General features: G+C 36.6%; 4 protein-coding genes and 1 pseudogene across 8 annotated transcripts in view; 1 reads left to right on the forward strand and 4 right to left on the reverse strand.

Moving 5' to 3' along the window:
- Positions 1–11,630: 11,630 nt before the first annotated feature.
- On the reverse strand, positions 11,631–14,390 carry LOC306863016 (transcriptional regulator Myc-like). 2 transcript variants are annotated; one of them, XM_079406155.1, is made up of 3 exons: positions 13,979–14,390; positions 13,032–13,657; positions 11,631–12,631 (listed from the first exon to the last, which is right to left on the reverse strand). In XM_079406155.1, exons 2-3 carry the CDS (start codon positions 13,648–13,650, stop codon positions 12,030–12,032), a joined length of 1,221 nt encoding a protein of 406 aa, XP_079262281.1. In that variant the 5' UTR covers positions 13,651–13,657; positions 13,979–14,390; the 3' UTR covers positions 11,631–12,029. The 2 variants fall into 2 exon arrangements, with proteins under 2 accessions (XP_079262281.1, XP_079262280.1); XM_079406154.1 differs by lacking the exon at positions 13,979–14,390 and having other exon boundaries at positions 11,637–12,631; positions 13,032–13,751.
- Positions 14,391–26,209: 11,819 nt separating this feature from the next.
- LOC306863109 (progressive ankylosis protein homolog B-like) lies at positions 26,210–38,787 on the forward strand (the record flags this gene model as incomplete). 2 transcript variants are annotated; one of them, XM_079406293.1, is made up of 12 exons in its annotated part: positions 26,210–26,604; positions 28,616–28,832; positions 28,915–29,033; positions 29,429–29,512; positions 32,011–32,181; positions 32,260–32,394; positions 32,480–32,572; positions 33,325–33,417; positions 35,392–35,521; positions 35,634–35,757; positions 36,003–36,102; positions 37,687–38,787. In XM_079406293.1, the coding sequence occupies 12 exons, from the start codon at positions 26,509–26,511 to the stop codon at positions 37,813–37,815; spliced, it is 1,491 nt and encodes a 496-aa protein (XP_079262419.1). In that variant the 3' UTR covers positions 37,816–38,787. The 2 variants fall into 2 exon arrangements, with proteins under 2 accessions (XP_079262419.1, XP_079262420.1); XM_079406294.1 differs by having other exon boundaries at positions 26,509–26,604; positions 37,690–38,787.
- LOC306863108 (uncharacterized protein) lies at positions 38,733–53,348 on the reverse strand. Of its 2 annotated transcripts, none has more exons than XM_079406291.1 (11): positions 53,245–53,348; positions 50,419–50,838; positions 48,363–49,448; positions 47,107–47,283; positions 46,088–46,369; positions 45,567–45,652; positions 43,779–43,885; positions 43,524–43,667; positions 42,469–42,600; positions 40,007–40,276; positions 38,733–39,916 (listed from the first exon to the last, which is right to left on the reverse strand). In XM_079406291.1, exons 2-11 carry the CDS (start codon positions 50,568–50,570, stop codon positions 39,701–39,703), a joined length of 2,652 nt encoding a protein of 883 aa, XP_079262417.1. In that variant the 5' UTR covers positions 50,571–50,838; positions 53,245–53,348; the 3' UTR covers positions 38,733–39,700. The 2 variants fall into 2 exon arrangements, with proteins under 2 accessions (XP_079262417.1, XP_079262418.1); XM_079406292.1 differs by having other exon boundaries at positions 38,859–39,912; positions 40,003–40,276.
- Positions 53,349–54,002: 654 nt separating this feature from the next.
- LOC306863110 (protein YAE1 homolog) lies at positions 54,003–56,714 on the reverse strand (annotated as a pseudogene). Its single transcript, XR_013786092.1, has 3 exons — positions 56,549–56,714; positions 56,245–56,345; positions 54,003–54,832 (listed from the first exon to the last, which is right to left on the reverse strand). The product of XR_013786092.1 is annotated as a protein YAE1 homolog (transcript).
- Positions 56,715–70,524: 13,810 nt separating this feature from the next.
- The window catches only part of LOC306863575 (POU domain, class 6, transcription factor 2-like), a 94,477-nt gene continuing 92,912 nt past the window's right edge, over positions 70,525–72,089 (reverse strand). Inside the window, exon 9 of the mRNA XM_079406996.1 lies at positions 70,525–71,520. Within this exon, the coding sequence (XP_079263122.1) occupies positions 71,016–71,520 (505 nt within the window). The 3' untranslated portion in view covers positions 70,525–71,015. The remainder of the gene's footprint in view (positions 71,521–72,089) is intronic.

Genomic DNA, 72,089 nt, shown 5'->3' on the forward strand with positions numbered 1-72,089 from the left:
AATTGTTTTTTTTTTTTTGTCATGTTGTGTGTTTTTAAGGCTTTGGGAGATGAGAGTGTGAAGATCTGAAGCAGAGGAGGCCAGCTGTTATGAACCACCTCTACTGGACCACAGCTTCCACTCCTAATGGAGACACAGATGTGATGGAGGCCAAGTGGAAAAGCATGGTCAGCAGTGAATGTGATCTAAACTTGTGTTTGCTTCTCCCAGCATGCATCAGTCTGAGAGAGGAATATTGCAGGTCACCACAGGCTCCAGGAGAACACAGCACTGTCATGTCCACTACACCTGCTCCTCTCTCCAAATCCCTCCAGTCAGAGGATCAACATGAGGCACCTAGCACAGCCTTCACCATTTAACACACTTTAACAACACATTAGTGTGATACCCAGACTGAAAGATTGTTAAATGTTTTTAAATGGGTCAGATGGTATTTCTTTTGGTAGTATATGTTTGGTACACCTACATATATATATATATATATATATATATATATATATATATATATATATATATATATATATATATATATATATATATATATATTAATAGTTGAAATGTTGTGTTTTGAGTTGGGTATTAACAGTGCTATGAAATAAGATTTATGATTTAGTGCTGTATAAATAAAACTGAATTGAATTAACAATAAATGCAGATCTGCTTGATTGTGATTTATTTTTTATTGATTGTCAACAAAATGGGGCCATTCAAAACCTTTATAAAGTCCTCTTTCCTCTGTAAACTATCTTCTAATGGCTGACACAACACATGCAGGTAAGGGCTGCCCAGAACACCATATGCCCAGCGGACAACTTGTCTGTATGCTGTCATTATTGATTGTGTTATATCAATGGCATCAAAAAGTGTTACTTATAGGTAGTCAAGACCAAAATAGAGTTAACTTGTAATTGAGAATCAAAATTATTCAGACTGTTTTAATATTAAAATCTTTAATGTATTTATATATGTATACAAGTATTTAGCTTAGAGTAATAAATGATTTCTGCCCTAAAACATGTGTCTGCTGGCCTGGAGAGGTCTATGCTCCTCTCTGTAGCACATATGGGTTCAGACAGCAAGCCTCAAAGCCTGGGTGTAGAGTCAGACACTGCACATCAAGTGTGGGGGTCACATTCTCCACTAAGACCCAGTATGTAACGTATCTAACTCCCTGCAGCACTGACTTTCCTCAGCTGTGACCATGGCCTCGCATTTCCCACACAAGCACCTATGAATCAAAAACTTGTTTATATCTCTCTCTCCTGCGGTGATAAGAAACCACCATCACGTAATGTTAGTGTCGGATATTAACGAGTGTGACACGCCTGATCAACACTTATTAGTTTCTATTACTGGTAAGTATCAATACTCAGATGACCAATACTAGCATTGCTATTGCTTGATTACATTAGCTAACGTGTGTATATCTGTAAGCTAACACTGATCTCTCACCAAACACCTGCCCTGTTCTCCTCACATCAACTCAATTTGTCTTCTCTGACCGTTGTTCTGTCTAATCCTGGCCTGTCCTGCTCTCTTGGCTGCATAGCAGGCTCATAATTTTATCTGTGGTCCGTCATACGAGTGTAAATATACATTTAAAATTTCCTCAGCGTCCGAACTATCATTGCAATCCATTGTTTTCCTGTGGTTTAAATGGACCGTTCTCCCTTTTGATGCGTCACTTCTGGTTTTGGCGCGTTTCAGATGCGGAAGTAAAATTCTCTCACAAAAACAACTCCAGAAGCCTTAATAGCGTATTTTAAAGCATATTTGAAAGAAAATCTAGTTCCTACAGTATTTTTCTATACATCGACTCACTGGAGTCTCTAACCTGCAATATGCCCTTTAAATATGTTTCAGTCTGTGCACTGAAAGCAGTCCTGTAGTGTTGAGGTAGCATCATTTGGCCAAATTGTGATGAGTTTTTTAACCGGTTTGGCAAGTTTGAGAAGTGGTCTGTATGCTGGGATTAGCATAACAGAGATGTGGTCCGAGTACCCGAGGTGGGGGCGGGGTACAGCCTTGTAAGCGTTCTTTACTGTTGTGTAGTCCAGTGTGTTGTTTCCCCTTGTTGCAAAGTTCACATGTTGGTAGAACTTTGGCAAAACTGTCTTTAAGTTTGCGTGGTTGAAGTCACCGGCTATGATGAAAAAGCTGTCGGGGTTATTTGTTTGTTGTTCACTGATGGTGCTATACAGTTCACGAAGCAGGTCTTTAGCGTTTTCAAACAGGGCAATGTAAACCGCGACAATAACAATGACCGTGAACTCCCGCGGCAGATAGAATGGTCGACACTTCACAACCATCAACTTCACCAGCGATGAACAGTGTTTTGATAATACCGCAATATTGTTACACCAGTCTTTGTTGATATACACACACAAGCCACCTCCACGGGTCTTACCAGATAGTGATGAATCTCTATCCGCTCGGTAGCTGGTTAGCCCGTGCTGCTGAATGGCGGAGTCCGGGATGTTGTCGTTTAGCCATGTTTCGGTGAAAACAAACACACAACAATCCCTTGCCTCATGCTGTGTAGACCGACTGAGTTGAATTAAATCCAGTTTGTTTTCCAGAGAACGAACGTTTGAGAGCATGAGTGTTGGAAGAGCCGGTCTTGTGGGGTTAGCTCTTAGCCTAGCTCGTATACCTCCGCGCTTCCGTCCTCTCTTACACCGCTTGCGACGCTGCCTTGTGCGGGTAGCGTCAGTAGGCGAGGCCGCGGTCTCGAGGTCCGGCTCCAGCAGTAAACAAAGGCCTCGTAGCTTCTCAGTAGCCGCCGGCGAGAGTTGGTGTTTGTACGCGTTGCCGATATCTAAAAGGCTTTGGCGATCATATATGTGTTTTGGAGTGATTTCCTTGTGAGTTAGCGGTAATTTTACATTATTTGGAGACGAACAGACGACATTAAAAGACATAAAAGCACCGTCTTTGGGACCCGGAGCAGCCGCTGCGTCTGACCGCGCCACCATCTTGGTTCTTCTAGGGACCATCTTGGTTCTTCTTGGTCCTTTAGGGACCAAATAATGACCCTGCATGCTGGGGAAGACCCAGACCTGTCTATATTGTGCTCAGCACAAGCCCTGTGAATTTATTTGGAAAACACCCAATCTCCCACTGGATTGTGGATGTGATTCTCATGGCTTATCAGGACAGAGGCTTACCATGCCCCTTGGGAGTGAGAGCACACTCGACCAGAGGCGTTACTGCATTGTCAGATTTGGAAAATGGTACCTCAAGAGCAGACATTTGTGAAGCTGTGGCCTGGGTTACACCTAATACATTCAATGCTGAACTCACTGAAATCCACTACTTGTAAGTATCCCTTGAGTGAACTCTCGTACTGGGTTAGTGCTTCATATGTTGTTACTCCCTTTTGGCGGTCCCATATGTGTATCTTCCACTGCTCAGTTGCTATTAAGGACTCAATGTTTCCTTTTGGCAGAGCACTGCTCTGCCACCGGGTGCTGTGATTGGTTGTTCTCCCCTTATGTGAAGCCCACCAAAGCAACACATTGACGAGTTGGGAGTGAGAATGTGTTGACCAAAGAAACCTTCCCAATGTAGTACTTCTTTTAGCAAGTCCATAGGATGTGTCTACACATGTCACCTCCCCTTCGGGTAGGATGTTGTGTCTGTGGTCTTCTTTCCTCACATGAGGAAGTGAACGCTTCCCAACATTACCAACCAGGTTCACCAGTCGTTGAGTTTTTATTAGTATCTTTAAACAGAAGGCTTCTGGCTGTGATGACCTCTCCAGGGTGAAGGAAAAAGGAGTTCATACTTCCTGGACATTGGAAGGTTACGAGGAGTAACCTTCCAATGGAGGAGATTTGATTGTGACCCACAGGTCTTGTCAGCATCTGCACAACTGTGTAGAATAGCCAATTGTTGCACTTAGTATAGGGACCCCTAGTGTCAGAACTTCAACATAACGTCAAAGTGACCAACTGAAAGGGAACATCTAATTTACGTATGGTACCCCTTATTCCCAGATGGTATGGCAAGCCGTTCTGACTTTTATTCATTCTCAGGATATGAATTCTTGATATCAAGAATTAAATTTTTACTAGTTAAAATGCTAATTCTTGATATCAAGAATTAAATTGTTGATATCAAGAATTAAATTGTTGATATCAAGAATTAAATTGTTCATATCTGTAATTGTATTTTCACTAGTTAAATGTCACCATAGGCTGCCATTCAAAATCAATTGCTGATATCAAGAATTAATTTCTTACTAGTTGAAATTCCAATTTTACATATCAGAAATACAATTCTTACTAGTAAAAAGTTATATTCTTGATATCAACAATTGATTTTTGTGGATCTCAACTAGGAGAATACAACAACCATAATTGTTTCAGGAGACCAAAAAATACCAGATACATGGAACATCCTTTGGTTTGTAGCTTCCACCAAACATTAGTAAACCATAGTAGATTTATTTAGAGCAGGTGTTCATAACATAACACGACACATATATCTAGTGATAACTATCATAAAATGGCTTTTCATGCTGCTTTGCTAAAGCTATAGGACATCCGGGACATGATTGCATTGATGATGCTGCAGTGTTTTCCAAACATCTTAACGATCTTATTACTCATTCTTTACATAAATAAAATACATTGGGTGGACCAGCCGTCAATCAGAGTCGGCCAGTTCCACCTTGGCCTTTATGTAGCCTCTCCACTGATACTGAAGGAAACACTCAATGCAAATCACATTATTTTCAGTGTAGAGCCGCAGTTGTGTTCTGCAGCAGAAATGCTGTCAGTATGAAAGCACAACAGGGGTATGCTGTTGCCATTACACTGCTGCTTCACTTACACACTGCTTGTGCCTGCAGTGTTAAAACAGGCCTTAGTCAATATGTTTGTGCTAAAGCTCAACACCCATAGCTGAAACTAATCCCACAGCGCTCACAGTCAAGTCATCCCAGGTCAGGTGCACTACAACCTAACATCAGACACCTGTGTATTCCTCAAGCACCAGTTGCTGTTTTTAATATTGAGAGTAACTTGTACTCTTCCAATATATTTAAAAATAGCTTTTGTTTACAATAATTCAAATGCAATCACAAATAAAATCATTTGTCCAATCACTAGGCTGGTTATTTCCTGGCCTGATTTCTCATGATACAAACATCAGTGTGTTTTAAAACTGAAGGTAAATCAAATAATTTGCTAAACTACAAGCATATAGCAAATAGTTCTTTGAAATGTCCATATTGCCTGGAATTGTTGCATGTGTATGTGTTTGAGTCAGTTTGAGCTGCTTACATACAGTCACAAGCGCTAGTCTATACTAAGTCTTTTACAGCTTACATTCAACAGTCTTCTCTTACACTGAGGTACCTATTGCATATACAAGTACCCTTTTATTTAAGCCCGAGACAGACATAAATAGTCTCTACTGCAGAGTACTGACACATAACAGACCACATAGTAGAGAGTATATAACCATAATTCAGTCTATAATCTTAAAACAAGCTCATTTTTGGAGCGAATAACACAGAGTCTGACATCACAGACTGTTTCCTCAACAGCTGTTTGAGAAGACAGGCGTGTGCTTTCGCGTGTGTACACGTCTGAATGTTTGTCTTGGGGAGGTCTGCTTAAATATTCACAGAGGTGCCTTGCGCTCCCAGACTGTAAATGAGCAGGCTTACAGCAGGAGTCCTGATCTTTGGTGGTCCGAACATGTCTCTTTAAGTGAGTAAATCTGGACGGCTTAGTTTTCCAGTGTGCTGTTTTTTATGCCTAAAATGCACTCTGTGAACGCCAGCTCTCACACAGCTAACACGACCGAGAAAAAGCAGAAAGCCACTTGGCAGGTTGACAGCAAAGGGTCAGCAGGGCCAGGCAAAACACAGACGCCGCCACCATCGTCACTGCCGTCTGATGGAAACAGTGAGAAAACAGAGAGAAAGAAAGAAAGAGATGCTTGCAACATGATACATTCAAAATGATTTTGCTGCTGTTGCAAAATTATGCAATTATGTACAATGCAGTTTAATGCATATTAAGTTTCTCAAAGAAACCTGCGACTATAGTTTTGCAATCGCTCATCTTCTTGTGACTCAAAATGTATTATTGCCTCTGTAACTTCAGTAACAAATACAGCTTTAAAGTTGAAAAGTTCAGTTTATTTCCATGAGTTCAAACTGTCCATTTCTGTTCAAATGCTTTTGCACCATCACTCAAAAAAGTTCCTGTGTAGCATTTTTCATATATTTAAATGTCTTATTAAAACTTATTTAGTAGGTTTTGATGTTTATTATTACTACATTATTGTTTTGGTGAAAATAAATCAAATTTTACTTAAATTACTTAAATGTATACTTTAGGTTAATTTAATGAAAACCAGCATGGAAAATATGCTAGAAAATCTATAATTTAAAAATATATATAAATTTTTACATTAAACATCTTTAAAATCTGAATTTGAATGGTGTACAATGGGTGTTTGATGACAGTAAAATGAAAAAAGGAATCACTTTTAAGCCATTTTTGTGTAAATACACCAATATTAAGCTGTTCTTTTAAGCTTTCTGTGTTTAAAAGAATTTAAAGAAAATGTATCACGGTTTCCACAAAAATATAAAGTGTTTTTAACATAATAAGAAATCAGCATATTAGAATATTTTCTGAGGAAGACTGGTGCTGGATGCAGAAAAAGATTTGTTATAAATTTTAAAATATATTAAAATAGAAAACTTTTTCATTTGTAAATAAATGTTACATCTATCTATATCAAATAAATGTATTACAACAAACAGCACAGAGGGTGTGTGGTTACATGGTTATAGGCAGGGTGAAGAGTGATGTCAGCAGGAAGTGATGTCATTGTTTACAGAGGCCAGAGTTGGGGGGGGGGGGGGGGGGGGGGTGGTTAAAGAAAGAGACGGCAAAGACAAAGACAGACAGTCCTGTTGTGTGCTCAGATCTTGCCGCAGTGGGGACCTCCATTCCAAACTGGGGGAGGGATTACATAACCCATAGAAAACCATCCAAGGAACGAAAACAGGCCAGCCTCTGTGTTGCCAAAGGAGCTTGTTCCATCCTCTCTCACAGCCTATAACACAGCTGATGGATCCAATTTATCTAAACTGCAGTTCAACAGAGTTCTTAGAGTCCGCTCTCAGAAGTCACATACCAAACGTTATACACAGAACAATGTTTAATAGACTGTTCCCCGAAACTGACGTACTAATAAAGATCAGATGAGAGTTTTTAAAAAGGGTGCAACACAAAGTTAAATGTGAGCGGTTACCCATGCAAACTGAGCAGACACAACGAGACTCAAAAGAGCCATCTATATATTTGTCTAATACTTAAATTTGACAATTCCATCGTAATCAGGTGTTTTACTTTAGGGCAAAAAAGCACCTCACGCAGGTTTTGCTCATGTTTAAGTTGATCAGTGTGAATTTGCCGTGATGACCAACAGAAAGTTGCTTGGTTTGAAAGTGACTTCTATGTGAGCAGTCCTTCATGCATCAATACACTATTAACAATGGACCTTTTTCAAATTTTGCTAATGACTGCACCTTAAAGACCCCTTAAAGTTTTTATTTTTTCATTCTTCACTTGGGGGCAAAAAGAGGTTTGAAATACCTGAGCAACAGTATAATGAACATGATAGCGAATATCTGCTATAAGCAGCATTTCGATGAATGTAAATTTGTGCTACATGCTTTCCTCTCAATCACAATAAACACAACATCAAAAATGAAAGCGGTGAGAAAACAGCAGTTAAGAAAGCATCTGGTCATAGCAATGTGGATGTCTGCACCAGCTCTGTATTTCCAGTCACATCAACATTACAATAGATTTCTTTAAAGCAAGCATCTGAAGAGTATTAAACATGATAAAACAGTGTCAGCGTCAATTAGAATTACAACTTCAGTTACTGCTATCAAGCAGCTCTTCAATGTGTTCATGCTACTATTCACATCTGACCGCAACGGACTGAAGAGAAGAAATGAAGCAAAGAAGATTTCCATGACAAAAAACATACAGCCTCAGAGCACACCTACAAATTCACCATCGGCCAATGGTAGATCGAAGATGTTTATCAGCCAGAGCAAACACCTTTCCTCACAAAGCTGTAGGATTCACTCCATCATTAATATCCATACAGCACAAAGCACCAAAGTTTACCATTTTCAGTGCGGTTAGTTCAAATTAAGTAAGTACTTCTCATAATTATGTTTAATTTGCTACATAAACAGAGGCAGTTCAACAAGACAAGAAGATATTCAAGTGACACACCAATATGCTTTAAATGTGCCAAGTGCAGCAGGTCAATAGATAAAAAGTGTCTGCCAAGAGGACAAAGTGTATTATCTACTACTTTGAACATCTATTAATGATTACTGGTTCCATTTGTGGAGTGCGATAAATATATAATAGCTTAATATTTCAGTTCTATATCTGAGGCCCCGTATAGTTACATTTATATTTACAGCAAAAACCATGTTCTTCACTGCATCATATATCTTTGTCTCAGACTAACTCTGAGGCCGGGACAGACCTTGACTGTGTGTTAGTGTGTGGTCTACCTCCATCAGTCAGACGTGTGCTATCACTGCCAAGGGAAACCATGTGAACCTGGAGAAGGATGGGCCAGGCCAGGGGAACCAGTTTCTTTTTCTGCTTACAAGCAACTGCTTACTTTTGCTGCAATAGAATACTTATGAAAGAGTGGTTTTCCTCTTGCATTTAATTGTTTTTATGTACATACTAGGTGTTTAATATTGCAGACTAAAATGTGCAGAACTAGTCTAAGCTGTACATACAAATTTGAGCCAGCCTTTGCACCACACCATAGCAGTGTACACCTGTAAGTCAACTTTACAAAGTCTCTGCATACATGTGTCAGTTGACAATACAAACGAAAAATGAAAAAGATAGGGTGCATGCTATTCTGTTCTGCAGAAATATTATGCCTTGTGACGAATGCTTTGTTCATGCCTCATATGAAATATGTTTACCAATGCAGAATGATTCCAGACACTTCTCAAAATATTTGTTATATGCCTAAATAAGGTATATGTTAGGATTATTAAAAACAGGTTAATCAGACTACTGAGGTGCCATAGGAAGAATATTTTAAGGAAGCAGGAATCCTTTTATATAAAACAGTGAAGGTGTAGCGGTGCAATGTGGCTGCACACAATTTCTTTGTGGAATGGCATACAGACAAAAGGAACTCAATCCGAGCAAACACACTGCAGCTGTTTTCTTAAGAACAATGGGTGTGTGTGAATTATGGCAGTTTAAAATACTCTAATATCTTTTTGGTACAAAATACTTTTAAAAATCTATTATACAGACAAGATGACGTAATGGATAATAAATCAAATAAATCAAATAAAATCTCAGCTATTTAGCAGACATCAGATAAAATATAAAAGAATAAGATATCCTGAAAAAATTATGTTACAAGAATGATAGCCTTTATTTTATATTTGGCAAGTGGGAATATAAGATTGTTCTTTACTTCTATTCAAGCAGACTGACATACATTAAACTAGCTACTCATAAGCTCATAAACGATGCATTCCTGTTTGCAAAATGTGAATAAGCATTATAAAACTCTTAACGTCAGTATATATATTTATATCTAATATCATGCACATATGCCCTATTGTCAAAGCATCAATTTTATGCTTCAACAATAAGATGAACACATGTGTGCTTTTAAAATAAAAATTAAAATTATAACGCAGGGTAATGGAAAATAATGCAACACCTACCCCTTTTGCTCCAGATTTGATTATTTTGTTACTGATATTCCATTTCTGGATGGAGTTATTCTTTGGGTACTTCGTCTCGAGCCCTTTTCCATGTGCTCAGAGCACGCGCTCCGCGGCACGCGCGTACAGTCACATACAGTCCATGACGTCATATCGCCTTAATACAGCAACGTTTGGGGGGGTCACAGCTTTGTTTGGTCGGCATGGAAATAGATTCATGCAAACGCTAATAACTGCATTTAATCGAACTCAGCACTGAGCATTTGGAGAAGAGGAAAAGCATGCAAAGACTTGACGTGAGAAGCTTGATCCTGCAGGAATTGTCATCTGAATTGGCTAATAATATCGTAATCAGACATAATGTAGATTCAGACATAATATATATAATAATCAGATATAGTGGTTATAGTTAATGTTAACCTGCCTGCCTGCCTGCCTGTCTGTCTGTCTGTCTGTCTATCTCTGTCTGTCTGTCTGTCTGTCTGCCTGCCTGTCTGTCTGTCTGTCTGTCTGTCTGTCTATCTATCTATCTATCTATCTATCTATCTATCTATCTATCTATCTATCTATCTATCTATCTATCTATCTATCTATCTATGTCTGTCTGTCTGTCTGTCTGTCTGTCTGTCTGTCTGTCTATCTATCTATCTATCTATCTATCTATCTATCTATGTCTGTCTGTCTGTCTGTCTATCTATCTATCTATCTATCTATCTATCTATCTATCTATCTATCTATCTATCTATGTCTGTCTGTCTGTCTGTCTGTCTGTCTGTCTGTCTGTTTATCTATCTCTGACTATCTATCTATCTATCTATCTATCTATCTATCTATCTATCTATCTATCTATCTCTGTCTGTCTGTCTGTCTGTCTGTCTGTCTGTCTGTCTATCTATCTATCTATCTATCTATCTATCTATCTATGTCTGTCTGTCTGTCTGTCTGTCTGTCTGTCTGTCTGTCTGTCTGCCTGTCTGCCTATCTGTCTGTCTGTCTGTCTGTCTTTTAAAATATGTTTATATATCTCAAGCGAATGCGATTTCTGTTCCTGGAGGTCTACAAAATGTGTATGATAACTAACTAGTACTAAACTAATATACTACACTAGGTGCATGTTGCTCATGGAGCATCTTATAGCATCTGTTGTGGATGTGGCAAAGCTCTGCTAATGCAGACTGAACTGTGTTTACCAAGCTGTAAACCACTCAGAAATCAGTGCAGCATCACTTGTGTGAATTATAGATTTTAAAAGAATGGCTTTTAGATTTTAAAAGGTGTTTCAAAACTATGTTAGTTATTCAAAGTATAAAAAGCTATAAACATATGTTAAAGTTCCTATATATCTAGACTAGATTGAGGACTGTGGAATGTGAGTCATCCCCTCTAAAATCTTAATGTGTCAACCATGGTAAATCACCTGCAAGTTGATTCTCTTGCTGTCAAAATCCCCTTCGTTGGGTTTCCTGGCAGCGGTCCTCACGATAGCTTAGCAATGCCTTTCATTTTTTGGGCGCTGTTGCTTATTTGAATGCCAAATATGAAGGAGCCCAACTTTCATCTAAATGGGTGGGGATGCAATTGAGCATTTTTGCCTTTTGTAAGCTTTTCTATGCTGACTTCATGAAAGAAAGTGCAATAACATATCATTTTAAACAGGTGAAAACTTAAACTGACCTTTCTGGCTGGGAAAATCCCTGAAATGATTACCAGTTTGTCAAAGTAACAATACTTTTTGTACTAACAAGAAAATATCCAATTTCTCTGAATATTCCCCAAACTTCTTTCAAAAGTGTCTAATCTATATGTATGAGGAGTTCAGTGCAAAGAGACCAAGTGCAAAGAGACCAAGAGAGACCAGAGTCAAGTTCAGAAAGAAATTCATTTATGATTACGTGAAAACATGAAAAAAACCATATGAGAACACGTAGATGATACAGATCCAAAAATACCTTTCTTAGCAAATATTAATTCATTATATACAAAAACGTACAAAACAATTTTTACTTTAGGGTTGTGCAGCCCTATTTTTTCTCATTTTATTAATAAAAATAAATGACTTAAATACAAATTATTTTTACCACCTTAAATTTTTCACTGTCGCAGTTTTAAACATGAAAAGAACTGACAATATTCAAAAGAAAAAAATGCATTGGACATGCAACATGAACTATACACAGCAACAGTTTAACTTGCATAAAAAAGCAGGGGGAGGGAGTTTCTTAAAAAGTCTTTTCACTTTGACTCTTGTGACACAGGTCCATTAATGTGAACTCTGCAGCTGCTGCAGCCTGTGTTTTAACTGTTCGCTCTTTCGCCTCAGCTGTTCTTTGATGGACAGCAACCTTTGCTCATCCAACTGCATGCTGTGGATGCACTCTGACGCCTTCTTTAGAATAACAACTTTAGCGGCTTTCTCGTTATTTGCAACCTCAGGGATCTCATCCCGTAGTGCGAAAAAGCTGAGTTTGAGTTCATTTCTACGTTGGCGCTCCAGCACATTGTGAGTCCTGCGTTTGTCATTGTCCTCAGAATCCGATGTCCGGGGGCTTGTGCACTTGCGTTGCTTCCCATGCCTGTTGCTGCTGCTGTTGCTGCTGCTGCTGCTGGCCTCCAGTCGTAGCCTCTTGACAGCCGGCTGGTCATGCCGTGTGGAGGGATGGGCGGCGTAGTTGTGCTGGTGGGTGGAGACGTGACAGCGCTTCAACACCAGGGGACTTGGGTACCTTGAGTCCAACACCTCCACCTCGTTCCTTTTCTGACGCTTTTCCACAGTCACCACATCAATTTCTTCCTCTTCTTCTTCTTCTTCCTCCTCTTCTTCTTCTTCTTCCTCCTCTTCTTCTTCTTCTTCTTCTTCATCTTCTGCAATTGAATTACAAAAAGAAAATTAATAACTTAAACAAAACATCAGTTCATTTAGAAACCTCATACTACAGCGCAATGGGAATTTAATGGAATTTGGCAATTGGCTTTCTACAAAAGGTGAGGTGGGGGAAGGGAATCTCTGCATTCCAGTCCCCACCCACTTTCCTCATCAGCTGATATTTTAACATTGCAGTCTTTCCTACAGATGTGACTCGGGTCTAGCAGAGAGGAGGTGCAACTACCACTTACACCGATCATTGCATCAAGGGTATGAGGATAAAGTCTGGTGACCGGTGGCATGTAAAGGTCACTTAAAAAATGCAAGCATCTGCGCATGCAGTAACCAGCTAAATCAAGAATCTCCACGTCATAAATGACAAAATAATGCATAACATACCAGAATCGCTGCCACTGCTGCTGGAGCTGTTAGGTGGAGTGTCCAGAACAAGCATTGGTTCCGATGGAGCAACCTTGCTGGATTTGCTGGACTCCGTGAGGGGATACGGAAAGACCACAGAGGGGTCGATGCATTCTGATGCAGAGGTGCTCAGATCCTGCAAATAACTTGCATTGAGTCGATTTGAGTTGCTGTCAGACATCAGTTCCTTCCTAGCAGCGTGCAGGGACGCCAGTCTCTCAGAAACCACTTTCTCCAACTTGGCAGCGGCGGAAAAGCCGCTCCACATGCAGTCCTGAATGATGATGGACTTGATGAAGGACTGGGAGTAGTCCGCGTCGCAGATGAAGCTCTGGTTGACCACGTCGTCTCCCAGGAACTCGCTGACCATCTCCAGCTGTTCGGCGGAGGAGAGCGACTGTCTCCGGCTGGGAGAGAGGGGCGGAGTGGGCAGCAGCTCGAATTTCTTCCAAATGTCCTCGCTGGGAGCTGGAGGTTGAGTCTGTCCTTGCTGATGGTGATAGAAATCCTCATCGTCGTTGTCGAAGTAGAAATAGGGCTGGATGGAGTCGTAGTCGTAATCGTAGTTTTTATACGCCAAACTCGCACTCACCGGCATTTTGACACTTGTGTAAAAAATACAAACTGGAATTACTATAGTGCATATGCACATGCACATAACAACAAAACGCTTTACCTAATGCACATATTTAGACTATGCATAACACGCATGGGGTGGGAAAACTAGCTAAATAATGGAACTAAATGACAGCATGTGTAAAAACGGAAAAACCCCAAAGCGGGTATCAAAACGTTTAAAAATAGGCCTGCTTCAAGCGTGCAACATTCAAACTCCCATTAAAAATACAAAGAGAATTGCACTCACAACACGCAAGTTGCACTTTAAATCTAAAAAATGCATGCAACATCAAATGCCGGATCCTTACCGTGTATTTAACAAATGCAGTTTCAGAATGATTTCTTTCAAAACGCTATGCAATGAAAAGAGTAAAAAAAATCAGGAGCAAAAAGTAAAATCCAACAGTTTACTCCGGTCTCTTGCAGCATAAGAGGAATCAGAGTCCTGGTCAAATGGAAAGTGATGGCAAATGTAATGAACGCTGCGCTCTTCTGCACCTCTCAGATGCTGGACAGACTGATCGCGTCTGAGACAGAGCAGGGTGAGTCAGTTCTGTAGCTCCCGCGAGCAGCAGCTCGGAGGTATTACTGCGCCACCAATGTTTCCCGCCAAACGAAAACACGGCGGATTAAACCCCCCCGCTAGGCTCACACATCAGAAATAAAAACACGATGCCTTGGAAACCATTATTAGTCTTTATTGACTTAGAAGACATGTTTAATTTATTTCTGAATTCGATAAACCTGGGACTATTTTTCGATGGGCGGGGATTTGACGTCATTGGAGTGACAGATCAGTGACAGCTCACTTTTTTTTTTAAAGGATGTGTTTTTAAGTTAACAAGGATGCAGCAAAATCATATTCTTATTCTGTTCAAAATAAAAACATAAAGAGAATCAATAGGTTGAAAGAAAACACCTTTTTGTTATGTTAAATAAATAAAACATTGGTAATTCTTGTAATTTTTAATTTCCTTTATTGCTTCATTTTCATTTTTGTGTGCTATAATTTATCATATCTTTTGTGTGCTAGAAAGCGTTTCTAGAATTTGTATTCTAAGTATATAAAAAACAAGTAGTGACAGCATGGGTTGTTGTAGAAACCAACTAATTTATAAGAATGCAGACTACATATTGGCTATGGATAATGTTGTTGCAATAAAACAATAAAGAAACGTAACCATCATCAACTAATACCTCAGCATGTCACAAATGTAAGTCAACGTCATCCAGAGCAGTGTTTCTGAACCAGGGGCCCTGGATCCACTAGGGGGCCTCTGTATACATCATAGGAACTAGAATGTTGCCAAATTACTTAAATTATGAGGTTATTAGCCATTTTAACGATGTATGCTATAATCCAGTATTGGCATAGACAATGTGTGTCCTTCTAGATTAAAAAAAAATCAAAACCAATGCATTACATAACAGTATATGAGTGAAATTTGTTCTGAAAAAAATAAATGACTGAAATAAACTCAGTAATGGGAAACTGCTGGGTTTGTCAATTATGAAGTTAAATAATACAAATAATAAAAATGAAATTTAAGACTGGTGATTTCTAGGGTTTATACATAAAATCTGATTTATACATGGTGCAAGTAGTCCTTAAAAAGTGCTTGCAGAAACCATAAAGTCACATGATCATTTAGGAAAAAAACGACAGATGTAAAAGTTATAGTTTGGTGTTGTGTTGTATCCAAAGATCTGTGAATAGAATTAACAGAAGGCTACTGCACCCAAGTAATGATCGGACTGCTGAAGGTGCTTTAGGACTTCCAGGCCCCCACAACGAGATGCTTTATAAATACATTCGTATGTGGCGCCCTCTGCTGTCAACTACTATAATGATCAATTTACTTCCTACTGAAATAAATACATTTCAGTAAAATATAATTACAATTTATTATAATAAATAAATGAATAAAAAGACACCTTTATGTATACAGTGCTTTATACAGTTGTGTCAATGCAGCTTTAAATTGTTAAACAGGAAAATAATGTTTGCAAACAAGATTCAATTAAGCTGTAAAGCTGCTCTAAAAGGAAGACAACAGTAAACAGTACATTTTTCAGTTAAAGTCAGTTCATTGTTGATTCAGTTCAGTTTAATAACTGTTTAAAGTTCATCAATTATAGAATGAGTTCGGTTTATCTGAAGAAGCTCTGTATATAAAGCAATGATGCCATCATCAGGTTCAGTTCTTATCCAGTAGTGTCTGTGCAATCAAGTCGATTATATCGCCAAATATTAAGTGGCCCCAACTAAGCAAGCCAGAAGGTGAGAGTGGCAAGGAACCAAACTCCTTTGGTGACAGAAATGGGGGAAAAAAAACTTTGGAAGGTGGTGAGGTTTAATTCCAGGCTGCGACACTAGTTACATTGAGGATAGGTATTATTCAAAATATCCAGTTCCTTTCCTTGATGATTGGGATCCCAGACAGCAACATAGTGTTGGCCCAGATCCAGCCCACATCTGGCCCGTGTGAAATCCATGCGGGCCAGATGTGGGCCGGATCTGAGCAGACACTGCTTGCTGTCTGGGAGACATCATGTTCGCATTTGGTGTGGCTGAAGCTGTCCACAGCGTTTGTGCAGAGGATTTGTCTGGTTCTCGTGGTCTTTGCTGAGGATTTGTGCTGATGGCCGTTCAGTTGACAAATAATTATAATAATAATAAACTTGCATATTTAGGATCATGGATTTTATGGAGAAAATCTTGTCCATATGATGTATGTGAATTAACCGTGCATTATTGTTGTTAATTAATAAAATATATTATGTACAATACCAGTCAGTTTTTCATCAGTAAGACTTATACAGTTTTTTAAAGAAGTCTCTTCTGCTCACCAAGCCTGTATTTATTTGATCCAGCAAAACTTTTTTTGTTGTTTTTTTAAATAACTGTTTCTATTTGAATGTATTTTAAAATGTATTTATTCCTGTGATTTGAAAGCTGAATTTTCAGCATCATTACTCCAGTCTTCAGTGTCTCATGATCCTTCAGAAATCATTCTAATATGCTGATTTGCTGTGTAAGAAGCATTTTATTATTATTATTATTATCATCAATATTTAAAACAGTTGAGACATTTTTTTCAGGATTCTTTAATGCATAGAGAGATCCAAAGAGCAGCATTTATCTGAATTAAAAATCTTTTATAACATTAAACACTATACCTGTCAGTCCTCTATAGTGTGTGTCTAGTGTTCCCGCCTCTTGTTTCCATATTTGGTTTGTTTCCTGTCCTTATTAAGTTTGATTATTAGTTCATTCTGTTCAGCTGTGTTTTAGTTATCTGTGATTAACCTGTGGATTTAAGTTCCTGTCTGTTTAGTTAGTGTTGTCTGGTCTACTCGTTACTCCCCCTGTGTTCCTGTCTGTGTCTTGTCCTGCCCTGCCTTGTTTGGAGTCATTAAAGACTTATTTGAGTTTACACCCTCGTCTCGTGTTCCTCGTTCATCCTTGCTGTTTGCATCGTGACAATACCATTCAAAAGCCCCATTTTTGGGAAATAAATGTTAGAAATTAATACTTTTATTTAGTAAGTATGCTTTAAATTGATCAAAAGTGACGATAAAGTTATGATAATGTTACAAAAGATTTATATTTCGGATAAATGCTGTTCTCCTGAACTTTCTATTCATCAAAGAAACCTGAAAAACTTCTACCCAGCTAATAATAATGTTTTTAGCAGCAAATCAGAATATTAGAATGATTTCTGAAGGATCATGTCAAGTCAAGTCAAGTCACCTTTATTTATATAGCGCTTTTAACAATGTAAATTGTGTCAAAGCAACTGCACAATATCAAACATATCACAATATCAATATCAAACATATCACAATATCAATATCAAACATTGGCCTCTGGCCAACAAACCAGCAGTTCAATTTAACTGCAGCAAAGTCAGATTGTAAGGTCTCAACTAGTTCCAGTGGTCATTTGGTAATTCTGTATGTTGTCTGAGCGTTGGCATCCTCTGAGGGGTTGGCATTATCTTTTCTCAGGTGTTCGGTCATCTCAGATCATTTAGGGGTTGGATCCAGACTGAAGCTTCTGTCATTCCTAATTACCACGGGATGTTAATCCCGTGGCAGAAACAGAGACAAATAGAAACATAATTAGCGTAGCTGCTGTTCCATCCCAAGCTAAAGAAAAATAATAATGTACATTTGATCAGATATACTACAGTACAAGATTATAAAATGCATTATGTGAATGCTTGGCTAAAGAGATGTGTCTTTAATCTAGATTTAAACAGATAGAGTGTGTCTGAACCCCGAACGTTATCAGGAAGGCTATTCCAAAGTTTAGGAGCCAAATGTGAAAAAGCTCTACCTCCTTTAGTGGACTTTGCTATCCTAGGTACTACCAAAAGTCCAGAGTTTTGCGACCTTAAGGAGCGGGTTGGATTGTAGCGTGGTAGAAGACAAGTTAGGTACGCAGGAGCTAAACCATTTAGGGCCTTATAGGCAAGTAATAATATTTTGTAAATGATACGGAACTGAATAGGTAGCCAGTGCAGAGACTGTAAAATTGGGGTAATATGATCATATTTTCTTGACCTTGTAAGAACTCTAGCCGCTGCATTTTGGACTATCTGTAGCTTGTTTATTGAAGATGCAGGACAACCAGCTAGCAGTGCATTACAATAGTCCAGTCTAGAGGTCATGAATGCATGAACTAGCTTTTCTGCATCAGAAACAGGTAGCATGTTTCGAAGCTTGGCAATGTTTCTAAGATGGAAGAATGCTGTTTTTGTAACATGGGAAATATGATTTTTAAAGGACAAGTTGCTGTCTAATATAACACCCAGATTTTTGACTTTAGAGGATGTGACAGTGCATCCGTCAAGTTGTAAATTGTAATCCAAGAGATTCTGTGTATTGTTTTTTGGTCCAATAAGTAATATCTCTGTCTTATCTGAATTTAATAGGAGGAAATTATTGGTCATCCAATCTTTTAAATTTTTTACACAATCTATTATCTTAGATAGTTTAGAAGTTTCACCTGGTTTTGTTGAGATATATAGTTGAGTATCATCAGCATAGCAATGAAAACTAATCCCGTATTTTCTAATAATATTACCAAGAGGCAACATGTATATTGAAAATAGAAGAGGACCTAGGACTGATCCTTGTGGTACTCCATACTTTACTGGTGATAATTGTGATGACTCTCCATTTAAATGAACAAAGTGGTAGCGATCGGACAGGTATGATTTAAACCATCTTAAAGCCTGCCCTTGAATACCAATATGGTTTTGTAGTCGATCTATGAGTATATCATGGTCTATAGTGTCAAACGCAGCACTAAGATCAAGTAATACTAGCAATGAGATGCAGCCTTGATCTGAAGCAAGAAGCAAGTCATTTGTAATTTTAACAAGTGCAGTTTCTGTGCTATGGTGAGGCCTGAAACCTGACTGAAATTCCTCATAGAGATCATTTTTTTGCAAGAAGGAGCACAATTGAGCAGACACAACTTTTTCTAAAATTTTAGACATAAACGGAAGATTTGAAATGGGTCTGTAATTTGCCAGTTCATTAGAATCTAGTTGTGGTTTCTTAATAAGAGGCTTAATAACCGCCAGCTTGAATGGTTTTGGGACGTGACCTAAGGCTAACGATGAGTTAATAATATTGAGAAGCGGTTCTTCTGCTACGGGTAACAACTCTTTCAGTAGTTTAGTGGGTACAGGATCTAATAAACACGTTGTTGGTTTAGATGTACTGATAAGTTTGTTTAGCTCTTCCTGTCCTATAGTTGTAAAGCACTGCAGTTTTTCTTTGGGTGCGATGAATGAAGCTGAAATACTAGACGCAGTAGAATCTACATTTGATATTGTATTTCTGATATTATCTATTTTATCAGTAAAGAAATTCATAAAGTCATTACTATTAAACTGTGAGGCAATATTTAGATCGGGCGGTGTCTGTTTATTTGTTAGTCTAGCCACTGTGCTAAATAAGAACCTTGGATTGTTTTGGTTATTATCTATGAGTTTGCGGATATGCTCTACCCTGGCAGCTTTTAGAGCCTGTCTATAGCTGGACATACTGTTTTTCCACGCAATTCTAAAAACTTCCAAGTTAGTTTTTCTCCATTTGCGCTCAAGAATACGAGTTTCCTTCTTGAGAGAATGGGTATAACTGTTGTACCATGGCGCAGTACATTTTTCTCTAATCTTTTTCAATTTGAGGGGGGCAACAGCTTCTAATGTATTAGAGAAGATAGTGCCCATGTTGCTAGTTATTTCGTCTAGTTCATGTGTATTTATGGGTACACAGAGCAGTTGAGATAAATTAGGCAGGTTATTTGTGAATCTGTCTTTGGTGGCTGGAACAATAGTTCTGCCCAGACGATAACGCGGAGCCATATAATTAATATGTTAATTATATGGCCATATTAATTATATGGCCATATAATTAATCCAGTCACATGATTAATTATAATTAATCATGTGACTGGAGTAATGATGCTAAAATTCAGCTTTGAAATCACAGGAAAAAAAATACATTTTAAAATGCATTCAAATAGAAAACACATTTGAAATTGTAAAAATATTTCAAAATTGTATTGTTTTTACTGTACTTTGGATCAAATAAATGCAGGCTTGGTGAGCAGAAGAGATTTCTTTAAAAAATATAAAAAATCTTACTGTTCAAAAACGTTTGACTGGTAGTGTATAAGCTATTTTTTATCTTTAAAATATGTAATGAAAACGTGTATTCATGTATCTAGCTGATACTGATATAGGCCTATTTTAATAAAGCGATTTTAACCCATTTCAAATAATATGTCTAGCCTATAAGACACTAAGGCTGATGATACACGGGGCAACTTTTTGAGCAATTTTGCCAGGCACCTTAGTTGCTTGGGCACTTTTCCATTGAGAATGGGTAACACATTTATATCTGGATAGCATAGATCGGCCGTGGCAGGGCCAGCCCAGGCTCTGTTGGTGCCCTAGTCATCAATGACTGCATCAAATGACAAATTCTGAGAAACATCATTATTGATGCTGATGACAGCAAGTCCACTGAGATGCTCTTGGGCCATGATAGACCTCAAGTAGGTTTTAATCAGCTTGAGCTTCGAAAAGCTCCTCTCTGAAGCTCAGAAGTTTCAAAAGACATTTAGTGCACTTTTTGGTGAATTAAAAGCAAGCAGTAATGTAACTGAAATTAAAACAACATTACAGAGGCTTAAATTTATTTTAAAGAAAATAAAGTAAAATTAAATAAGCAGTTAACTCAAGCAAAAACGTTCCACAGTGTCAGCGTTGCTAGTTAAGATGTTCTAAAAAGGCTATTTCAAAATACTGCATAAACATCATGGGCTGATACACAGTGATTAACTTGTGATTCTTACCCATCCAGTTTTTTTGTTTTGGTATGTAATTTTTAGGTTCAAATACTATATTGCTCATTTTTCTGCTCCTCTTCATTGCATTGCACCTGCCTTGTGCCCCTGATCATTTTCTTTTTTCTTCTTCTTCAAATCCTTGAAGATCATGCGTTCTGAAAAAGCCCTTAAACTATGTGGCCTTTTGAAGGTGTTTTTTGATGATTAAGCCCTTTGTATTATATTACTGTATTATTTATTTTTCTGAATTTATTTGTTTTTTTCTCTCATGGTTTTCCTTTTTATTTATATTTTTTTGTTTATGCTGCTATTTGGAGTTTTTTGAATTGTATTAAGAATTTTCTGACTGTTGTTAATTGGTGTTTTTGTATGTTTAGCAATTAAAAAAAAAAAGAAAAAGAAAGAAATATATATTTTTTCACTCATTTGTTTAGAAATTATACTTTTTTCAGAGCACATAAATGACAAAACTATTTTAACCGCGTGCGCCATGCATAATTAATGCATTATGATGTATTATAATTACGTCATGACGCAGAAAGTGTTTAAATTAGTCCAACATTACATGTTGTCAAATCTTATGATTTTTCATTTATGTCAATTTTATTTTATTCTAACATTTTTATCTAAATCAGTTCGATCAGTACTAAAATTGTTAACTGTCAGTAATCATTTTGCTTAATATATGGGTGTAGGAGCGCACGATTTTCTTCCAAGAAAAAAAAAACAACACTTTCGTGCGGCGCCCCCCAGCAGGCCCGTGCAGAGGGGGGTGCTTGAGCACCTGCCCCTTTTCCCCTTGATGCCCAAAGTGCCCTTTTGTCAAGGCATTTTTTTTTGTAATTAAACGCCCTTTTGTGAAGGCCTGCCCAATCTAACTATTAGTAAAATTAATTAATAATAGTTTAGCCGTAAATTAAATTAGCCACATGATGACCTTTCACCTGACGGATCCCTCACGTTCAGACACCTTTAGGATGCTTTCAATAACGTCCGCAGGTAAGTGGAGTTCTCAGCGGAGCTTGTAAACTTATATTATTGAATTATTATTATTTTACGAGAACGGTGTGAAGAGATCATGCACAGCTGTTGTTTATATTGCTGTGTGTAGCCTGTGGAAGCACAGTTAGCTGCAGCAAGGGGCTACAATATTTTTGTTCAATGTTTTCCTAATGACAATTTTATGATTGGTCTATAAAGGCTACTACGAACACCCTTTTCCCATTTTTATCACAGAATAATTCAGGAAATATATTTATAGTTTCTGTACTAAACAATATGTCAATCAGTACTGCCTTTGTCATATATTTATGTGAGTGAAATTAGAGTGAAATTAGACAAACTTGGGGGGGGGGGGGGGGGGGGCGCATGTCCTAAAAGGTTGAAAACCCCTGCTGTAAACTAAACAACAACAATAATAATAATATCATTCCATCATTTATGAGGTGCAAAAAATGTCTTTAACATTTAAACTTAAAATAGTATGTTCTGTTCTGTTTCTTTTTAATACCTGCGTCATAGCATTTGCTGCTGTAACAATACAGAAGCATCCATTTCGATACACATATCAGCAAGGAGCACAGCCCTATTAAAGCGCCACTGAAAATATTGACTCTGTTTTCAGAATAAGAAATGCTTCAAAGTTCAGCAGGTATTCATGCTACTGTTAATTTAGACACAATAGTTTGTAGATTGTGTCGTATGTTTAATTATTACAGCTATTCATTTGTTGATGTGCCTGAGGATACACTCCAACTTACTGAGCCAACAAACATTTTTGTTTATGTACCTAATTTATTTTGACAATCTTTAAATAACTGATATAAATGTATCTTTGCTGTTGTTGACATAATAAAGTTTTAGTTGTGATCATTCTGTGGTGTTTCTTTTTGTTTGCTCAGTTGGTAGCAACCCAACTTTAGTAAAATTCATGTTTTTGTAATCTATTTAAATTGTAATATAAAGATTCTTAACACAGTGTTCCAAACGGTTAGAAACATGGTGTGGTGATAAAAGATAAAGTCATTATGTGGCTATTTAGCATTTATGAATACAATAAAGACAGCAGGTTATTTTGGTGCTAGTTTTAATCGCGAATGTGTGTATAGAAAAGACAATATACCCTAACCCTTTAATCGCTGACGGACCACATCCCCCCCCCCTCTATTTCTATTCTATTCTATTGACTGAATGGCTAGATGACAGAGACCAGTGGTGCACAATTACATGTAATGACCAATAATATATAAGACTCATTTATTAGATGTTGCGCTGTTGTGTTGAAGATGGATGAGGCTAAATTCAAAGCACTGACAGACTTTAAAAGATTTGGAAAGATACCTCAGAGTCTTTCCAGACAAGACAAATTCATATTTCTTAGAAGGGCTAAAAGCTTCATTTTTTAAAGTAAATAATGTAAAATGTACACCTGGATTTAGTGGCTTCACTGGTTGTTTATAATTATTTTTATAATTTTTAGATGAAGCTTTGTATTATATTAAAAAAGAAGGTACTTTGGCAAAAGTGGTCAGCACGAAAAAAGTGCCCGAGAAATTTTTGAAGAGCTCCACAGCAGCCCAATACGTGCTTACTGTGGCATTCAAAAAACCCTGGATGCCATAAACAAGCGCTTTTATTGGCCTGGTATGTCTGTGGACATAAAAAATGGGTGAGTTAATATGTGAATCCTTAGTCGTGTTTTCATACATCTATTATCTAAAAAATAAGAAAGAGGAAACTGGATCAAGGAGAGGCTGTTGTCATGCAGGTTGGGGACAGAGTCCTGAGGCAAAACAAAAGATGTCAGCAGAGAAAGGGGGGTAAATTGGATCCTGATTTCTTTGGCCCGTACACTGTCACTAAAGTTGATGTCAAAAGCATAGACATTGTGGATGCCCATGGAAAACTATTTTACAGAGTAAACCTTGATCACCTGGTACACTTTTTAGAAGATCTTCCACCAAAAGCTCCCAAGGTCACCTCACCCATCACAACCACATCCTTCCCTGCCACAACTATTCCAGTCCCTCGTACCAACCTCCTCTGGTGCCCCCCAGCCTGCGTCCTCCTCTGGTGCCCCCCAGCCTGCGCCCTCCTCAGCTGTGCCTTGCACTGATTGTATGTATCCACCTTTTAAAACCTATGTAAAGAAAATGACATTCTATTATCATTAGCGTTTTTTTTTTTTACTATTTTTTACTATTATTACACGACATCTGGGCAGGAAAAGTAGGAGGAAGACTGTGGAGCAAAATAGGTCCATATAAAATATTTACCTGGGATCTTGAGCGCCTCCAACCTGAGGAGAAGCTTGATATTGAGGTGAGCGAGTCTTCACACAATTCCTAATAATTCTTCACTCATTTGGACTCCATCATAATGCTTTTTTAAACAAGTGTGGAACTGACAAATGATTGAACCTCTGTCTTGTGCAGGTTATCAATGCCTACCTCACTTGCATAGCAAGCAGGTATGCAGCAAAGGCATTTGTCATCGATTCATTTCAAATGACAAATCTGTGGAATGGCAAGGCCACTGAAATGAAGAAGGTAAACATGCTTGCTTATTTTGATGTGTTTATCGTAAATGTTCATGTTTCATTTGTAATTGTCTGTGTACCCATAGATGAATCTGCAGGTATATGATTTGCTGGTGGGCTGTGTAAACGAGGGTGACCACTGCACACTGCTGGTTTGTTTCACTCTATGATGTCTGTTGTTCTATTACACTATAAGAGAGTGGATTTTTTCCTGTAAGATTGAAAGTTAAATTCAATGTCTTGCCAGGTAATATATCCTCAGGAAGGAAAGATCATTTATTTAAACTCCTGTGGAGAAGGCAGCAGGAAAGTTGACCACTGCCTTAAGGCTGTTAGGTGAGAAATTAAGAACCCTCATCAGATAATGGTTTATAAGTTGTATACAAATTGTTCTTTCTTCAATAAAAGGGGATTCATGGACAAAAAGGCTTTCAAGGGTGCCACATGGAAGTGTGTCAAGTTACCACACAGCCTACAACCAGATGCCACCTCATGTGGGGTGTTTGTGTGTAAGGTAAGGTAAGTGTAAGGTTATAATTGCATTATACTTGTTCACCCCCCCCCCCCCCCCCCCCATTTTCTAGTTTGCAGAAGCACTTCTTCTGGGGGGAGACTTGACCTTCTCATGCACAGACGCAAACATTGCACAGATGCGAGAAGTCCTGTGTCTATTCCTTTTGAATGAATCCGGTTTTTCTTCATTATATTAAAAAGGGATGATGTATTACATTTGATAAAGAATATAATGTCACCTTGATTACCTTCCACAGAACCTCTGGATAACCTGTGCCTGGCTTGTGAAGAGCAACATCCCCACACACCAGACAAGGTAGACACTTGGGTATGTTAGATTATTATTATTATTTATATTATTATATATAAACACTACAGTGTATTTTAAAGTTGCACTACCATATTCATTCATGTGTTGTAAATCTTATATTGTTTAGATTGCATGTGACTCTTGCAGAGGCTGGTACCACTGGGACTGCATAAACAGGCCAAGTTTGGAGGCACATTTTATTTGTCTGGGATGTCAAGGCCCTATTTAAAGTGCCTATTTAAAAACTTTCTGTGCTGTGATGATCCTAGAGTGCACTGATATTTTCAGTGGCGCTTTAACGCGAAACAGGGACCTCATGAATATTCATGTAACTCCGCCCAGCGTCACCGAACATCTCAGACACCGAATATTTCAGAACACCGGCCCTGCCCCCCAATCATTTTGCGCACTAGGCAACTGTTTATGCCACGGGCCGGGCCTGGGTCGTGAGCTCTGTGTCTCACCTGGTTGCCAGTTGACGGCAACATTTGCTCAGTGTCTCATTAACCTAATGGCAGGTTGATTTATAGTCATCTGTGAGTTGCCCCAGCCTGTCTCTCCAAATAACATCCAGTAGAGAGCAGCAGAGATCAATAAACCATTTCCTTTGACATCTTATTCAAATAGCATTTTTCTAAGATAAAGACGGCTTTCAAGGGTGCCACAAGGTTTTCAGGGTTTCTTATGGAACTAATGTTCCATAAGAAACAATAAATCAATGCTTGTTATTCTTTGTAGCACTCCTGCAGACTGACGCGAACAGCTGGAGAAGGGCTTGGTGTTGTGACGCCCCACGTGTGTTCTGCACGAGTATAAATAACACGCGCGCGCGAGCAAGCACAGCCAACAGCACTTCAGCCTTTTAGACAACAAAATGCTAATGTTCGGCGGTGTCCTACATCAGCACTTCGTGGTCGTAAGATTTAATTCGCGGGTGCATGACATGATGATATAATGCGAAATGTTTGGATGACCTTCTCATCGGAAGCGCTGGGAATGACAATGTCTCCAGTTTTTCCAGTTTCACTTCAGGCATCTGGAAGCCGCAAGCCATAAAGGGACTCTTCACGGACGAATGCATTAAATATTATTCTCATCATTTGTCATGATGGACGGTCTATCGCGCAATGCGTACTGGCCTCTCATTCGCTTTCTGCTGCCGCTAGCCATTACAAATATAGCCATCGACTTCGGAGAACAGGTGAGATATGATGCCTTTGAACCTGTACACTCTGAGATTGTGACATGCAACCGCTTTTTACGGCAAGAACACGTGTGAAATGTTTGTAAATGTACACGTGTCAGTCGTTTAGATGCATGAATGTCAGGTTGAGTCCAGTAGTGAATTGTTTTGTCCTTCATAATTTTGCTGAAAGGTACTTTGTGACAATCTAGAATTTCGCAGAATGCAATAGGCTTTAAGTCTATTGGTCTTTTTCCCGACACCAATAGTGGAAATGTTCAATAGTTGAGTGTTTTTGCAGATTCAGATTGTAAGGTGTGCATCTGCATTGATTTAGGAAATCTACCCTGAGAAATATGCATTTGTTTAAGTGTGCTAGCCCCAGCTAGCCCCAGCCTCCCCTAAGTGTAGATTGCTTTGACGTCTCAGGCAAATTCTGAGCACTTGTTGTCTAGATGCCTTTTGTCAGGCATCGCTGCAAATAAATCTATGTTCTATCTCTGGTGTCTACTGCATGGATAAGCAAATTGCTTTTAATTATTGATTGAATTTCCCAAAATGCAATGGGTTTGAAGTCAGTTCTCAAGGATTTCATCTCTGTGTATTCCCCTTGCATAACATGCAAGTCTAAATGTCAGGTTACGAATGGTTATTGAGTCAGAGGAAACTTCCAAACACATCTGCTTAGAATAAAAACCAGTTACAGTAGATTTCCTTAGTGAAATATGGGGTCAAGACCTACCTTTATGTTTAAGATGAGTGTTTTTTACATGCATTAATTCCAAAGGAAAGAAACCGGTAGTAACAAAAACACAGTGCACAGAAATCGTACATGCATAGATGTACATATAGTACATACATTGTGTAATCTTTATACTTTTCACACCACAGTTAACATCTTTTTTGAACCTGTTGTCAGTTCCATAAATGGCACAAACTGTCCTTGTACAATGTCACTACTGTTAAACCAACAGGGAAATATGTGGAAAGGGAGCTCTGTTATGTCTGTTGTTTGAATATGTACGTGACAACTAGATGCTTTTACATTCGTCATAAAATAATTCACAGTGGACCGTATTTAACTGAAAGTTTCACTGTGAAGGTAATCTCTGAAATTTGTAAGGATAGCCCGGGCTTTCAGTATTACAGGATATTTTTGCTATTAGGACATACCTCAGATATGCACTGAATGGTTAGTAATCAAAGAACGGTTCCTCAAGTTCATTTGGGTACAAAGTTCAACCAAGTTGGGTTTGATAAATACAGTAGTTTCAGGCAATGGTTTGTGTTTGCTCTTTCAGTCTGTGGTACACATTGATGTTCAACATGTGTCTAGGTTTGTGTCCGGAAAGTGACAGTCTTATTAAGTACTGTGTGCGTTTGAGCGAGGAGTTAGACGGGGTAAGGATTAGTCTTCTGTAACTAATGTGTGAGTGTATTTTTAGCCCCACTCGTTGTCTCTTTTGTTTCTCTTGTTCTTGCTCTGCTATAGGCAGCCACACAGATACAACTGGAAAGAAACTGGAGTTTTCTATTTTCTAATTAGTTTTCTAATTTTTATTATAATTTTTTATTTTTATTTATTTATTTTTTGCATATGGGCCCAGAACTGACTGCCACTGGTTGCAGCTGCCTTATACTACAAGTAGTCGCAAAAAGACCCTAACAAAACTAGTGACAAATCAGTCAGGAAGGAAGGAGTGGGTAATTGTCTGTGGCTACCACCTACAAAACCATGTTGTCTTTCTGTTGCCTCTCCAGTGAACCTCTTGTCATCACTTCTGCTTCCTATCCCTGTTTAATTGCCTGGTGTTATATTGTGATCATTAGGTGTTCCCTTAAATTTTCTGAGACATGCCTCTATATATATATATATATATATATATATATATATATATATATATATATATATATATATATATATATATATATATATATATATATATATATATATATATATATATATATATATATATATATATACACACACACACAGCAATGAAACAGGCCCTTTCTCTTTCTGCTTCAGGCTCTAAACAGGGGCATTGCTTCTGTGAAAGAGGACAAGGTTGAGATGTTGGCCAGCTATGGTCTTGCATACTCTCTTATGAAGTTCTTTACTGGACCCATGAGCGACTTCAAAAATGTGGGACTCGTGTTTGTTAACAGTAAGAAGGAGAGAACCAAGGCAGTCCTCTGTATGGTTGTGGCTGGGGTCATCGCCATCATCCTCCACATCCTAATAGGTGTGTCAGTCTTGTGAATACAATTTCTAATTTAATGTTCTTCAATGGAAATCTTTTATTAAAAACTGTCACTTTTCCCCAGCTTACACAGATCTGGGCTACTACATCATAAATAAGCTCCACCATGTGGATGAGTCAGTAGGAAGCAAGACAAGAAAGGCATTCCTGTACCTCGCAGTATTTCCATTATTAGATGCAATGGTGAGTATGGACCTCATAATATAACTTTTAACAGGAGATTCAAGATCATCTTTTGGATTAGAATATTGGTATAGTTTTTGCTGCATAATTTATGTACATTTTTGCCTGTTAGTATGTGAAATAGTAAGGAGTATATAAAAAATAAGAGTCAAACGAGGTGTAATAATTGAAGTTAATTAGGATTTGTGAATGGAGAGCATTGCATTGTGGTATTCAGAATTTTGATCACTATATTCTTTATACTGCAGATGTTGGCAATTATGCTATAGTTTCCATGTGGTATTCCATGCATGCAGACAATTCACCTACTGTGCACAGTATGCATACTGCAGAAATAGTCAAAGTTGAATGGTACATGCTTTTTGCATATGTACTGATTTAATTTTGTTCCAAAGGCGTGGATTCATGCTGGCATCCTCCTCAAGCACAAGTGCAGCCTGCTAGTGGGATCTGCCTCTATCTCTGATGTTGTTGCACAGGTAGCCCTCTATAAACTGTTGTATGCTAAGTTTCTGTCATCTCCCCATGATTGGAAAAAAGTGTTGCATTTTATATGTCAGATTTTTGTCTGGTATTCAAATGATAGGCATTTGTTAAGTCTTTTATCAGCAAAGAGGCAGAGAAAAAGCAGGAAGCGGGAGATAAAGTGATGTTACAACTGAGCAGAGTTTCAAATGTTCTTAGTTGTGTCTTTCTTGATGTTTAGTCGGCCTTCTGATTAAATTTAATATAACAAGTAAAGGACAAATGTGAAACAATGTAAAATGGCAAATGGGATACACACTGTTCAAAAGTTTGAGGTCAGTATGATCTAATGCTTAACAATGGCTGATGCATGAGTGTTTCAGAGTAGGTTTAGGTTTGACAAAACCAAACAAAGCTGGTTTAGATCAGGTTCAGCAGGCTCACATCGCTCGATTAACATTCTTTGTTGTAATTAAAAATGTAATAAATTGAAATGCATAAACACTGCTCCTGCAGCAAAGAAAATATGACTATTCAAATGAATCAACTGAATTTAATCATTTGTATTTCAGAAAGTTTAGTTATTTTAAAAACTTTTATATATTAAAGCTATTTATATGTTTATAGTTAATTATCAGTTAATATAAATAATTATTATTCATGAAATATAAATAGAATTAATAATTAACAGTAAAAGAGGGGCGATTTTTGTCTCTTAGGTTCACTGTAAACTGCTTAAACTCAAGAGTTTGTTCAAACTCAACACGAACATATCTGGGTAAAAAATTAAACTGGCTTCATGCAACAGGCCTCAATTTAGAATTTATTTGATATTGTAAAAACTCTAATACTACGTAAAATATTGCAATTAAAAATAACTGTTTTCTATTTCAATATATTTTAAAATGTAATTTATTGTTGTGATGGCAAAGCTACATTTTTAGCATCCGTTACTTGATTTATGATTCTTACTAAATAATTTTTATATGCTGATTTGGTGCTCAAGAAACATTATCAATTTTGAAAAAAGTTGTGCTGCTTACATTTTTTTGTGGAAACTTTGATAATTTTTTTTTTTTTTCAGGATTCTTCGATGAATAAAATATTCTAAAGAACATTCTAAGAATTATAAAAATATAATTATTTATATAATATAATTACTTAATTGCCACTTTAGATTTGGATTCACAACTTCATGCAATCTTGCTGAATAAAAGTATTATTTTCTAAACAAAAATGCACTGACCAAACATTTTAATGGTAGTATAAATAAGTTTATATAAGAAATTATGATCCGCACTCACGATGATGTGATGTTCGTCAAATAAAACGGAAAAAGAAGACCGTTCTTGTGAGTGCGGATCATAATTTCTTATATAGAGTATAAATAAGTAAAAATTAAAATATAACTTTTTTTTTTAAATACGTTATTACAAGAAAATACAGTCATACATCATCTCAATAAGCACAACACGACTGTAAAACACAGCATTTAAACATTTTCATGTAGTGTAATTTAAAATAATAAGATAAAGATTATCAGTATTTAAAATATTATTAAAGGAACATGATTTAATTAACGGAGTGTCTATTTACATAAAGTGCAAATAGCCCACCTTGTTGGCAAAGGCTGTTTACACAAACTCCACCAACCAGCGTGTTATTGGCTTAGTCAACATTAAAAAAAGACCCTTATTTTGTATCCGTTTCAGTTGCGGAGATGGTAAGGTGCGTGCTTTTTGACGTTATCGACCCGAGTTCAATCCAGCCTTTTGCCAATCTTTTTTTCTTCCTTTTCAAATCTCGCATCGGAAAGGCATTTATTTACAATAAAAATGAAGGAAATAATCAAAAAGTTGAAAATAAAAGTATCGGTAAGGGTTGGTATAGGGAGGGCTTTATTGTCCCAATAAGATGGCATCCATTTAATAATTTGAATTAAAACTATAATTTACACTCAATTCGATTTTATTGTGTACTGTTTTATAATGTACTACAATACTGAGGTGCAGATAATTGCCACTATTTGCAATAAGTAGTATAAATAGCAGAAAATATTGCTATTTTAACATAGTGTAAATAGAATCTATAGATATTTGCACTTGGTGTAAATAGCATATCGTTAAAAAATACTGCTATATTCACTTGGTGTAAATATAATCCATTGCTATTTGCACTTAGTGTAAACGGCATCTGTTCTTATATAAACGTACGTAGTGCAAATAGCCGCTGCGTTTAATTAAACTAATATTAAATAGTTTTAACATCTAGGCCTATACAATTTTTGGCACATCATGTATATGCAAATCTGGCAGTTTGTTTTATTTTGTGCTACCTGCCAGAAGGTTATTTTGAGCACTCATTTTACATTGCAGATTTGCATAGCATGTAACCGCAACCGAGTATCTCTACATAAATGCATAAATATTCTTGCACGTTTGTCATGTGTTTAAACATGTACTTAAACATGCCCAATATTTAATTGTTTCTTGACTCTTCTATTTGCCTGCAGATAATATTTGTGGTGATTCTTCTCCAGAGTAACCTGGAATGTTTCGAGCCTCTTCTTATTCCCATTCTCTCTCTGTACATGGGAGCTCTGGTACGGTTCACTATCGTAGGACTGGGCTACTACTGTAACGTCCACGACAATATTCCTGAATCAAGCAGCATTGAACAGGGGGTATGTTCATCAAGAAGACTTTCGCAGAATATTCAGAAAGTTGCATCCTGTATTCAGAGTACTTTTGTTCACTTCCAGGGTGACACCACCGTAAGGAAGATGCTAAGTTTCTGGTGGCCGCTTGCCCTCATTTTGGCCACTCAGCGCATCAGCAGGCCCATTGTCAATCTGTTTGTCTCTCGGGACCTCAAAGGCAGCGCCGCCTCAATCGAAGTGAGTACTGATAAGTGCTAAAATGTATTAGAGTCAACAGTAAGACACAACAACCTTTTCTAATTAAATTGTGTGTGTTTGCTAGGCGGTGGCAGTACTCACAGCAACATATCCGGTTGGTCACATGCCCTACGGCTGGTTAACAGAACTACGTGCTGTCTATCCAGCATTCGATAGGGTGGGTGGTGAATTTGACCTATGAATTTCACAATGTAGGTAGCACAACAACGCTATATGTCGGCGCACTCCCCACAAGGTTATCAGCGCTGACAAACTAATATAAAAATGTAGTTCCTATCCAACTTTTTACTGTATATTATTATCTTTTGTTATTTGGTAAGAGAATTATGCAAAACCTTAGTAACTTTTATTTGTTTGGCTTGTCCTGAGGCTTTGGAATGTTTTTTAGTCAACACCCGATGACTAGTTTTCACAATAAAATGCCTCGTCCTGTAGACCTGTAATTATGAACCATTAGACCTACAACAGTCAGATTAACATGTTCCTGATTCAACATGTTTAGGTTTTGCCTCGTTTTGATTAGAGACATAACCAGTATCAGCATTCTGTGTGGTTTAAGAGGCATTAAGCTTTAATTGTATGGTTGTGTTGGTGAGATTGGGGAAAACGTTTTATAACTTCTAAATTATGTTTTTGCCGCCACTAGCACTCTGTGTTCTTCTGGTAGACAAGAAAGATAACAACATGCTTTTTATTGTTGATGAACATAGTTGTATAATGGGTGTGAAAACATCTTTCTTGTTTTGGGTGGATGGTGCCAGATTAGCATGCTTTATGTATGGATTGAATATATAACATTGTTTTTTCAAAAAGGGCTTTTCTACATAAGCATAATGGCTTAGCTTCTTATTTTAACCTGTATCATTTGGAGGATAAATAATAGTAATTGTACTTCTTTTGTTTTACCAGAATAACCCTACTAATAAGTTAGCCAATGGTCTGACGGTCACCAAATCACATATCAAGAGGTTCACCCTTTGCTGTTTTCTCCTCTCCGTAACGGTAAGATCTATTAATCTATATGCAGCCTTGATGAGCATAATTTTTTTTTTAAAAGAGTTTAAAAAAATTAAGTGTTAGAAATTCTGCATATATAATAACTGAAGTGTGCACTGCAGTATATAGTTGTCACATATAGTATCATAGTTGTCACTGCTTAAAACCTAATGTCACCTACAGTAAAAAAAAAAAAAAAAAAAGATTAACCTGATTTACACGCATGTACCCAGAGGATATTTTCATAATCTTTTTAGTTTTATTTTGTCAATGCTGAGTCTGTTTAGATCAGCTGCTCAAGTTCCAACATAAAACATAGATCTTTGCCAGCGCATGAAAACGGCATGCGTTTTTTCACATGCCATACAATCAGTAAACACTGATTTCCGTTCCCATGTTGGTCATAAACCCATTTTTTTTGTTTACTTATCCTGCTCTGACCTCAAGGCCTGCAGGTTAAAATGAGTCACAATTTTTATAATGCCATTCCAGCGGTTTCCCACAAGGGTTGTTGGAAAGCAGATGTTAGACATATGGTGAAGGTTTTACTTTATTGCAGACAAGGAAGTATCCATGTTGTAAACAGACAAAAAATACTCAGAAAAGCAAACTATAGAGCTTGGTATAACGGGACACATTTTTTGCTGTTTGGTTTTGATTTCCATGACATGACTTGCAGGTGTGTTTTGTGTAATTATGGATTAGATGATCAAATACAATTTCAATGAAGAAAAACATGTGGGTAGATCTTGCCCCCCCCCTTTTTTCTGAATGGAGATGTTACACCTGTGCCACCAGTGGAGACGTCTCAAAACAGCCTGAAGATATTTGGCTGCTTTCTTGTTTCATTATGACAGTGGAGAAAACAACAAATCAAATAATCTGCCAGAGAATCCTTGGAACAATTAAAAGTAATTGCACAAAGTTTTTATTTTGTTTTTTTGTTTTGTTTTGAAGTCGAAGAAAAATACAAAAATGCTGCTGCTTCAATTGCACAGGTCTTTAGGAATTCCTAGATTATCTTTAAATTGATTATTCCATAAAAGACAAGCTTTCCCAAAAAAAAACTCTGATATTAAAACTGCAAACTCATAATGTTGCTAGTTTGCTTTTATAGCCCAGGTTAAGCATGCATTGATGGGCAGGTCTGTGTCACATTACACATTTTATTGTTTTTGACAGCGCGCACATCCATCGTCAGAGTCCATTCATTTGGATTTTAGTGTAAAAGTGTTCGTGACTAACTGTGGTATGAGTGAGCACTGAAGGTCAAAGCAAACTGCACATTATATGACTAAAGCCCATGGCCTTTAACTTGGTCAGATGTGGAGGATCTTTCACTGTAAACAGGCATGCCAGGCCTTTGTCAGACTCTATTGTGCCAGAATAGAGGAATGCCCGTAGGCAGGGCGTCAAACAGGCTTTGTGTGAGACCATTGGATAATCTAGTCTTGCTGGAATGAGAAGGGTCTCATAACAAAGACAAAATCAAAACTGACTGGCACATCTAAGATTAAGAGTAATGAAGGAGTGAAACAAAATGTACACTTAGACCTAATGCATATAGTGATTATTCCAGTAGTGGCACTACAATAAGGTTCACTTTACTGTTCCAGAGTTTGAGGTTAATGTTTTTATTCTATAATTTTTTATTCTGCAAGGATGCATTAAATGGGTCAGAAGTGACAGTGTTGTTACTTGAGCATCATATCAGCATATTAAAATAATTTCTGAAGAAAATCTGGAGTAATTCAGTTTGCCATCACATGAATGTGACATTTAAAAAATATATTCAAATACTGTTTTTTACCGTGATAAACTAAATGCCGCCTTGGCGAGCATAAGCTATTTCTTTCAAAAACCTTGCCGATCCCAAACGTTTCAGTGGCAGTGTATACATGTATATTTGGTGTAAACATTTGACCTAAAACTGATAAATTAAGTAATTTGTGCACATATCTGTGTGTCTGTGTTTTCCAGATGTGTTTCATTGTATTCTGGACGCCTCATGTTTCTGAACACATACTGGTAGATGTTATTGGGGTGGATATGGCCTTCGCGCAGCTCTGCATTATTCCACTGCGAGTCTTTTCCTTCTTCCCTGTGCCTGGTACCATAAAGTCTTTTCTTTAACCTTCTATTTGACTTTGTACTGCATATGACTTTACATGATTTACAGTGCATTATATCTATGTGGCATTGTGTCTGTGTTTTTCTATCAGTTACGGTTCGAGCTCATATGACGGGCTGGTTAATGACGTTAAAGAGAACTTGTGTGCTGGCTCCTAGTTCAGTTCTGCGCATCGCTGTGCTCATCTCCAGCCTTCTGGTGCTGCCTTACATGGGGTTAGTATGCAGAAGGAATATACAAATATGTTAAATGCATCTCATTGAATGTGCTTCTTTGCTCAGTATGTGATCTGTGAAGTAATTGGCTCTCATGCTGCCTCTGAATTTTTAGTGAGTCTAAAAATAAACCGATTCAAATCCCTGTCTGCATTTTGTGAATTAATTATGATTCCTGCTGCAGCAACTTTTAAAATAAGCCCAGAAAATGGTTGTTTAAAGTTTTTGGGTTTGTCTTTGTGCAGAGTGCATGGTGCCACACTGGGAGTGGGGTCTTTATTAGCAGGATTTGTGGGGGAGTCCACCATGGTTGCAGTTGCTTCCTGTTACGTATACCGAAAACAGGTGAGGGGCAATCAGACTGCAGAAGTCAATGGCTCTGCAGAAATATTACAGCTTGTGTCCTATCTACCTTATTTTACAATGTGAAATTAAGCTATTTTCTGTGAATATGTGAGACTTCAGATTCATTAGGCTCCATTGACATAAGAATAATTGCAGTAAACATAATGCTGTTATAATAGTAACTTAAAGTAATATGATAACAAATCAGTTTGCAACATCAAGCAGCATAACGGACTGTTGTACAGCTAAAATATCTGGAGGCAGAAGTTAAAAATTCAAGTAGTATTGTTATGTTTGTGTGTGCTGTTCTCTTAATTCTAAAACAATTATTAAAACAGGCGTACAACTTTAGATTACACACATTCGCTATTAACTAAGAGTTTTCCCTCAAATAAACTCCTAATTTGCTGCTAATTGATAGTAAGGTAGTTGTTGTAGTAATTACAGTTAGGATCATACAAAATGCTATTGGTATTTTTCATTTAGTACTGACCTCAATAAGATATTTCACGACATTTACATATAGTCCACAAGAGAAAATAATAGCCCATTCAAAAGTTTACATAGCTGTGGATCATTCAGGTAATGACACAAGCATGTGTTATTTGTTTAGTGATAGTTGTTCATGAGTCCCTTGTTTGTCCTGAACAGTTAAACTGACTGAAGTTTGTTAGAAAAATCCTTCAGGTCCCACAAATTCTTTGATGCTCCAGAAGGTACAACGATGCATTAAAAGCTGGGGGGTTAAAACTTTTGAACAAAATGAAGATGTGTACATTTTTCTTATTTGACCTAAATATCGTTTTTTTTTTTTTTTCTTCATTTAGTACTGTCCTTCAGAAGCTACAGAAGATACTTACATGTTTCCCAGAACACAAAATACGTTCAATTTACCCTGATCTTCAAGTTCAAATTCAGGCTCTCAATTTAGTGTTTCCTTCTAAAGCATCAGTGAGTGTTTGAACTTTTTGTAATAGTTGCATGTAAGTCCCTCAGTTGTCCTCAGTGTGACATGATGGATCTCAAAATTATACAGTCATTGTAGAAAAGGGTTCAAATATGCAAAAGATGCTGGAAACCTTTGTGGGAGCTGAAGGATTTTACTGAAGAACAGCAGTCAGTTTAACTGTTCAGGACTCAACACGAAACAAAAAACAGCTGTGGATCATCCAGGTAACAACACGGTATTAAGAATCAAGCATGTGTAAACCTTTGAACAAAGGTCATTTTTATAAATTCAACTATTTTCTCTTGTGGACTGTATGTAAACATCTAACATTGTGAAATATCTCATTCAGGTCAGTACTAAATAAAAAAAATAGCATCCCTCTTATCTTGGCAAAATAATTAACATTTTGCAGATTCTGCAAAGTGTATGTAAAATTTTAACCATAGATGTGTGTTTAGGTATTGAGTAGGGTTAAGTGATCTAGAATATGGCATTAATATGATGGTTATATTCATGTTAATAGTGAATAGTGCTTTCTAATCGAAAGTGTTACCAAAACATGCTTTTAGACTTTTAAAATCCTTATGTTTCGTATCTCTTCTGCTGTATTTATCAGTCTCACTGTCTGTTTTCAGAAGAAGACCCCAGAAGCAGAAATGGTTGTGGAGGACAACTCTTCCCCGATGAATGAAGTCACCTCCAGGACAGAGTTAGATGTCACTGAAGAGGCTGAGAATGAGCAAGTGGAAACAGATGATGAATGAATCAAAGCATGGAAAGAAAAACAAGGGTAGAAGATGGAAGATGTTTTCCTTTCATTTGCAGATGAAGTGCAGTACCAATGTCTTGGATATTTGACAAGAGGCAACTAGTACTTTATCATTATACTATTTTTTTTTTTTTTTTTTTTTTTTTTTTACATTTCTATTTCAAGTTCTTGAATTTACTCTCTCCATTACCCCAGTGGAATTTCCAGCTTGATTGATGCTTGTATGGGGTAGAACGAGCAGATTTGCATGTCTATATCAACTGCACTTCTTGCACTGAGGCATATTTACACAGATGTCTTCCAAAGTTCCTGTTCTGCAGCCTGTTAACATTTTTACCAAAATGGACCATTACAATCAGAAAACAAATGCATCAAGAACAGGATTTAATCAGGTTTTAATGACAGAACTGTTGCTGAACTTTGACCCTGAGACATGCCATCTGTTTCCTCTTGCCTTGAGACGCACAATGAATAGTTACACTTTGTGTATTATAACTTGCTCGAGGAATTTATTTTACTGACTTGGGGCACATACTAGATTTGAGTGTGTATGTCAGTTGATTTATTTTTGTATTCACTGCACAAATTCAGGTTTTGTATACTTTGCAAATGTCACTATAGAGATATTTAGGCCTGAAGATCACTTATATTTACAAAAGACTATTTATTTGAGCTTTTGTGAGAGCATGAACAGTTTCTGATCAGATCTGATCCAGTATTTTGTGCTGGGACCACATTATAGAATCCATTTTCATTTACCAGATCTTAGAAATGTACTGCAAGTTTAAATTTCAATATCTGTTTTGTCAAATTATTTAATGGAATGCAGTTTTTCGGTACTGTTTTACTTTAGGTGCTCGTGTTACTCGGTGCTTGTGGTCTAACTGAATGACAGCTCATATGACAGCACATACAAATAAACTATGCACTAATGAATGCATTATTTTTATTAAACAAATGTTGTGCTAAAGCTGTTCTGTTTTTGCATTTCTCAGGTTTTGTACACGTTAAAGTCAGAGCCTGAATAGAATAGTCATAGAACAGAATATTTTATTCATATTTCCTCAAATGGTCTTGTCTTCCAGTTCTTGAAAAATTAGTATTTTACATAACCAATACTGTATAACTTTATGTTTGGCAATAAAATTAATCGGCGTTAATCTGTCATAAATACAAAAATTCAGATGAGCAGGAAGAAAATATCATCAAAATAAAAAGTGCAAGTACTTGTTGGTTTACTCCACAATGAGCCAAATATTACGCGTTTTTGAACTCTTGTTGGCATCTATAGCGCCAGCTGCCTTCTAACATGATTTATGCATGTTATTGTTACCTTTAATGTCTGTTAACAACATGTAAACATAAGTTATTCTGGCTTTTTTAAGAGTCTTAAGTGCTCTAAATGTTTTTAAATTAACAATATTGTGTGTAGAGCCTCATTTAATAAGTTCTAAAATCATAAAAAAAAAACACTCAAAACTTTTCAGTTTCATGTTTAGAAAAATGGGCCGACTAAATTTTCTTTTATATTTTGAAACAACAAATTTGATGTAGTCATTATCTCATTTCCCATACTATAGCCTACCCACAATACATTATTTTGAATTAAAATTCTCTAAAATTATTGTAAACTCTTTAGCATTTTTTTTTTACATTGACATTGTAAATCAACGCAATTTCCAATAATGCATAATACAAAAAACAACAGCGTTATGTTAGTTCTGTGATTCATTTTGGGGAAAAACCTGAGCACTTCTGCTTGCAATTTGATCTCAGTAAATTGCTGTAAATTCCCTTCATTTGATGACCAACAGGTCATTATCAAAAAACAAACATCATGCCACTTTGTAGATCAGATTTGTTCTCTGAGGTGTCTGTTGTTAGGTCATCGTGATATCTTCTCTGTGCTGGTGTTGAACGCTCCTCCTGACAGGGACGTTGTAATGGCGATCATCCTCTGTGACGATACACACGCAGGGCCACTCCTGCTTGTGGTCGTCTGGGTAATGTGTCACAAATTCCTCTGTGTCAGTCATGTACAGACGGAAGGCTTGAATGGTGTGCTTTAAGGCATAGCCCAGTAGAAACATCTCTACCTACAACAAACAAAGCAAACATACATCTAAATTGTATTTTACAGCAGTAATCTTTAAGGGCTGTTTGTTTGTCAGTGTCATCATACTTGCCTGTTCTATCCCTCCACTGAAGCCGATCTGGCTCAGGTGATTGGCCAGGAGGGTTTGGGGGTTTTCGGATGTGTCGCGGGCAAAAAGAAGCCAGCAGAACACGGGCACTTCTTGATCTGCCGTCAAGTTGTGATGAAGCTCAACAGCTTTGGCCAGCATTAGAAACTTTAGTGCTTCCAGAAGACCATACTCCTCTTCTCCGCCCTGAAACACGTGCTCACACAAACTGTGCTTCTCCTCTGAGCTCTCACAGGCTGCTGCTGCCTGCCACTGAATAAAAAGATACAAATGTATAAAAACAGAAATTGTGATATTTTATCTAATTAAACTGAAAAGAACCTGAATTTTACGTAAAGGTAAAGGACAATTTACACTAAATGCTGTGAATGACCAATAAGAATGTGCAATAATACACTATATGCTACTGTTCATCTTCATTTATTTACTATTAAATTAATATTTTATATTACTGCCTGCCCGATGCAACCAAGTGATTTCTAAAATCTGCATATATTACTAAATCAATAATGAATCAATTTGTCTTGACTTTAAAGAAATAAAAAATTAGCAGGGCAACGGGCAAAATTAGTCGCTCTGCCAGTGGGATTGTTCCTGGTGCTTCCGATGGCCAGGCCAGATGGTGACTTGATTTTGGTGAACGAAAGGGTCTGTATCAATCCCTAAATGCATTTCATGAACAAAATATTCATTTTGTGAAAGCAATATGTGATTGCATGCATTTAATTTAGGAATACAACATGCAATTGAGTGTACAAAATATACAAAAACTATTCTTGGGCAAAACACATGTGTAAGACAGACAGACCCTTTTTTCCACGAAATTAGGCGTGCTTATAAACTAAAAATGTTACAATTGCCCTATGTTGACTCACAATGGTATAGAAGCCCGTTCCCGCCACCTTAAGAAAAAATATAATTCTGTCTATGAGATCCTTTCTCATAATTATGACTTAGTATCTTGTTATATTGAGAAACTCTCTCGTAATAATGACTTAGTTTCGCGTAATAACGAGACACTTTCTCAGAATAATGACTTATTTTCTCGAAATAACGTTTTTATTAGCTGTCACTTGTATTAGCTGCCCACAATGTTTATACAGTAGCCCAATCTCCTCTCGCTAGCACAAAGTGTAGTTGTTCATTACCATGGCAACCGCTTGGTCTTCAGCATCCCACACTGCTTCTTGCAGGACATGTGAACGTGAAAAATGCTTAATGTGGCTTAAAGTACAATGACTAATTCAGGATACAGTATTATTGATCATGCATACAGGCAAGCATAAGAACTCAGAATTTGAACACAACACCCAAAGTTGCATGTTAAGCGTTTTCCTATAGAAAACCGTTATAGAAAATGCTGCATAAGAGTTGCTGTTTTGCGTTGCATTCATATTTTGGGTATGCATGATCATTAAGTTATGTACTGAATTTGGTTCAATCTGTCTTTGTACTTCAAGCCAAGTTAAGCATTTTTCACGTTAAGCGTTTGTCCTGCAAGAAGCGGTGTGTGGGATGCTGAAGACCAAGCGGTTGCCGTGGTAACGAACAATGATGCTTTGTGCTTTTTAAATGAGATGGCTTACTGTATGAAGCATGTGATGCATGAAAGGGACAGCTAATAAAACTAATAGATCAATGAAATAGACATCTATAAATTAAGTTTATATGCGTAATGGCTTTAATTTCTTCATAAAATGCCTGTATTTCTTAACTGAAATATTAATGTCTGGAATGTTTGAAGCCGTAACTATCTGGCAGAGTAACTTGCTGGTACGTGCTACAAATTAACAAGACTACATGCAGATAATTTATCTGAAATCGTTATTTAATGATAGATTATACAGTTTTAGATTACAGAACAAGCTATGTTTGCGGTGTTCCTGCATGGCTTTAACCAGCAGATGTCGCTAGCGTGCCGCCACGTGAAGTCATTTTATTTATTTATTTATTAGGAGTAAATCATTATTACGAGAAAGTTTCTCATTATTACGAGAAAATAAGTCATTATTATGAGAAGGGTTCTCATTATTACGAGACACTAAGTCATAATTATTAGAAAGTATCTCATTATTATGACTTACAGAATTATATTTTTTCTTAAGGAGCTTCCATATCATTGTGAGCAATATAAAGTCAGAATTGTGAGATAAAAGGTTGCAATTACCTTTTTTATTTAGTTATTTATTTTATTCCATGGTAGAATCTGGCTTCTATAATTAAGTTTAATATGTTCAAAAACAAAGGCAATTATTTTAAATTAATTTGTTTTTTTTTGTTTTTTTTGCTACTATTATTTTAAATGTCTTTGTCACTTCTGATTAATTTATTAGACGATTCATTTCTTTAAAAAAAAAACAATTTTCTTTTTTTTTTATCTTACTTAAACTATTTTATGTTTGAATAAGACGTGTAATGCACAGCAGAAAAAAAAATATATTCACCTTCTTCTTAAGAAGATTCAAATAACATTTTAGTCTCTCCACAGAACTTTCCTTCTCACTTCCTGACTGGCATTCTGGAGGAAACACCCATCCACCAATCAAATGGTCCTGAGCTTCAATCTTCTCTGGTAACTGTGAGAATAACCAGCATCTGTTAATCTGAGCTAGAAAACATCACATACATTAGCTATGTTTACACACACCCGATTAATCAGATTGATGGCTCAATCAGACCAAAAAGAGTTCATGTAAACATCCAAATGATCCGAATGAATTGAAAGGGGTGGTGTAGAAATAATCTGATCCACAAGCAAAAATCAAGCATAAAAACGTCTGAATCTGACTATTTTCTCCAACAGATTAAAATAATACAGTACTTGTGCCATTATGTGTATGTTTACATATGTTTTACATCATACAAATATGTGTTTATTTATGTGAACTGGTCAAGTGGATGAACCTGAATATTTACTAAATATTTGTTAAAAAAGCTCCTGACTTATGTCAGCAATTGTTTAGCTGTGTCAAGGCAAAAGCTTTAATTATGCTTATGTTGCTCTGGTGACATCATCACCATGGCCTTCTGTATTTCCACACACAACGACTAAGCACTACACATGCAAATAAGTTTTGTATGAAATACAAGTAATGCACATGTAAACTAATATGTGAAGCGGATTGGTATGTTTACAGTTCATATAATCAGAACTTTAAGAATCGCACTGGATTCATTCTGACTCATGAAAATTGCATGTAACACATCTAGTGTCAGTTTATACATTTTAGTCTGGGTAGAGGCCAAATGTAATCTGATGCTTTTGTATTCCTGTAGGATTGAGCCCAGAACATTATCATGGGTGTTGAAGGCTTCTTACATTTTTGCCAAATGGGATCGCCACAGCCCTTTTCCTCTGCCATGTAGATGATTAAAAAAAAATAAAAAATTGCCGTTCCATTCTAAGCCTATCTTGCCAGCGCTGAATAACTCTTTAAAGTAAACTTACATACGGCATCCACCCTAACTAAAGTTAATAAGAGTACAGAGGTCTCCTCACCAATAGAAAACCTTCATCCTGCAGCCAGGTGGGCATATTTGTGCTGTTTGCCAGCACCTGATACAGTGTAGCTCGTAGAGCACAGTAGTTATCGCCTCTGACTCTCCTCAGTCCGCTAAAGCTTCGGGACATCTCACTGTAGCCCTGAGACAAACACACTGAAGCAAGTCAGACTTCTTTAACAAGCACAGACAGGCCAATCAAAATACTTTGAATACATTTCAGGAAAAAATATGACAAAGTTAGTTAGGTCACCTTTCTGATGAGTGAACTCTTGGCCGTGTTTCCCTTCCATTCTCTCTCACTGTAGGCCAGTATGTCCACAGCTGGTGCTAAGCTACATCTGGTCTGTACACCAGGAACTAGACAAAAAGAAAAACAAATCATGACAAATACCCAATGAGATGTTAATCTGGATTCAGAAAACCTTTGGACCAGTATCTTTTACATTTTCACAATGATTTGATTTGTCTGTAATACATTTCCTTAAAGGGATAATTCACCCAAGAATGAAATGTGACATGCCATATATTGCAAGAGTTCTGAGGGTACATTGCAAGTGTTTCTGTGACCAACGGAGTTTGGGTTCCTTGCCACTGCTGCCTTTTGGTTTGCCTAGTTGGGGACACTTAATATTTGGCAATATTTTTGACATGATTGCACAGACACTATTGGAAGAGAACAGGGGTCCGCTCTTTGTAAGTCGATAACTCAGATGGATTTGATTGTTGACTATTTCTCTTGATCTTGGATTGGTTGGTTCCTCGAAGCTCATACTGGAGTTGCTCGGGAGCAGGCTTATTTCATGTAAACAGAATTAGATCGCATCTTTTTAAGCAGAATTGATACTTAAAATCTGTCTCAGCCACTGCTACTTTTTTTAGAAGAGTACCCTAATCCAGGGACAGTAATTTCAAATAATGATAATTAAAAAATTAAAAAAAAATGTTGTGTAGTCTATAATACTACAGACACAGCCAGTTTTACTCATTGAAATATTTGTTCATGATGAAATAATTACTTTATAATTGTATTGGAGTCTCACACACATGCTATACAGTTAATCCGAGCCGTGCATTAATTTGAGTGGTGACAGCTATTATGAGAGTGGCTTGATTGAGCGCAGGAGAGGCAGATAAATTGATCTAGACCCTTGAGAAATTTTAATTAAGGCTGTCACCTAACAAATCTGTTTCAAAGATAAAAATGAAATGAATGGCTAATTACAACATTGAAATACAAATGTAAAGCCTGTACTAGAAATCATGAATATAAATAATTGGGAATCATGTAAAAAAAAATTTTTTTTAATAAAAACGCATTTAATTTATCTTTTATACCATTTATTTATCTATCACTATCTTTTAGTTTTGTTCGCTTGGCTGTTTCCTTAATAAAAGTCTAGAATGTTTTTGTCAGGTGTCTTTTTTTAATTTTATGATGTCACTACGTTGCAGTCTTGCCACCAGCCAATCGCTGCATTGCTGATTGTGGTTTCGAGTATTGATACATCTGCCCTTTTCGGGGAACACGGGAACGCGCAGTAATCTTGGACAACTTAATCCAGATATTTTAATCAAATCCGCAAATTCGTTTGAAGAACCAAATTAGCCAGAGATCAGTTATCACGATGAGAAGATCTGGCACCTTTCAAATCATCTCAGATGCATTAAGCGAGGTACTAAGAACAGGTCCCTGAACTGAGCTGAATGTTGACGTCACTGAATGAACAATTAACTGACTTTAACTTTGGAAAATTGACTGTTTAGACTCTTTTTAGAACTGCTTTACAGCAGAATTGAATTTTTGCACTTACTGAATTTGTATTGCGTTATTCAATGCCTAGGAACCTCAAAAAAAAAGTATCTGTGTACTTTATTCGTTGAATATATCTGGACCAGATCTCCGTTAGTCAGATAAGTCAGAATGACAGTTGACACATGGCATATGGCATTAGAACAACACCAGGGTGTTGATATGATGACTTCATTTTCATTTTTGGGTAAACTAACCCTGTGACATAAATGAAAAAGTCATTAATACTTGTTAGCTCCAGTAGTGGTTTGGATGACTTTTTATTGCTGGCTCCCATTTCAATCTCCTCAGCTCCCAGATATAGGTCTGCACTCCTATGGCATAAAGAGGAACTATCATTCATATGATATTAAGTATGACAAGTAATCACGAGGAGTCTATTTGGGAGAGCTAAAACTGTTATATTAAAGCACAACATCCCAGATGATAATGATTCATAAGTCTTACTGGATCTAAAGAGGCTTTGTCATGATTCTTTAGCTCTTTTATGTCAGTTGTTCACATATTGTATGTGAAAATCCCTCGTTCAGTACTAGAAATCAGATTTTCTGGATGCTGATCTATTACATTACTGTAAATATAGGACTAGTTGAAGGAGTTGCAAGACTATACTCACAATACTGCATAATCTCGTCTCTTCATTAATTTGTCTAATTAGTAATTGATTCTGATGTCCAAATGCTTTCTGACCATCTGCTTTCCAAACTAAAAGTATTGCTGGAAAAACACAATGAACGAGTGACACATACTCATCCAGTGTCTCGTGTACTTCCTCCACACTCTCTTCTGTATCTTTCTGTATCCGCTTCTCCTCTACTGTGCTACTGCTAAAAAGGATCTCTGATTTTGGGGTGTCTCCTTTTCCTTCGTTTTCCTTGGCAACACTTGCTTCCTCTTCCTGTTTCTCCTTTTCGTCTTCTATTTGTTGAGGTCCAGTTTCTGCATCTTTTATGACTTCCTCCACTAATTTTGCCTCGCTCAACACAGGAATCTCACCTTTGTCCTCGGTGTCTTCTAGAGCAACGGAATCACTGTAAACGAGAAATGATAAGAGTGGCTCACAATTTGGAGTCATGTTTTATAATTATTTATATTTATAATTATTAATGTTTGTTAATATGCTTTATGACCACAAACTACATTCAGACCAAAAATATTGCAAATACCAATGTCTAAAGTAATTTGCGATCTGTACGATTTTATATTAAAAATATTAATATATTCTAAAAAAATGTGTCTGTGTGTGTCTCTGTGTACCAGTGTATATATAGTGCTTAAAAGCTTTGAGCAAAAAAACAGGAACTACTGTATTCTAAATGTGCCCATTTCATAGTCTTAAACTATGCCAAAGGTCTCTACAATCATAAAAATGTTCCCAAAATAAGGTTGAAAGGAATGCTGTTCAGATAGCAATAGTCTTGAAGAACTGCATGAAGAACTTCTGAATAAACACTGCTTAGACCACTGCTGATACAGCATGTAGCCTAATCACACATTAAAACATTATTTAAACATCATTAAACAATGAACTGGCTCATTTAAGAACAAAGACAATCCGATTACTGCAACTGATGTTGACCTTGTCGCCACATTGTACTTTACTGACAGTTGTTTGCCTTGGCGTGACAAACTTCCCTTTTTGACAATTGATCTATTTCTATTATGGCAGGTGTGAATACACACTCTTAGTATGTTGACACTGCAAACTAATTATGAAGTTTTGCACCACCTAATGGTAATAAAAAAATAAATATCAGGGAGTACTAACCTGGTTGGTTCAGTGAGTCTGTTTTTTTCAATGGGGCTTGATGGCACTGAGGCACATGTGGAGTCCAGGCCATTCTGAATGGGTTCTGTAGTCTCGTGCTCTTGCTCTGGAACCTTTTCACTCTTCTCTAGATCTCTCACAGAATCCATAACTTCAGGTTTGTCCACATCAATAGTGCTGTAAAAGAATAGACATGAACTAGGGTCATTAGTTAACTAACATAAAAAATATTTTTAAAAAAAGTGTTACTTTAAATAAACGTTAACTTAAAGACCATAAAATATAAAAAACAAAACTTATTTTTATTCAGTTAGTTGCCAAAGTAACATTTTAATGTCTCATTTTTAGTTTAACTTAAAAACTAAAATATCTAAAACTAAAATAACAGAGACATTAACATATGCCATATGGACTAGGGGTTGGCAATCTGACCAAAATTACTACATATGAGCAATTTTATTTCAAATTAACAATATATATTACAATATAGTAATTTTTGCTGGAAATAAGGTTCTTGGTAAACATGCCAAATTTAAGATTTATTTTAATTAATTCTCCATATCAATTTAAATGCTACAGAAAATTAACACCATCCTAACTAATGTAGGAAAATCTTCTGAAGCTTGCTGAAGACAAGTAAACAGTATGAAACTAATTATTCATGCGAGAACTGAATTCGGTTTTGGATGTTCTCACACTTAAATGGTTTAAAATCACTTGAAATATGAAACTGGCTATTAAATTGCATGCAAATGATGAACTTTTATGGCAATGCAGTACTACAGTGTCACACTACTACTGGTTGCCAAACTTTTACCAGTTTATTGTGTTAACCTGTATATCACTCACGCTCACCCCTAATAATGAACAATCAATTCCAGAGGCCTCATTTATAAAACTCTCCGTTCTTTTCATCCTAAAAGTGTACGTACACACAAAAGCTAGATTTTGAATACGCACAAAAGTTTTCAGATTTATAAAACCATGCGTAAGCCAGAACATGCGCAATAATCCCTTTATTTATAGTTTAAAATCCTTGTTTACTTCATTACTTTTGCAGGTACGCACAGTGCACATATTTAGGACTAGTTTATTTTTTATAAGTCCAGATTCGTGCGTGGAAAACAGCGTAAACACATTTCTATGCCCATTTTGTGTTTATATGTGAAGCCTCTGATCTGTAGTAAATTTTATTTATTTTAATTTCATTTGCATTCAATTTAAACTTCTTTTTGTTTTTTTTATTAACTCATTACCTGTCAGTTTGTGTAGAGGGTTTAGATGACGGGTGCTCTTTACTCTCAGTTCCCAAGGTTTCATTTAATTCCTGGACTATGTCTACTGTTTGAGGCAGCTTTTCCACCGCCATGACGTCATCATTTATTTCATTCTCAACTTTCAGACTCCCAGGGTCCTTCACAAGACCATTTTCTATGGCAGGAGAGAGTCCATTGGTAATATCCACATTTGGAGATGAAGCTTCCTGTGAATGTTCCTGAGTTTGAGAAACTTCAGATGTCACTTGCTTCTGTTCTGCCATCTCAGAATGAGTATCCTCTGAATGTTTGTCCACTACTTCAGCTGTTTTCTCAACGATGGGTTCCTCAGCAGCCACTGCAGCTACACTTTTCTCAATAACATCAGACTCATTAAATTTACCTAAAACGCATGAGGCAGGTTCTTTGCTGCTGTTACCCATCAATGAAATATCTCCAGTGTCATTGAGACCAGCCTCTTCATGTGCCACTTCATTGGTGTCACTCAGAGTTAATTCCTCAGTTTGGATCAGTTCTGTCTCATCTACAATCATCTCCACATGTGTTTCTGGCTCTGGTTGGGAGAAGTTCTTCTCAGAATCAACCTGAGCAAGCGCAGTCGCTTCTTCAACAGGTGCTTCCTTAACAGGTGTCTCCACAGCAGCTGCGACTGTTGAGTCTGAACTTGTTGCGGTAGCACCTGCATCATCTGTCAGAGCAGCTGTGATGTCTACCTCTTCAACTGACCTGTGCGGAGCCTCTATCTCCCCTTTCATTGAGGCAACATTCTCCGCAGGTGCTTCGACTGTATCTTGAGGTGCTTCTGAGACTTCAGATTCAATGTTTTGGATTTCTTCAGTGATTTCAGTCTCTGTTTTTGGTGGTTTTTTATCTAAGATTATAGCTTCTATTGGATCCGTTTCAGGAGAAACATTGTGATTAACTTCAGCAGCAAGAGGGACTTCAGTGTGTAAAAGTGATATTGTTGTAGAGTAAGAGCTCTCTGGATTAAGAATTTGAGCGCTGGCATTTGGCTGCTTGGTTATAACCGATTCACCAAGCTGTGGTTTTGTTTCATCTTCATGTCTGTCGAGAGATTTAAAATGCATTTAAGTCAAATGTGGATGTTATGGAAAGAACATGAAAAACAGCATTTACTAGTTTGATGTACAGCACTCAAAGTTAACAATGCAAAGCTCTCTTCAGCCAATGTATGGAAACTAAGATGAAAAATGAGTGCCAAATGTAAATAATTCAGAATTTGTCATGGTACCAACATCAGTATTATGAGGACATAACCATATAACTTTAGCATTTGCTATTCAGAATTAAACAACTTGGCCCATCCAGATGAACAACAGTGCAAATTGCACCAAGTATGTTTAGCTTAGCCAAACAAAACACAAGTCAGTTACATATTGATGTCTTAAAGCAATACAAAAGCACCCTGTTTAATTCAATGTGTCAAAGTAGCATTGTAAGTGGACTTATATATTCATTCTAAGTAGACTGCAATCAAATGCGTGATCCAGGATGAAACTAAAAATAAATGGATAAGCCATCAAGTGGATAAAACATCCACTTGTTCATGAAGCTGAGGTCCTTCTAAAGACTGTTCAAAAATGTTTTAACCGGATGCATCAAAGCAAACATTTTTTAGCCGACTCAAGCATGTGGAGTATGTCAGAAGTTGATTGGGCATCTGTATATTGTATCAAGTGTAGACAGCGTCAGTGTTTATAATTGGTTCTATTTGCTTTTGACAACATTCTGCTTGTGTTCAGTGTAGACAGGTGACATAAATTCCACAACATTCAAACAAGCCATTTTGGGAGCTTGGTTAAATAAGTGTTCTTTTTGTTCTGGAGAGTATGTTGTACGCTATGAAACTTATAACAGATATAGTCACAATATTTCAATTTCGAATCATTGCGACTTGCACTGTCACTCACAAACAACTAATGATCCAACGAAAAAATGAATGCAGTAAGTCTTGTTGTTTCATTCAGAGATAAGTCAAGTCACAATAGGTTAAAAGGTTAATCATTAACTTTACCTGTGCTCTTCATCTGAAGTTGGACTGGTGCAGACTTCCGTTCCTGCCTTAGTTGATGTCTTTGATTCAGAGCTGTGCAATAAACCTTTAGTCTCATCCTCTGTAGGGTCACATGGATTTTTTCGTCCACAACAATCCCAAAAGTTCCCCATGCTGGCACAGGCTGCAGTGATAGCTTTCAATAAATCCACTTCTCTGGGTTTAAATTCAGACCAAAGAATGTGCAGTTATCTAGAGCAAGCCGCTTCCACTTCCAGAGGGCTAGCCATAAACAAATATTATTTCTCCAGACAAGATTCTACATGCCTTGTACCAATACATTTGAGCAGTGTCTGTAAATAACGTGTATCTGTAAGAATAGTCCAGCTACAGGAGCTGACCATAAACTGCACTTCTGAGTATCTGGTCATCTGCTCAAACCTGCAGATTAAAAACAAACACAAATTCCCATGTGAGTACAACATGCCATTTCTTCATCTGAAGACAAATCTGAAGTAAATCAAAAGACTGTAAGACTTTGAAAGCTTCTTACATTAAGGTGATCTTGTACACATTGTAATTTTACAGTATTGACAATAACTGTAATATATATGGACAGTATGTTTTGTTTGAACAGGTGTTGTTGAACAAATCCTTCTTGTGCTCTTCCATGCATTAATTCCTTTTTCATTTGTGGAATTCTATTCCTTTTGACATGTTTAACTGTTTTATAAGTCAACAATTATTAATTGTTTTACTGTCTTCAAAGACTACCTACAGTACTAGCGAATAGCATTAATGGATTTGAACTCTTTAAAGTCTCTATTGGAAAAATTGTTCCAAAACCAAGGCAACTGAAAAAGTTGGCAAGCACTGTTGCACTCAGTAAGTTTCCATTTACTCTGGATGTGTCGGAAATCACCCCCATTCCCTTTATGTAGTGTCCTATTTGAGTGGTAAGCCATTTTTAGTGGTTTCCAAAAACATAGTGGATATTATCGAGGCACCCTCAGTGAATTTGCTCACACTCACTTCCAAAACAGGGGTTCAAGTCTTAACCTCTCAGGTAGCTTCAGGGTGTCTTGGAGGGACGAGATGTCTAATCCACAACATCTAACAACTGGGGTGCCTCAAGGCTTAGTGCTTGGACCAATTCTCTTCTTCATCTACATGTCATCAGTAGAATCTGTAATTCAGAAACTGCTATCACTGCTTTGATGGCACACAAATTTACTTCATTCCAGACCGGATGATCCAACAGTAGCTGTTCGCACCTCAACCTGCCTGACAGACAATTCTTGCTGGATGAAAGGCCATAACCCTCAACTCAACTTTAGTACTACAGAACTGCTTGTAGTATCAGCCAACCCAACACTTCACCACAACTTATCCTTCCAACTAGGCACATCAACCATAACTCCTTTGGACAACCTGGAACCTTGGAGTTGTAACTGGTGATCAGTTAAATTTCACACAGACCACATCGCTGAATCAGCTTTTACAACATTAGGAAGATCAGGCCCTTCAATTTGGAGCATGCTACACAACTCCTTGTCCAAGCTCTTGTTCTATTCCAGGCTGGACTATTGTAATGCTGTTTTAGTAGGCCTTCCAGCATGTACTTTCAAACCTCTGTAACTGATCTATAAAGCAGCAGCAAGAATGGCCTTCAATGAGCTGAAAATAGTGCATATCTCACCTTTTCGTCATTTTGCACTAGTTGCCAATAGCCGCTTGCATCAAATTCAAGGTACCGATGTTTGCCTACAGAACAACCACTGGCTCAGTAACCCATTCACCACTACACTAAACCCACTGACTTATGTGTCTTCCATCTGTGACCTTAAATTTGACTGTTTCCTGCAGGTGAAATATCCTGTTTAACTCAACCAGAGTCTTTAGACGCATCATTTTTAATACTACCACCACCTGTGGTAGACTAACTGGGACTTGCCACAGCACTTAGCTATTGCTGTCCTTTTGTTGGGTTTAATTGCTTCTCCTAATTTGTAAGTCACTTGGGATAAAAGTGTCTGCCTAATGATTAAATGTAAATGTCATTGTAACTGCGTCAGTAGAATGAATTAAAACCCCTGGTAAGGTACATTTTTGGTAGGGAGTTTCCATTCTTTTCCTTTTATGGAAAAACCCAAGAGCAAATTCAAACTTTTTTTTTTTTTTAGCTAAACATAATATCACAAAATATTTCACAATGTATTTTCTTAAGTAACTTCAATTTGTATTTTCATTTTTATTGACAGTTATTATGCCATCCTTGGGCAATTCACGAGTCACTTCATAAAACAGAATGACACGAACTATAAACATGCAATTTATATCAGCAAGATTTCAAGTTTTCTTGGTTGCTTTTTAAAATCTTCATTACAGCTATTTCAGAAAGCCAGTTGCTACACAAATAGACTTTACATTTTAAGGAGACTTTCACACTATATGTATAGTTCCCCATGTAATGTGCCGTACAGTATATTAATCTTAATGCATTGATGCGTTTTAGTGTTTGTACATTATTACACATGGTGACTATTGTTTTATCGCGGCGCAAGGCACAAGTGTCCACAGCACTCAGAATGATGACATTGTTTACCACAGATACTATTGCGACACTCTGCAATAGTATATTTAAAGCAGTTATTTCACCCCAAAAAAGAAGCCTAACATATTAATTAAAGCAAACAGAGCGTTTAACTTGGACGTTATTTAATGAGACCCAGCATAAGCACGGTCATGTGAACTGTCAACATCACTGCTTGTTAGATTAATCGATACTTCAGATCGTCAAAATTTGCATGCCATGAATGTAAAAAATGATCACGTCATAATTCCTACCTAAATGTGAAGAATTCTCCATTAACTTGCCAAGACGACCACTTTGTGCGTCCAAGAAGATCGACGTGTATTACTAACCATGTGTAGTTTCACTTTCCGTCTATGAATACTCCCCTCAGGAAACTGTGAACTTCAAGTTTCTCGTCTAATAACGTGCTTTTAATGAACCAAAAGAGGAAGAAAAGCAGTCAAGCCAGAGAGTGCCTTCTCCTGTTCTTCGTTTATAGCCCTTGAAGAGGGCAGTGCATGGTCTCAGATTAAAGGAATGTAGTGAAATCTGATTCTAAAGGTCTCCACATCCATTAGCCACACATCTACACAGTACACAACTATCTTGAACCTGCATTAACACAGTCTGTCTAAACATAGCAAAGTTAAAAGGTAGTACACTTTTGCATACTTCTATATATATAAAAAAAACAAAACAAAAAAAAAGCACAACAAAAGATTACAATAATTAAAAAATGTACTTTAACATTTTAAAAGTGTACATGAACCAGTCATTAAAGTGATTAAATTTGGAGTTCATTAGTATTATTTGGAAACACATTTTTTAAATATACTTTTAAGATTTGAAGTACACTACAAAGTGCACATTCAATACACACCTTTTCCATCAGGGCAGCTTTGTGCCATTGCATCCAGATTGTGCCAAGCTAAAGCTACTACTCAGTTATGTTTACATAAATATATTGTATTTATCTAAATGGCTCAAATTAATGTCAGATCAATAAATAGTTCCATAATAACTCGATTAAATAAATAGCTTTTATTTGGTGGTAAATGGTACAATTGAGGTTACAGCTCACTGTGCACAGTTGTATTCACATATCACTATACAAAGTTAATGTATATCATTACAAAACATGTTAAATGTGTGAAAAAGTTAGATAAAAACAAATGGATGGAGGTAGACTGGAAATAATTCATTTTTGTTTTGAAACTTTAAATCAGATAATTTATTATATAAAGAGGTATTAAAATGTACAGTGTTGTAGTACTAATCCAGCAAAACTGCAGTTCAATAGAATCACAGCAATGAAATAAAAAAATAAAAATCCCCTTAAATTAATGCACAGTCTATTTTCTTTCCAGGAATTTGCTTGTTGTTTCCTGCCCACACAGGATGTTATTCAGATACTTCAGATACCCACTTCAAGTGTCTATGAGCTGCTGAATGTGGAGTTTTGATTCTTCAGGAAGCCCCAGTTCTGATACCAAGTCCAAGCAGCACTTCAGCAGCTGTTTCAGACTCTCTCCTGTAGAGAAATAATGCTGGCAAAGAGTTCTTGGCGAATCTTCACTCACTCCTCCAACGTTTCCACAGCAGTCATTATTCGTTCCACCTCTCCCACAACAGTCCCCATTGTTTGAGCACCTAGATTCTCCACCTTGGTTCCTTTGCTCGACATTTAGGTCCTCCATGTCATCCACCATCTCAGTCACACTAGGTAAAGGCCTCTGCTGGGCTTTCCTCATGTCCTCCACCAGTACATCTTCATGCGTCTCCAATCTCTGTAGCAGATCAGTAACTGATGCTAAAGCCAGGCTTCCAGGCAGCTGAACCTGACACCAGCATCAAACAGCACTGCGGAAGGAGAAGACAATGTGACAATGGTCAAAAAGAAGAAAGGACACAATAGCTTTAGGATGTGAGCAGGCATAGTGGCCCAAAAAGGGACATTTTTTTTATTTGATTTAAACTGCATGGTGCTTTTTATTTGAGTGAATGTATCATGATTGACAGGTCTCCTTACACGAGTGCAAAGTAGTGTTATTTAATATTATTTAATACTTTAAGCCTAGTCCTAGACTAAAATGCAAGTCTGAGCTGTCTCAAATGAAAGAAACTGATCTTAAAATATACCAGTGTCTTTGTTTCGTCTCAAGATACACGGCAGTAATATATTTTTCTAAGGCACGTTTATAAAAATTACTTGTATATTATTTTATTTATTTTATTTTAGCTTGTTCAGTTAACAAAAACATTTTTTATAGTTTTAGTTAATAATAACCATGGTGTAAACTTGACTAGTGCCATTTTATTATTATTTATAGGCTATTATAGCATTTATCAATATTTGCATTAGCTTTCATTTGTATATTTCCAATTTTAGTAGTTTTGCTTTGTGCTTATGTCATTTGTATTAGTTTTTAAATATTTTTATTCAGCTTTATTTTATTTGATATTAAATTTTAGTATTCCAATACAGTTAACAATAACAATGCTGATTGACAAGCAATAAAAAATCTAAATGATTATCTTATCTCGGGCATTTTTTGTTGAAAACAAATGCCATTTCTTTTGATGTTTTGTTGTACCTTTTATTACCAGAACGTTCTGAGAAAGTTAGCTTTTGTTGTAAAAATAACCTACACAGAACAATCCCAGAACGTTACAAATTGGTTCCCAAATACCAGAAAGAACCCATACATTACATGCAAACCATCAGTGGAACATTCTGTATTTACTAGTCCTGTGTTGAAGAGGTGGGACCAAGTCATTGTTTTGCAAATCACAAGTAAGTCTCGAGTCTTTGCATTCAATTCTCGAGTCAAGACAGACCAAGTCCTCAACTTTTAGCTTCGAGTCTTAAACAAGTCATTAGTGCTCTTTGCCCAAATTAGTGTCTCAGTATTAATTACCATATCAAATTTATAGTAATGTATATCAGGAAGTCGGGCAGAATGTGTTTTACATAGCTTAATTTCATGTGAGATGGGTGCCCTTAGTTCAATTTAGGGATTCTTTCTGAGTCACAGGGCTGGAGTTCGAGTCAAGTCATGTGACTCGAGTCCACACCCCTGCTGTGTTATAGTATGTCACGTGATTGCCCCTAAAAACTCATTACATTACTAAGATATTATACACACAAAAAGCCTATATAGTGTGGTTAACTACATAAATATAATTTATTCTCACTGTTGGGCGTATTTTGCATGGATTTCTACTAAAAAGGCCCTAAAATTATGACAGATAAGACAAATGCACCTGCTTACCTCATGATTCCTTTGAGCTTTTCCCATTTTATTGGCTCCTTCAGTGTATCCCGTGTTAGAGACGCTTCTTTCCCTGCATCACTGCCATCTCTGAAACCATCCTGACAGAAACCACATGGCAGTCGTTTCTAGACTGCGCTGCTTTCACTAACGTTACCTATACACCCCTGATTTTTCTTTTGCACGTAACCAGTGTTTTTTTTCTCATTCAAAACGAATAAAAACGCTACAAGACTATTTCCGTAGAAGCATGTTTACGCATGTGAATGAAAGGTTCAATATTAATAAACGACTGTTCACGTACCTTTGCGCGTTTTTCCATGTTGTATTTCCCTTCTTTGTTCTGCAGACTAATATCATCCACATCCTCACGAGACATGATGTTGCCAAGCTATGAATCGCGACAGTTAATCTGTGTCCGATGAGTAAAAGACGCTTGTTTTGGGCCTTTGACAGGCTCCATAAACCACATCCACGTGGTCATGTGACTGATGTTATCAGAATGCATAGGAAGCTGTTTTCTTCTTCTGGGCGCTTCTGGGCATATTTACGCATTATACCGACACCTGCTGGTCTGCGTGTGCAGCGCAGGAGTTTATTTAGCCGGAGATCTAGAAATAAGAATGTCCTCTTGTTTTCTCTTCTCTGCAATTCATTCTGGCATAGTTTGCTTATTTGGAGAAGTGATATTAGTTGATATGCCCATAATCAATCTGATATAATATGTGGTAAAATTTGCTCTAAAAATCGTTCTCTATTTTTAAAGGAGGTTGCTACCACAGTGTAAAGAAAAGATGAGCCAACTTAAAATTTGAAGGCAACCAGTTTAAACAGATTTTTGAGTTTTCTCAACTTGTGTTTTTAAGTTTATACAACAAAAAGTTGAGAATCCCCTACAAAAATAAGTTGAGAGAACTAAAGCTGGTTGCCTTAAAATTTTAAGTTGGCTCAATTTTTTTAATTTTACAGTGTAAATCTTGCTCTATTGCTAATTGGACTGAATTTGTTAAAATTCTTAAGTGGGAAAGTGTTCAGTTATTACAAATAATCTCTTTCAAAATAACCTGTTTAACATTTTCTCAGTAAGTTTAAGAAGGATATTGATGTTAATCGCTCTACAAACAGTACCCCTCATCTTCTGGCACTGTTATGTTATGATGTCTCTGTATTTATCAAAGAAAAGGTACTCTTTAATTTAATTAGCATTTTGAAAATGTCGTTTTTGGATATTTTAATTATGATGAGGTGAATAACGAAGCTTTTGTTATTAATCAATTTATTTTATTTTTTTAAGTTTCACATTCATAAGTGTGAATTTTCGAACAAACCCCCTGTTTCACAGTGTTTTAGAAAAAAATGGAACACAATTTTTGTAATATTTAACATAGTATCAACAGAAAGGCAATCAAAACTGTCCGTTTGTCTTCTGTCTTTAAAATCTTTGAGTAATGCAAAGATCCTGCATGTCTGATTGTAAAAAAATAAAATAATAATAATAATAATAAATCCCCTTTTCTTTTATCCTCTGTTCCCCTAGCTTTATGTCTGTTGTATTGTTTTGTGTTTGTCTTTAAAGCATAAATAAATAAAAAAATAAGAATGTCCTTGCTAATTCCATTTAAATTAGTGTAATAGTAGTCATTATTGTTGTTCTAATAATAATTACAATAACAACAATAATAAAAATAATAAAACTAGCAATGATAGGCTACCTACAGTAGTTAGGACATACTTAAGTTTTCTTGTATTTTACTGGCATGACAAAAACCGTCCAGAGTTTAGTTTTGCAATGGAATATTGCAAGCTAAAAAATAAAATAAAAAAGTAATAAAAAAGTAAGTAAAATAATAATCTTCAAATTAAATATGAATGTTAATAATATTATTAAAATTAAATAAAAATAGTGCAAGTATGTGTACTGTAGTATTTGACCGCTAGATGCCGCTAGATTCACATTAAACTGTGTCAGTGTGTAGGGAATCCACTGTAAAGACATATTTATTAGGCTAATGTCTTTTTTTATTTTATTAGCTTGATACAAATAGTCTAATAAAGGAATGAACCTATATAAGGAATCTTACTGAAGATGGTATTCTGGGACAATTAGACAAAGTAATCATTTTTAGATTACTGAAAGCCTTATAAGATCAATAGGCTACAGTAATTAAAGTGTCAACATCACTTAGGAAACATGACTTTATTTGTCAAAAAGTGCCATGTTAAATGAGGAGTCTAATTATTTTGGCTGGTCTAATTCAAAGTATTATGTTACATATGCTAAATAGAGCAGCATTGTAATGTGAAGAGGATGAATCCATCTCAACAGAACTGTGACCTTTATAATTATGCTAATTAAAACACCTCATTTATCTTCACTGTTATTTCGGGAAAGGAATAATTTTCAGGTATGTAACTTTTAAAATGAGCTCTACATGAGTCCTTTGTCATCCTCAAAGGTGTCTTGCACTACGGTGAATAGTGCTTGATCCTGGTTATAAATTATGTCTCATAATGGGCCCAATTTTTACAAGCTCGTGTGATGGTTCAGTCAGTGAAGTGGCACAGCAGGTGAGAGTTTTATGAGAAGAGAATCATCCTCTATTTGCCCAGTGGGTAGAAATGTATCCATTTAAGGTTCTTTTCCTCACCGTTAGCACTTTGTTCAGTGCTGATATCAGTGTGGAAAATCCAAATTCATCACAGGTGCTGGGAACCCTCAGGAATCCATGGTGAAATTTAATTGAAAAACCACCATACAGTGATTTTACTGCTTAGACTCAATAGAAAAGTTAAACAGCTGAGCAAGTTTCGGCTAGTAGACTTTCACAACTGAAAACGTACTCACATTTCAGAAAAAAATCAAATGTGAAATTATTATGAAATTAGTATATTTCAGGTTTATTTGAACACATCCATCTATTTACGTACAGTAAACATACTAAAGATTTATAACTGTACAAATAGTTTCTTAATGAATAAATAAATACACATTTTGAAAATGTTATATTTTTATATTTCAGAACTGTACAAATGTACAAATAACTTCTAAATGAATCAATTTAACAGTAGCTTTCAGACTTGAATGTATACTTATATACTTGTAAGCATCTGGTGAAATAATTATGAAATTGGCACGTAGGTTGATTCGAATGCATTTATTTAAGTACAGTAATTAAGAATGTAAAACAAACACTTTAAAACACTTATAAATGTAAAAATAAATGACTAAATGCAATATACATTAAAACAAAGAAAGAAATAATGAACACAGCAGACTTTCAGAACTGAAAGTGTATACTCACTCTTGTAAAATGTAAGTTGTAATTATTAAGCTACAGCATTTAGTTACAGTAATACAGAATTGAAAATGAAACATTTGTAAATAATTTAAATAAAAAAGTTATTTCTAAATAAATAGCACTTTTAAAAATTCAATTTACTTTCAGCTTGCAGTATAGACTTTCAGGACAAAAAAAAAAAAAAACACTCAACTAATTTTCTATTGATTTCTTTCATTTTAACTCTAGTTCCAGCACTTTGTAATGCTTTTAAAGCATGTTATCTTAGCGAGCAGTGTCTTGTTTTTTTTTTCGTTTCTTGTACTCAGGTGCAGGAGATACGCTACAAGTGATGACAAACACATTACTCTCATCAATATTGCATTTTCCCTTTCTTTCGTCCGCACCACAGAGACAAAGAAAAGAGGTCCCTGCTTTATTTTAAGATGGGCTATTCTTCATCTTGCGCTTTGTGGGAACACACAGGAGAGACGCAGCCAGTGGACAAATGCATTTTACCTTGCACAGAGTGCATTTGCAGGAGCCGGACAACAATGGCCCAGAGAATACTCCGGAGGGCCGCGGCGAAGGCCTGAAAATGGATTCCAAGGGGCCTGCGGATCTGAGCCTTTTTGCCGCCACACCTTCCTCCAGTGCTGCGCTTTCCCCCTCACGCGCTCTCCCTTCCTCTCTCGCTCTCCAGGAGAGCAAAACAAGCAGCCGGGGCAATCACCTGACACATTTCCATCCAATTTCCACTGCCGAATGTGTTCATTTTCGGCCCTAATGGCATGTCATTTCAGCGGAGCCTTTGGTCAAGAATTAATCCTGGAATCAAAACAGATTTTCCGGGGAGCAATCTTCCATCAAGTATTGATTTTTTTACACTCACAGAGCCTGTACTCCCTAATTTAACCTGACAGCACACTGCACAATGGACTAGAGAGCACCTTGGCGACTCGCAGAGGGAACTCTCTTGCGTTTTCTCTTTCTCTCTTGCTCCCACTTTTCACCCTCTCACCCCCCCCCCCCCTCCCCCTCCTTTAGAGCAGCTTTTCAAAAAGTCAGGGAGAAAAGGAGATTTTTGAGGAGAGAGGTTTAAAAACAAAGGACTTTGAGATAGCCACGTAGAAGGATGATGGGAGATACAGTCACTGTTTTACCTCTAATTATGCTTTCCAAGGCGTGTAGGGCCGAGAAGGGCTCTATAGAAAAAGAAAAAGAGGGAAATTAAAATAAGAAAAGGGGGAAAGAGAGAGGAGTGTTTTCCAGGGGCTATCAGGTATCATTATGGGCCTGTTGACATCCAGGACTCTTTGTGCAACGTACCTCTGAGATTTTCTCCTCCTCCTGTAGCCATTTTCTTTCCCTGAGTGGGTGAAAAGGGTTTCATCAGGGCCTGGAGAGGAGGTGAGGGGGGACAGGAGAGACTGAATGTTCAGGGTGCAGCTGACCACTAATGAGTGGACCCTCCTGAAAGGGCTTCCAAAAGCCTCTACCCTAAACCTGTCTCCTGGCAGAGGGTTTCCACCTCATTTTGGAATTTCTGGGTTTCTTATTGTCTCTCATAGAACAGAAAACGATGAGTTGCCATTGAAAAGTCTTAAACTATTAAATATGTATATATTGAACATTTTGAAAACAATAATGAGATACATGAGAAATTTACTTAGTAGTTACTTAGTTTACTTACTAAGTAGTTTACTTAGTAGTATATAATGAAATAGCTCATACGTCTTAGAGAGATCTGAGAGAGAGATCTCAGATCTGCCTCTATCCAATCAACAACTGATATATTAAACCAAGCCCCTGTTCTACTTTCTTTTTCTTTTCTTTTTTGACACGTCAAAATATGGAAATAAAGATTTGTTGCTACTTCAATTACATTGTGACTTTAAGTTTCACGAACCGAAGTAATGGAAATTGTGGTCTTTGTGTATAGCTGTAGGAACAGGCAGTGGTCAACCAGGAACATTGTCTTTGACCCTATGAAAAAGTCTTCTATTTTAGTGATTCCTAGACGCAAGAGGCAATCTATGAAGATTTACATTTTGCTTTGTAAAGCATAAAACACTGTAAATAAAGGGACTGTGTATCAGGACTCTTAAAAGGTTAAAATAATTGTTGCCAATTTCTTTACTTAGCAAGTTTTTCATTCATTCATACATTCATCTATTTGTAGTGGACAATCAATTTAGGAAATCCAGTTATTGACACTTACTGATTGACCAGTGAGGGAACATAAAATGGTAATATATTATTCATTAATGCACATTTTTGTGAATTTTAGCAGCTGTATATAAATATTATAGTATATTAATTATATTATATTATATTATATTATATTATATTATATTATATTATATTATATAAGTGCTGTCAAATGATTAATCGCATCCAAAATAAAAGTTTTGGTTTACATAATATATGTATGTGTACTGTGTATATTTATATATATAAATACACACACATGCATGTATATATTTCAGAAAAATATGTTATGTTTATATATTAAATATATTTATTTATAGGCCTACTATAAATTATATGAATATAAATATAGACGTACATTTTTTCAAAATATTGTATGTGTGTATTTATATATACACATAATAAATATACACAGAACACACACACATATATTATGCAAACAAAAACTTTAATTTTGTATGCGATTAATCGTTTGACAGCACTATATTATATTATATATTTTGGTAGTAGTTATGCACTATTCTGCATTGCATCCCAGAGCCAGAGGTTTGTTGTTAGTCTCACCTCAAAGTTCTACTTACTGAACGCTAAAACGCCGCTTTAGCTGCTAAAGATAAATGGAGCGGAGGGCAATTGGATCTGTTGTCCCAGTCACATCTCCATCAGCATCAGAGGCAGGGGCATTATTTACCCTGCTGATAATGGAGAGGAGAGATGGACAGAGGGAGAGGATTGGGATGGGAGCCCATCCACTGACACCTCAGACAGGCTGTGAGCATCGGTAATTGCCCCTCCGGAGGCAACAAGGTGTGCACAAACAGCAGAGATGCCTGAGTGGCTATATATTTGTGTATGCGCCTCGGAGTGTGCGAGGTAGACGCGTTTGAGGGATACGGCGACAGTTCATTTTCCTAGAACATCGTCCCGCCACACGTCCACTGCCGAGGAGATAAGCCAAGAGAGCACCTCGCCGCTGATGGAAAAACAAAAAGAACAATTTAAAAGCATCGGCATCACACAAACACACGCACATTCACCCACAGCCGAATATTCTCCCTCACTTTCCTTTTCAGAGTGTCTTGACTGATATTGAACAGTAATCCATTTGAGCTGCTGACATTTCATAATGTTTTCCCCTCTCGTCTTCCTTCTCTCTTTCTCTCTCAGGGCAATTTCTGACACTTGGAAGTTGAGGTAAAAACGTGTTCCATTGAAGCAAGCAGTAAATATGAGAGCATTCTGCTTTTGAAAAGCAGCGTGAAGTCTAGCATGAGGATAATTATTATTTTCACTGGCCTGAACAAATCGATCGAGTTACGCTGCATTATCGAGACTTCTGCTTTTGAGAGAAGTTGGTCCACAACCAGGACGCACTGCTGTTTTTCATAACGGATAAGAAAACATTAAGAAAGCAGATTGAAAACAAGCATTGGTGCATTCGTCTACCTCATCTTGTGCTTAAATTCTTAGAAATTATACCTAGAAAATACAGCTCGCAGTCACAACTTTGTTCCAGAAAATGTTTGGGAAAATACACTAAGTTGTTACGTAGGTATAGACAGGATTTACTTTCATTAAACTAAGGTTTGTTTAGCAATGATGACTGGCTAACCATATCTCAGTTATTACTATGATATAAACAAATAAATGGATGTGAAGATCTGAATTAATAATTCAATTTAATAACTTAATATTTGACTAGAACATAACTAGAGACACGTGACTAGAAACATGACACGCACTTTCACATGTTCCTGAGACAAAGTTTAGTGGTCATTATTACAAACTATTTGAGCACAAAAAACTGCTTTTGACCAATCAGAAACCGGCATTCTGTCAAGGTCAACTGTGACCTGTGAGGTCTCAGAGAAATTCACTGAAATAGAATGTCCACTACAGAGGCAAAAACTCCATAGCTGGGTCTCAGGGGGATATACCACTATATCAATAGCTATTCATAATTTTTCTCTACCTCATATTGCTGCTATTTAAATACCCTGGACAACTTTTTGCACATTCTTTTTGCACATTCCTCTTATTACTATTTAAGTCAACAACATACTGACCTGTACTGACCTGCACATTTATATTAATATTTTTTTATCTTTTATTTTATTCCTCTTATTTTTTCTACTTTTCTTTTTCTTAATATCTGTATTCTATATAATTGCACTGTCCTTGGAGTGGACCTGACCTACATTTCACTGCTGGTTATACCCTGTATAATTGTGTATGTGACAAATAAAAATCTTGAATCTTGAATCTTGAAAGACTTAAGGCTATTGCACACTGAGTCCGAACTTTTTGTCAGAAATTTTCGTAGTTGAAAAATAAATGCGACCTCATGTTGTGTCAATCACGTTTACACACTGCCTCCGAAACTTTCGTCCATCATAAAAAAAAAAATCGGATCAGGTTCGATTTTCTGCATTTTCGCATCCGTAACAAACATTTTGATTGGAAAGGATAACGAATATGAAAAAAACGGAAAAACGCATACGAAAATTTCGGACTCAGTGTGCAATGGCCTTGTTGAGAAATTTATATTGGTCAAACCAATCCACTTCCAAGTGGCCAACGAGAGAAATGCACTCCAAATCATCAATGTGTATTAAAATTCAGCAAACACGAACTTAATGAGAAATCCGCAGGGGGAAATTCTGCAAAAGTGAAATTGAATTCCCATTGAGATGACGGCATGTCGCCAGCGGAATTTTGTCATTGGAAGGTGGAAAATGTGACCGCACCAACCTGAAAACATAAGAAAACGTAACTATGGTACAAGTTGGCTATATATGAATTTGTACAATTCGATTAATCCAAAACATCTCAATTTTAGGAAAAAAAACTGAAAACGAGTTTCACCCCAACCATACCATTAAACCAACCCTCAGTTGGGCATAAGTAGGCTATCTCCAACCCAATCTCATAAAAATTCATATAAATAGTAAACCAAATAAAAATGAAAACTCATGGTATTGATACGCAAAAATGGACTTTGTCGTGTATATGCAACGCGATGGGTAGGATTAGGGTTGTGGGGTAGATGCATATCATATGTAGGCCTACGCGAAAACTGCATTTCATATGCACGCCAACAAATTACATATCATATGCACTTGAAAACTGCATATTATATGCACTCCAAACACGTTTGTATCATATACGCCAAAGTCTTTGTTTTCATTTGGCTTACTATTTATACGCATTTTCATGAGACCGGGCTCGTAGATTGAACAAATTTACCACAAATTTATTGTAAAACAAGTTTATTGTAAAGTAGTTATGAATTACCAAAAAAGTGTTGAAACATGCCGTCACATGTAGTTTATATCAAATATATATATATATAAGAAAGAAATGTTATTACAATTAATAAAAAATATTTAAGAAACAATTTTCTTGCTTGCACTGAAATTTACTAAAGGCATTTTGGATCATGCTCAAATCATATCGATCATAAGCTTAATTAAAGTAAAAGGAGACAAACCAAATACTAAGACAATCTAAAATTCATGTTATTTTTTCAATTTGTTATGCTGATATAGTGTTTGAAATTTAAAAATGACATTAAAAATGCTAAATATATGCTAATGGTTTTAGACTTTTGGACTCCACTGTACCTTTCCCTCTCATTGCCTGAGTCATGTGGAAAGTAGAAAACGGGCTTATTTGGCAGAAAGAAAAAAAATCCCCTGTAATTGCTTTAAAAATGGAGCTGTTGTACTCTCGTCGTTTCTTCCTACTTGGCAAAGTTTTTGAAAAGCTTCAGCCCGAACACCGAAGACAATGGTTGCAAAAATAGCACATCTCTGCACGTTCATTACAGAGATAATGGAAAATATGATGAAATGGAAGACTAAACAAAAGAATATCAAACAGCACAACTTTTAGCCTACAACTGAAAAATACATCTATTGAAACAAAGAGCAGAATGGGAAGAAAGGACAGCACAAACATCAACATCAGTTCTCAGCCTAATGTTAATAATTTATGTTGTGTGTGCTTCTTTATGATTAATATTTATTTATTTACCGCTCTTCAATTTGCCAGGCTTCATGGACAAGAGAAGCCATCACAAACTTCCGAGTTTACTTTCAAAAGCAGAGAATGTGCTTTCTCTCTTAGAGACTGCTCATTATTGTTATCTGTTGCTGCAAAGAAATGAAATATTGATGCGAAGTAACCCTGGCATAGATTCTTCTCGATTGATTCAATGGAAATCTAAATGAATGGCTGCTGACCTTGGAAGCCCGAGGGCCATCGGTTTGCTTTAAGGTGTGAATTCAGCATTGAAATCCTGTTCAGCTATAAGGAGAAAAGCATTTCTGTGTGACTCTTCACTTTATATCAACAATTACATGGAAGGACGGCACATTACAGAGGACAGAATGAAAGACGGCTATTGTTCAGAGGAAGAGATGAATTACTGGGAGAAAGTGGGTTTAACATGGTTAAAATAGCTGGACAACATTTCTTTCAAAGTCTAAATGGGATTGTTTTGCAGAATGAATGTTCGCTCTTGTGAATCCACCACTCTGCTATATGACAACAGTTCATCATTTGAACTCTGTGCAAGTAATTTAAACTTTTACCATCACTACATAGCTATTATTCACCATCATCATATAGCTTTTAAGCTTTTGTTGTTTTATAGTTATGTAATGTTCTAGCCTTTTTTGTTTTATCGTTGAAGTTGAAAAACCTGCAGTAGAGCTGTGCATGACTTTAGTGGCGTAGGGGTGAAGATCCCTGATAATGATACTAGTTGATAAAGATCAGGCAGGATGAACTTGAATGCTGATTTTTAGTAATGAAAGAACTGCAAGATTGCACTGTAAAAGTTGAAGCCAACTTAAAATTTTAAGGTAACCGGCTTCAGCAGATTTTTTAGTTTTCTCAACTTTTTGTTATATAAACTTAAAAACAAGAAGTTGAGAAAACTCAAAAATCTGCTGAAGCTGGTTGCCTTAAAATTTTAAGTTGGCTTTTACAGTGTGTGTATGAGAGAGAAGTGTCCCTTGAATTTCAATAATTCAATTAGTCAATTAGTCCTCGTAACCCTCATAATGCATTCAAAATCCCAACACAATTTTTGCATTCCCAATCCATTTGGACTCAAAGAATCTGTGTTTTCATAACTTTTAAATATTTTAAAATAAAATATTTTTCAACTAAACCCTTACTGTATGTGATCAGCAACTTAATGAGTGAACATTTTAAAGGTAGTTATTATGTTATTACCAAGTTATTACTACCTTTAACCATTTTTAATTTAAAATATTGAGAAATTCTTTGAAATTCAAAATGACACATGAATGACACAAAAAATAAATAAATATACAATTTTTTTAATACTGATGAGAAATCTGGTTTGAATACATGCAATACAGTTTAATGTAGCTAAAGTAATGTCCTGATATATTAAAAATAAGTTTATTTATAAGGCATCTAACTACTGTTATTTGATGTATTGTAGATTTGTCTATTGATTACTCAAATTACAGATTCATTTTAGCATTAATACTCTTGCCATAGAAATACATAATTGTGAACAGATCCAAATATAACATCACAGGTTGTCTTCATTATAATAGTAATTACTACAAGGTGTGAATGCAGCATAATATTCACTTTATTGATATGATTTTCTTTAAATATGTTAAACTTTAAATATGGTATACTTTTATCTGGATTACATTTTGTTTTTGTTATGTGAATTAAAATGCTGTGTAAAATATTTAGTAAGAAATGCAGCCAGCGTGTTTCATGTCAAACAATTGTTTATTATTAATTATTATGGTACAAATTAATGTGACAGACTTGAAGCAGTTAAGAAATACACCAAGTGCAGCTTAACTGACCAAACAGATATTGCTCTATATAATACATACAGTTTTCAGTCTATAAAATTTAAAGCATCCTTAGCAGGTTAAACAGCTTTGGTTTCGAGGTCTTGAGAGTAATAACAACATTTCAAACTCGACTGTGTGTGTGTTTATGCGTGTATGTATACCAGTGTGTGTTCTTCAAATAAATCTCCAAAGGTTTTCCATCATCTTTCAAAAACAATTGAGTTGAACCGCAAAGTTTTCTTTGTTCCCCATTTATACGGGGCAATTCCAGGCAATTAAACTCAAAAATGTATCTTACATAGTGAAAGCAGAGAAACAAACGACAATGCAGAAACTAAACAATAAAATAGAAGAAAGTAATGTAACGATGTCTGTTCTATACACGTGACCCTGGAAAGCACATCGTAAAGAAAAGCAGGTGAGAATCAATCTAAGATGGTCATAAAAACTACTTACAAACATATACACAAGTCCTTTGTGTTTTGCTGTGAACCTTTGCAGAAAGGTATCATGTTATGACATTGCTCACTACTTAGCAGGACAGTGCTGAGGTAATTTTAATGATATACTCCATTTAATCAGTTTTCTTCAATCAGTTACAAGATTGTCAGCGACATTTAGCCATTTCTCTGTACAATGTGCATATAACTATTGAGCTTTGGTCCAGCATTGAAAAGATGAGCAAAGGCAGAACTTCGATTCTCGTCTCTTGGTTTTAATTTTTGGTTACATCTTTATTTCATAAGCCTGTATACCATAAGACGTCCTGTCTCTGCAACCACACACAAATGCCATGCTTCTGAATTCATGAAAATGGACGGGCTGGGGTAATGTCATCTTATACAATATGAGCTGAGTCAATGCAATCAGACAGCTCTTTTAATGCAAGTGAAGATATCGGTTACGTTGCTGTCAGAAGCCAGACATTTTTTTCTGTAACTATAATTATAGCAAATGCCCATTGTGATGAATTACATTTGCATAAATACCTCAAAAGATTTTCTTTGTTCTTGCCATTTCTGTTCCTTGCTGATGGAATTAAACATCAAAATCATGATGCAAACCGGTAAAATTATAGGATTGTTATCAACATGATCGTCACTGCTTTTGGAAATACGGAGTACTTTTCAGCAAATTGCCTGTTGAAAAATGTCATACAGCTAATTCCATAACATTTTTCACCTTTAATGTTGCATGAAACGACTTAATTTATTTGTAAACTGACTTTTTTACTCTCTTTGTTGTCTTTAAGTATGAAGTGAATATTCCAACCCGATTTCATGGCCATTCATACGTATTTTACAAGGTGGCTAATTCGTATGAATTTGTACGAATGACCTACCCTTAAGCCTGCCCCTAAACCTACCTGACACTGCACTGTAAAAAAAAAAAGTAAAATTTACGGTAAAAAACTAGCAGCTGTGGTTGCCAGGATTCTACCGTAAAAAATACGGTAGCAACGTTTTAGGTTTTACGGTTTTAACTTAAATTTACAGTTAAATACCGTAATTTCTTTAAGAGATATAATCTTAATATACCAACCTATTAAAGTACTGAAATCTGTTTTGTTCCTTTGAAATACACTGATAACCACCAAATGCAGGTGATAATGAGAAAGTCACATGATGAGCCAAAGCCCATCACAAGCAACTTTTAAACAATAGCATATACAGAAGGTGCACAGTGTCATTCACACAAGCACTAAACACCATCATGGTGAGACTCATTAAACTGAAATATGCTATAAACATTAATTTAACAACATTAGATGTAACATACAACTCTAATAAACATAACTGATAAGAAAAAACTAAGAAGAAACATAGTTATTTCAAAGAAAAAACGTCAAATTCAAACAGAATTTGAAATGGAACGCAGGGAATTCTGGGAACGTCAGTTTACGGTTTTTCCCTGTAAATTTTACAGGAACTTTCCGTTAACCATGTAACAGGTTTTTACTGTAGCATTTTCACAGTTTTTTACCGTTAAAATCACGATCATTTTTTACAGTCTGGGGTCCAGACAAATCGTACAAAATCATATGAGTGAGGTCGTACAAATTCGTACGAATTAGCCACCTCGTAAAATGCGTACACATTGGTCAAGAGATAGCGTTGAATAATCACGTCCACAGCAAAATACTTTTGACATTTGCTATCATTGAACTGTTAGGCTATTTTAACATCAGCGTTAAATCGATCATCTTGCTTTCTAGATACCAGTCGACCACTACTTTTAGTTCATTTGGAATGCTTGTTATACAGTATAAGAACTATACAATAAAAAGGATAAGAAAAAAAGAGACTAAAAACAATTAATACAATTACTCCTTACTGTAAGATGGGCTGAAGGTTTGTAGGATTTTATATATTAAGGTGTATATTCAGTCAAATGTTTTGATTTAAATATGTCCAAAATGAGTATTTCCAGTCATTTTCGTCTGACTGACACAAGTTTTTGCACAAAAAAAAACTTAAGCACCAAAATTGAAAAAGACAAAAGTTAACTTGCATAACCCAAGAGAAATCTTTAAAAGTAATTCATCTCATTTACTTGAAATCTTTATATGTATATATATGAATATATTTTTTGTCGAGCATGACAAGTAAAATAAAACAGTAACCCTTTGCTTTTAAAAATTAAATCCGATCACATGAAAAGGATAAAATGGTTCAGGCCAAGGTATGACATACAATGTCCTTGTTCTTTGGCTAGGAGGCTTTGGCAACACCATTAAATAGCTTTAATCACAGCTGCAACAAATGTGGATATCTGTGGCATGTTCACTGAGAATCTCTTTGCAAAATATTCCTCCCAAGCCTTAATGCCTTAATGTTTACGAACAGAGTGAGATGACACATTTGATGATGGCCTTACAGACAGCAGAAACTTGACAATTTTGAAATTAACTTCTCAAAGATTTTTTTTTTTTTTTTGAACTTGTGATTTCAATTAGGTGACAACTTACCAGAAATATTTACATAAAAACCCAAGTGATAAAATAAGACAAAGATCAAATGTCACACCCATCTACCCCATCACATGAATTTTTTTCTTTCTTTTTATTTTTTCCCCCCCAGTAAAAATGTAAAAATGTAAAACATTTACAATTAAAAAACCTCAGGTATCAGATGCAACAAACTTTGGTAAGTAGTTTCTTCACCATCCTTGACTTAAACAAGATCGTTGTTCTTAATTCCTCACAATCTGCTTATGAATCAGTACTATAATTCTCATGCAACTCTCTTTTTCTGTACTTTTTTGGTTTTTGCTTTTGTGATGATAACACTGACAATATTTCATTTTGCCTTTGTTGACAGTTCATCCAATCGATGGTGCATCGGATAGCAATCGTCCAGGTCTTTAAGTCCACAACATCAGAAGTTTTGCCATCGGTGTGTGTTCGCCTCATGGCACTCGTATCAAGCTAAGGGTGTTCCTCCATATTATCAACCAGAGGGTCCATCGGTGCGACCGGCCCGAGCTCGGGCTGTTTAAGCCTCTTTATAGTGTTTTTCAACGCTTGCCTCTTATTGCAGAACCAAACACGCACCACCTCGCGATCATAATTCAGTTTCTCTGCGATTTCCGTCATCTCCTGACCGGAGGGGTGAGTATTCTTCTCGAAGTGGCTGTTGAGGATTTCCAGGGCCTGCGGCGTGAAAGAGGTCCGGCGTTTGCGCTTTTTGGAGGGCTCGCTGCCGATAAACTCGGTCAGGTTCTGCATACCGGAGCGATGGCGGGCTTCCGCCTCGGCCATCCAGCGCTCCAGCACGGGCTTAATCTTCTGAGCGCTTTTTGGGGTGATGTCCAACTTCTCGAACCTGGCAGGATATAAAAGGCCAGGGTTCAGTTTGCCTGTCAGACTGCTAGCTATAGTGTTCTCTTGGGCTTCCTGTGGTAGGAAAAAGTGGCTTCTCAGGATGGTGTGTCTGGGGGAGAATTGAGAGAGAACAAGCTTACTCAAGTGCCCAGACCGGGTGAGGGGTTTCCTGTCTGACCCAGTTGCCCAGACGAAGGGGTCTCTTGGTTCAGGCCATCAATCGGACAGAGTGTTTCGTGGCTTCTACCGCATGGCTTCAGCTGTTGCATGCTGGGAAATGATTTAATCTAAGCCCAAAGAGCTAGTTTGTACACTCCAGTACAGCATGTTCCTTCATGTGTTGCTTTGATTGACTTTCTGTACCCATGATGCATTGAACCAAGAGGACTCTTCCATGGGCCGGTCCAAAAACAAACAAGCACCTGACTGATATCATAAAGAATGAATTCATTTATTGGCCTTGCATTTGTCTTGTCTAGCTCTTCTGTACAATCAGATGGCATCACATATGATTAGGAATTCTATCTTCTGCGAGAGATTTTAATGCATATTGTCAAATAAATAACACAAGCATGCAATAAAACATTAAAAGCATTATTAATTCACAAATGGCTTAAATTATTCACTCAAACGCACACACATTTTAATACACTTCTCCAACTTTTCCATCTTCCTCAA

Source organism: Barbus barbus, assembly GCF_936440315.1.
Source record: "Barbus barbus genome assembly, chromosome: 44".
Taxonomy (NCBI): domain Eukaryota; kingdom Metazoa; phylum Chordata; class Actinopteri; order Cypriniformes; family Cyprinidae; genus Barbus; species Barbus barbus.

Coding starts and splice junctions, on each gene's coding strand:
- LOC306863016 (XM_079406154.1), bottom strand. CDS start 13,710: ATGTGCATGTGCATATGCACTATAGTAATTCCAGTTTGTATTTTTTAC. Junction 12,632..13,031: donor CAGCAGTGGCAGCGATTCTG/GTATGTTATGCA, acceptor ATTCAATTGCAG/AAGATGAAGAAGAAGAAGAA.
- LOC306863108 (XM_079406291.1), bottom strand. CDS start 50,570: ATGGGGAACTTTTGGGATTGTTGTGGACGAAAAAATCCATGTGACCCT. Junction 49,449..50,418: donor ACTTCAGATGAAGAGCACAG/GTAAAGTTAATG, acceptor ATCTCTCGACAG/ACATGAAGATGAAACAAAAC. Junction 39,917..40,006: donor TCAGTGGAGGGATAGAACAG/GCAAGTATGATG, acceptor TGTTTGTTGTAG/GTAGAGATGTTTCTACTGGG.